Raw genomic sequence first — 72,089 nt, 5'->3', positions numbered from 1 at the left:
CTGTGATTGTTTATTGTTTTTGTGAAAATTGTTACTGATTGCCCTACATAGTTTTATGCCTGCATTAGTGTTGACTGCATTGTATTTTATTCTGTACTTATGTATTTTATTGAATTTTAATATGTACGTCGCCTAGAGTGGCTTCGGCCAGATAGGCGACACAAAAATTAAATTTATTATTATTATTATTATTATTATTTCTTACCTCCCGGATTAAAAAGCAGAGAAATTCACTAATACGCAAAAATCCTTGTGATTTAAGAAGGTACCTATAGCCCACAGATATTTCTATCCAACTTTCAAAAGCAGGGAAATTGGGCAGCTTTAGTGAATGCACCAGGGGAGCAGGAGACCTGACCTCCTCTCTGAGATATTGTGAAAATGGAAATGAACTGCCTTCAAGTCGATCCCGACTTGTGGCGACCCTATGAATAGGGTTTTCATGGTAAAATCTGTAAAAATGCAAACACCATTTGGATTTGTTTTTCACAGTCCAATCCACTTCCTGTGTAGCTTTTTTACTAAAATGGAGCTAAATAGCCGTTAGAGCAGGATTACAAACAGCTAAACTGAAACTAAGTAGCTAACATGTTACCACTCCCCCCCCTTGTCTCTAAGTGCTCTTATCTCATGTCTGTCTCCCTGTCTGCTGGAAACCTCCTAAATCTTGCCTGGGAGGGGGTTGAGTCTTCAATCTTCTTAATGTTGCTTCTTGATGGTACTTCGAGGCTATGTCAGCCCTGGGAGTCTTGGTATGATCCTGTGTAGCTTGGAAGAATTGAGCAACATGTGCCTCTGAGCATATGGTGAAAGGTGGCAACTCCTGCAATCAGCCCAAATAATAGAAACAAGACATGAGCTGTGCTGATTTGTTTTAGCAAGGAGGAAGCAACATTATTAAGACAGTTGCCATAGTCAATTGTTTAATATGTTTTTAATAATGTTTTTAACCCTTTTTTAAAGTTGTTTTTTTTAAAATGTGTTTTAATGCTGTTTTGTTAATGTATTTTAAGATCTGTTTTTATGATGTTTTAAAGTGTTTTAGTGCTTTGTTTGCCGCCCTGAGCTCCTGCTGGGAGGAAGGGTGGGATACAAATAAATAAATAATAATCTTTTATGGGCCAAACTGAATAAGTCATCGATTGATAAACGTCTTCTATTTTTAATCATTTGACTTTATCAAAGTACCTCACTTCGGGTGCGATATGGGCGTGATGGTAGTATGACTAGATCTATTTTAGCAAATATTGGAGTGCGCCAAGGATGTGTATTGGCCCCTGTTTTATTTAATTTTTTTCTTAACGATTTGAGTAGCAAATGTTGTGCTGAAAACCTACATTCTCCCAAAATTGCAGAAGAGAGATGTCCTCTGCTACTTTATGCGGATGACACAGTGCTGCTATCCTTTTCGGAAATCAGACTTAAACGTTTACTTAGTATCTTTATGACGTATTGTGAAATAAATTTTCTTAATATTAATTACACAAAGTCCAAGATACTGGTTTTCTCACGGAAACAATCTAAAAAATATTGGAAAGTAAAAGGCCATCTATACGAACAGGTCAAACAATTCAAGTATCTTGGTGTAACATTTTGTTCCTCCCTATCTTGGTCGCCCCACATGCGGTCTGCAATTCTTGTTGCGCATAACACCTCAAAAGCCACCTCCAGGTTTTTCTATACTAGAGGTGGACGTTACATTCCCGCTGCTTTAAAATTTTTTAAAGCCAAAATATTCACACAACTTCTTATGGCATCCCGATATGGATAACAAATTTTAATAGAAAAGTTGGAACAGTGGCATCAAACTTTCTACGGACTATATTTGGCCTTCCAAATTGTGTCTCTTCAGAGGGTCTTCTACTTGAGGCAGGAATTGCCTCAATTGAATGTACAGCTTGGCTGACAGCCTTCAGATTCTGGGCCAGGATAGTCTATTCTGGACCCTCTCTTGGATATCTCCATTTAATTTGGAAAGATCCTTTTGTGAGTTCCTGGTCCTGGTCCAAAATCTTTAATGAAAAACTAAATTATATAGAGCTGTCCTTGGACCTTTTGGCATCCTGGGACTTAGAGATAGCCAACTACACTATAAGTCAACGAATAAAGGATTTGGATCGTCATCACCTACTTTTAAAGGCACACACACTCTGCTCGCCTTCTCACTTTGGGCTAAATTTTCGTTTCCCATTTCCAGCACAATACTTAGAAGAATTAACCTACCCAAACTATAGATGTTTGTTTTCTAGAGTGAGATTTAATTGCCTACCCTCCTCACTCTTATCAGGCCGCTTCCAAGGCATCCCTCTCCAAAATCGTCTATGTATCTGCAATTTAAATGAGGTTGAAACCATTGAACATGTCCTTTTTGTATGTGAATTTTATCATGATGCAAGGGCAAAAATTATTCACCCACTAATGACAACCTTTTCCGACAACCCCCCAGGGTGGTTAATACAATATCTTCTAGCAGATAAAGAAAAGGTTATTACCGAACAAGTTGCAATTTTTTTTTATATAGCCCAGTCTATTTGTAAAAATCAGGTTCTTTCCTTGGATTTTAGAAAGTAAACTGTTTTAAACTTTGTAAATGTGTATGATCTTAATTTTGCTATGTTTTATATTTCGGATCTATGATTGTTTAATAAAGAACTGAACTGAATAAATAATAATAATAATAATTAGTTCAGATGGTTACTTTAAATATGAAGGGAAAGAAGGTATAGCCTGACACTGATTTTATGCCTTCTGTGTTAATTTTTACCTCAGTAGTCCCTTCAGTACCACTCCCTATATATGCGTATGTGTGTGTATATGTATATATATTATTTTATGTATTTTGATTGCATTTTATGTATGTTTATTTATTTTAATGTTTTTGTGATTTTTATTGTGTAGAGTTTTATTATGTATGGGCTCAATTTTATTGTAAGCCACCCTGAGTGCCCTATTGTAGGGTAGAAGGCCGGGATAGAAATATTTTAAAGAAAGAAAGAAATAAAATAATATGTCTGATTTGCTTTGCAGTTTTAGTGACTTTCCTGTACGAAATCATTTTCCTTTACTTCTATTTCTGTGAATATGTGAAGTACAGCAACACTTTGCAAAATTTACACTAGAAAAACTCGAAAAATAATTGTGGAATAATGGCACTGACTATTCTGCAGAATCGTCTCCAGTGGACATCAGGAGTGTGTCAGTTTGCACAAGATAAAACAGTGGGAGGAGAAATATGTTCTAGCAAAATTCTAGGTATGCTCTATGTTTTTAATTGACCTTGCCCACCTTGCCTTAAATGAAGTGGTTTAAACATAGCAGGCTGAAAACATGCATCCTCATTTTTCCAACAACTAGAGTCATTGCTGAAATAGCAACATATTGTAATCAGTCTGATTTTACATCAAACTGCAGTTTCAGATTCAACTGTTAATGCACCCAAAATAGAAATACCTCCAATTTGAAACACAAAAGGCTGTCTTCACCATCATATGACTTGACCAATAAAAAGGCTTTGAAATTAATAAAAATAAATTTGACATATATTTCTAGGATGAATAATGAGGGAAATAACATTTTCTAGATTAGATTCTCTGTAGAAACATTAGTAACACAGAAAAGAAGCCAAGTAAGAAGAACACCAACAAACATACAAAAATATAATTCTCCATCTTTGGAGATGGCAGGTGTTGCCACCACTCACCATATGCTCAGAGGCACATGTTACCAAATTCTTCCAAGCTACACAGCAAGTGGATTGGACTGTGAAAGACCAACCCAAATTGTGTTTGCATTTTGACAACTTTGTAGGGCAGTCCAATATCTCAGAGAGGAGTTCAGGTCTCCTGCTCCCCTGGTGCATTCACTATAGCTGCCCAATTTCCCTGCTTTTTAAACTTTGATAGAAATATCTGTGGGCTATAGATATGTTCTTAAACTGCAAGGTTTTTTGCCTATTAGTGAATACCCATGTATAGTGTACTTGTGTGATTCCTTGACACACTGATTACATCTGAGATGGCAGGTGCTGGATACGTATGGACGTTGTCAATGAGGAAGAGCTAGGATGAACAAAATATGCATTAGGGGTGTGCATCAGCTCTGTTTGTATCTCGAATAAAGAGGTGAATCAAGTGATGCATACCATAATTTCACATTCCTGAGATGGGTTGTGCTGTTGAGGAGCTGTCTCAAGGTGGTTCAGGAAGCCCCTAAGCTTCTGAGTCACTCTGGCTCTGTTTGTTTGTTTAAATAAAAATAAACACAGCCTTTCCCCTCTTTTATTTTCTGAGAAATGAAACCAAGATGACTGGGGAAACACCCAAGGCACAAGAGGAAAGGGGGTATAGAGATAATTTTTGAGGCCACTCCAGTCACAGAGATTTGGAGGAGGGATGTTCAATTAAATAGGGTTCTTCATGTGGGTCATCATTTTCCAAATTTTGGCTGTAAGAGTAAGGTGTAAGAAATGGAGTTAGGCTATTGGAGTGGATTGCTACCTTCCCAAAATTTTGTTTTCCTGTCAAACAAAAATCAGAGCTTTCTTCTTTTTTTTCCATAGAGGGTACTGTCACAAAAAGGGGGGGAGGCACCAGAAAAAACAGGCTTTTCCGGTTTTTTATAGTGAAACTAAAAACATCTAGCACAATAGCCTCTGGATCTATTTTTCTGAACTTAGGGTCATTTCCCAGTGGCATCTCTCTCATTTCCCCATTTTTCAAACTATTGCTCACAAAAAACTATTTTCCCACCCACAAACAGTAAAGTCTGCCCTTGTGCAAGAAGTGCTGTACCTATCTTTCTGAAATTTGGCAGGCTTCATATCCTCAGATGACTGAAAATTCATAACATTCTGGCAGAAAATAAGAAAAGTTATAGACTTTATTTAAAACCTCTCTCTCTCTGAAATGATCCCTGCACAAACATTGTAGACTTAATTTGCTCTGGAGGGGCTCATTTGCCTGCAAATTTCATCTACTTATGTGAAAAGATTTTTTTTGGCATTGTTAGGTTCCTCATTATAGTTTATGGGGGGGGGAACAGAGCTTTGTTTTTTACAGATCAGATTTGGATGTGAAAAACAAATCAAAGTGGAGCAACTCAGCATGGATCCAAAATAGGCTGGACTGCTTCCAAACACTACAGATATTAGGCCAATCTTGTAGTCACTGTACCACCCCTAGCATATATGCTTACTTCCCTTTGCTTTATCAGATACTCCAGGTGCTCTGTTAAAAATACTGTGATACCTCTCATTGCATTCTCAGCTTTTCTCCCTCTTTATTTTCTACAAAATAAATGCAATTAGTGACCTGATTTCAAATCACTTGAAAGCATTTATATTTTTAAAATTCTGCAGTTCTCTGCATTACTCTGTTTCCAGCTCTACCCAATCTATTTACCTGCAAGACTAAAATTTTGTTGAAGTGTGTGATACATACAATGGCAACTTACAGGTGAAATAGAAACCTTTGTCACTTACTGAGAAGGCAATTTAGCTGTCTCATTTTTTTTTTTTAATATCACAGCAGGGCTTCTAAGGTGTTTCATTTTTTGAGGTCAATAGGAAAGTATATATTGTCACATATTCTTTTGGGGACTGGAATATGTTTATACTCAACCTAGGAGCTACAAGTCATTGTATTTAGGGCTTTCATGCAGCATTGAGGGAAATGCTGCATGGAAGGGTGTTTTCAAACATGAAGTTTAAATTCTTTAAATTAAGTTTACTATTTAGCCTCTCCAATGCAATTCTGATCACTGATAGGACAGAATAAAAAGTGGAAAAGAGGCATGCATAATTTGAATGAACATTCTAATCAATGTAGGTTTTGCAGTGCCATATGAAACAATTTTAGTTTGTGTAAATGTTGTATGTGGGTAGGGAGAGGAATTCATCGCTTCATGTGTGAAAACACCTTATAGGGTCATACTTACTAGGGGTCACCAACATGGCACCCATGGGTGTGTGTGCCCACCAGTACCTCCTATGGTGTCGGTGAAAGATATCCATAAATATCACCTGAAAAATCCACAATACATGAGAGACAATACATTGGCACTTCCTCAACCTCTTCTGTATTGAAAATGCCCCCTTAAACATGTAACGTACCTCCTCTTTCTCCTGAACAGAGGAGAGATACAAAAAGATTTTCTCTGTGAATAAGTGTGGTGGTGGCTGATGTGGCACCTGCCTTTCACCAACTGCTGGGGTAGCATGCTGGCACCATTTTGTGGTCTTGTTTCTTTTCCTGCTCTTTTAGATGTGACATCCGTTATGCCATGCTCCCATTGCAGCCATTTTCTGATTGGCCTCCACAGCACTTTCTCAAAATTCCAAATGTGCCCACTGGCCCAAAAAGTCTGGCAATCCCTTATCTCTCAAGTTTTATCTCAGGGAGATTTCATCTCAGTAAACGTGCTTATGGTTCCACTGCATTATTTTCTTTTTAGGTTGGACTGCATTTCTGTGTCTTTGTGTAGATGGGGAAAAAACCATGAGGACATGCAGGGCCAGCTCCAGGAATGCTGGGGCCCTTGGGCATCAGCTTGCCCTGGGCCCCAGCGTGTGTGCATGTGCGTGCACACATGCACGCACATGCTCCCCCACGCCCCCCACCTTCCTGTCTGCTGTCTTTTACCATTGCCCTTAATGAAGATGGCGGCTGAGGTTTCCCTAAGGGGATGATGCCTCTGCCACCATCTCTGTTGATGGCACGCGTGTGTGCTACGCGTGCACATCTCTGCCATCAACTAAGATGGCAGCAGGGACTTCAGTACCTTAGGGAAACCGTGGCCGCCATCTTCGTTAAGGGCAATGGTAAAAGACAACAGACAGGTAGGTGGGGGGCATGGGGGGATGTGGGGGGCACAGATCATGGAAGGGGAGCAGAGGGGTGGCTGAGGGCCCCCCTGTAGCTCCAGGGGCCATTGAGCCAGTGCCCCACCTGGCCGCCCTTTAGAATTGGCCCTGAGGCCGTGCATCCATTGTGCAAAAAAACTAATATCTAGTAACTCTTTGGCTACCAAATCTTCATTCCTACATGTTTCCCTCTGTCTTAGTTTGAGATTACTCAATATTTTGTCTTCAGTTTAAGGATTTTGTTTAGGCTCCTCAGAGCCCTGTCTCATTCATAGAGGGGTTCTTTTATTCTCCAGGAGAAAGTCCAGGACTCTTTTAATCATAGGGCATCGACACTTATAAAGTATTAAGTCTGTCTGCCCCATTTTAGTTACAGAACTCCTCACAATCCTGTTCCTCTATGCTTGGAGTTAATTTCTCTCTTACCAGGGCCGGATTATCTATTAGGCTTAGTAGGCTGAAGCCTAGGGGCCCGGAGCTCTTGGGGGTCCATGGGACACTGGCCCGAGGGCCCCTGGAGTTACAGGGGCTGTTCTGCTCTCCTTCCGCAATCTGCAGAAGCATCCGTGGACAACCATCCCCCCGCTTTACCTACCTTTCAGTTGTTTTTTGCGACGCGCAGATTTGCCATCAATAAAGTTGGCGGCAGATGTTTCCTTAAGGGGCTGAAGCCTCTGGCGCCATCTTGGCTGATGGCACGCCTGGGTGCTACACGTGCACGTTGTTGCCATCAACAAAGATGGCAGCAGAGGCTTCAGCTCCTTAGGGAAACCTCGGCCACCATCTTGATTGATGGCAAACCTGTGTGCGCCGCAAAAAACAACGGAAAGGTAGGTGAAGCATGGGGATACGGGCCCCCAAACACCAATCAGCCCAGGGGCCCTCCTCAGCTTAATCCAGCCCTGCCTCTTACCAGTTAAGTAAATTCTCCACCTGCCTTGTTTATGCCACAGTGTCTCCCTGTTGTTAACCTTCAAGGTTAGGTGCTGTCAGTTATGCATTGAGCCTTACTCTGCCTCTCCCAGTGATACCCTCCCGTTACATGCAGGTGGGAGAGGACAGAGCATGCACATACCTCAACCAATGTATCCTCCCAATTAGTATATTGTTAACAAAAAGTTTTCTCCTGCCACTCTAACACACAACAAACAACAACACTACTAGTTAGCTACTACTAGTTTCTCTAGTACACATTTTTGTGCATGGATAGGGTTGCCAGGTCAGAAGCATCCCTAATCCTGAGATTTTGGGGTCGGGCCCTAGTGATGACATAGGGGCATGCCTGAGTGATGTCATGGAGTGGGCCCAAGTGATGTCATGGGGTGGGCCTGAGTGATGTCATTAAGCATGATACATTAAGCTTCAACCACAGTTGCTTGGCACATACAATTCAAACAAAAACATTTCTCTGACTGGAAATTAAGATAGAAATTAGGGTGTTTGTAGGTCCACCTGAAGTGATGGGATCATTTCTTCTCACCTGCTTAGGGAGCCTGGGTAGGGAACATTTGATCTAGCCAACTTACTTGAGGGTTTAAGTGCCCTCAGGACAGGACAGTCACCTGAAGACCATTGTAGGAAGAAAGGAGACTAGTGTTGTGGAGATGTTAGATGGGAGCACTTGGGAGTACAGATGGATGCTCCTGAAGGCTGCAATTCTAAACACACTAATTAAGGGACTACGCCCCATAGAGCTCAACAGTTTTATTCATATCTACTAGAATAGTTCTATGCATAATTACTTACTTCTCAGTAGATATGGTTTGTATTGTGTTGTTGGTAAAGCTTGACCAGGAATCCTATGCAAGGACATCCATATCCAAGTAGGGTTGTCAACCCCCTGGCTGGAATGCCCTGCCCCTACCTTTTAACATGGCTATTTCAAAATCTTTTTACAGATTTGATTCTTCAATTCAGAAAGAGGTCTGAGAAACAAGTAAGAGTAAGAAGATTCTCTACTCATTTCTGTCTACCCTGTGGGCTGCTATAAACTCACTTTGACAGCCAATTCAATTCCAGTGAATAATAATTGACAGAAAGAAAACACACATGGTTTGGTCTACCATCATAGGCAGCAGCTGGGGAACAACAATTACAGCCATGCTGCCCAGTATGTGAATTCTCTTTTATCACTATTGGGCAAGAAACAATCCATCATGCAAAAAACAATAAGTGGGTTTAAGGGGGTTGAGCGAAGTGCATGGAACCACTGTTGGTGCTTCTATGGCTGAAAGGCAGTGAGGATAAAGGTGAATAAAATGAAAATAGAAAAACAAAAACAAAAGGCAGTGATGATTTCCTCAATGGAATACCATACCAACCATACCAAGATTCCTATGAGTGAAGCAGAAAATTCAGCATCCCACAACCACTCAGGATTCCTCAGGATTCTATCTCTTCCTACTACCTGACTACAGGGAGGGAGTGCTCACCCTAAACCGGTGCCTGTAGGCTGTAAAGGCCTGGATGTGGACTAACAAACTGAAACTTAATCCAGACAAGACAGAAGTACTGCTGGTCAAGGGAAAAAATGCATCAGGGATGGGGTTGCAACCTGTTCTGGATGGGGTTGCACTCCGCTTGAAGGAGCAGGTCCGCAGTTTGGAAGTCCTCCTGGATCCTGCACTGCTGCTTGAATATCAGGTGGCTGCGGTAGCCAGGAGTGCTTTTGGCCAACTCAAACTGGTCTACCAGCTGTGTTCGTACCTGGTGGCAGTTGACTTGGCCAGAGTGACACATGCATTGGTGACAGCGAGGCTTGATTACTGTAATGCACTGTATGTGGGGCTGCTTTGCTGGTCAACGACCGAAATAAATAAATTATTATTATTATGTGGGGCTGCCTTTGAAAATGGTTCGGAAATTGCAGTTGATTCAAAATGCAGCAGCCAGAATGTTAACTGGAGCACAGTGTAGGGAGCATATTATCCCTGTGCTTTATCGACTCCACTGACTCTCTATTTGTTTCCGGACCCAAATCAAAGTGCTGGTTCTGACCTTTAAAGCCCCAAACATCCTTGGACCAATGTACCTGAGGGATTGCTTATGCCCATATGTACCTGCCCAGGATTTAAGATCATCTGCCTCGGGTCTCCTTTGCGTGCCTGGTGTGAAAGATGTTAGATTTTCAGGCATGCGGGAGAGAGCTTTTTCAGCTGTGGCCCCCAAGCTTTGGAATACTCTACCACAAGAAGTTTGCACTGCTCCCTCCCTGTTGGTTTTCCAGAGACTTCTGAAAATGGTCTTGTTCCAGAGAGCCTTTGGGAGGGACTGAAGGTAAAGCCTGACACTGATTTTACACCTTCTATGTTAAATTTTACCTTGTAGTCCCTTTAGTACCAATCCATATATATATCTTTATATCTCTGTCTCTATCTCTCTATCTCTCTATTTATTATTTTATGTATTTTAATTTATTTTAATGTTTTTGTGATTTTACCGTTTACAATTTTATTATGTACATGTTTGATTTTATTTTTGTAAGCCGCCCTGAGTGCCCTATTATAGGGTAGAAGGGCGGGATAGAAATATTTTAAATAAATAAACCAAAACTAAAAAAATCCTGGCAGCTAGTCAGCCAAGGTCACAGAAATCCCCATTCAGCACAACCTGACTCGGTGGCTGAAGTTATTGTGCTGTGGCACAATTGCTGACGTGAGTGAGAACCTATCAGCACATAATACCTCTGCTCTGAAATCTGCACTGGTTGCTTGCTACCAGGACAAGTTCAAGGTGTGTTTTCCATTTTATGCGTTCCACATAGTACTTGTTCTGCTCTTGTAAGAAATCAGTTCTTTAGTGTTGTAGCACTTACACTTTGGAACTCTCTGCCTATTGACATTAGCAGGTGCCTTCATTGTACTCTCTTTGGCACCGCGAAAACATTTTTGTTTAGGCAAGCCTACCAGGCAAGTAGAAGCCATTGTGTTTTTATCTATTTTTAACTCATTGTTGGTTTTATTATTTTCAATATTTTTTAATACCTGTCTTTAACTGTTTTTTGCTAATAATTGCATTGTTTTAATTCTTTCTGTAAACTGCTTTCAGTTTTTTTACAACAGAGTGGTATATAAATGTTGTAATTAAAATACATAAATAAATGTTAGAGTCATTGTGACCCTTGGTCCTTTTCCATTTTTAGGAACAAAGGAATCTGCCTTATAACGACTCAGACCATTTGGTGCCATCTAGCTGAGTACTGATGACATGGACTAGCACTGGCTCTCCAGGATTCCAGGCAATACAGTAGGGCCCCACTCATACGGCAGGTTAGGTTCCAGACCCCTGCCAGAAATGAAAACCGCTGAAAAGCGAATCAGCTGTAGTGCGGGGGTCTGGAACCTTACCCACTGATCGCACCAGAGGAGGAGAAGATCAGATCTTCCCCTCCTTGGGCGTGATCAGCTCGAGCGGGAGTCTGATCACACCAGAAGAGGAGACTGCTCACTGGGGCAGGGTATTGCCAACATGTCACCCCACTGTTGAAAGAATTGCACTGGCTACTTATTAGCTACTGGACTAAGTTCAAGGTTCTAGTTTTGGTGTACAAAACCCTATACAGCTTGGGACCAGGATGCCTGAAAGACGATCTTATCCCTTATATACCCAGTCAATTACTGCGCTCTGCAGATGACAGCCTCCTGCAGATACCATCTTATCAGGAGGTCCATTCTGCACAACATAGGAAATGGACCTTTAGTGGACTTCCCAGGAGGATCCCTACGCCTGTGCAGCCTCTGAGACGAGCTCTCGTCTTGGATGAAACTTTTCCAGTTTAAATTCAGTCAGAAGGCTCTTTTCTGACTGGGAATAATTTCTTCCGGTTAAAGAAGAAACGTGAGATTTCCTACATAGCTTTGTTTTGATTGTTGGAGTCTGGAATTCGTCAGAATTGTCTGTCTTCCAGCAGCTCAGACAGAGCGAGGATTTTTATGCTAGCTCAGCTGGATAAGTGACCCGTTTTTTTATACGGATTCACAGGCAAACATCCTCCTGTCTACATTCATCATTTTCTTATCTATACAGCTAAAGAGATTTGTCAAAGTAACAGCAATTGAGATAACCTAGGTGAGGTAAGACTTTCCTTTTTTTATTCACGGAACTAAGGGGGAAGAAAATATAAATAGCGTATCTTTTTTTTTATTGCAAAAAGCTGACATGGAAAATAGCATTCTAAAGATTAAACGGATGAGAGATTTCTGATTGAAAGAGATAAGACTGGGACTATTTTTCTTGATCTACTTTTTTTTTTCTTTTTGACGAATCTGCTCATTCTCTCTGCTACTAGCTATTTCGACGCTGTGAACTAAAGCCGTTCTTACACTTCTGGGCAGATAAGAGATAAGGGCTGTCTAGCGTGTGACGTTAGTTTGCTGGAAAGATTAACTCCTTTGTAACTGGTTAAAGAAATAAGCTGCTCTCTGTTTGGGACATTGAAAATTGAAGGAGTTTTGTTCCTTTGGTTTTAAGAATGACAATTAAGAAGATCATGGATGTACAAGAAGGGACTTTATCTCTAGACATGTTTCAGAAAATAATGAATGGGATTAACTCAATAAAACAAGAACTGAGAAATAATAGACAAGCGTGGAGAATTGAATTTCACGAAATGAGACAGGAGCTGAAAGAAACTCAGGATTCTATGAGAAAGGAGAATAAAGATAGATCTGGAAAACAAAAAAAGGATGGAAGAGAAATTAAAGGCAAGGTTCAAACTATGGAGATTGGCTTAATTATGGACATGAAAAAAGATTTGGATTTTCTGGCTGTGATGGATCCTGGAGACAAATATTATAGTTTGGAATTCAGCGCTGTCCTTGAAGGAATTGAAGAGATTGGAGATAAAGATATTATCGGTTCAAGAAAATTCTTGGACTGGAAGGATTTGATGGAACTTGAAATGGAGAAAGTTAACAGAATTAATCCCTGTTTTGTGCCAATGGAAAAACCTTCAAGAGATGTACTAGTGTATCATGTGGAAAAGAGGAACAGAGATGCGGCTTTGCAACAACACTTCAGTGATACGTTTGGATTTGATGGTAAGAAAACATCTGTGATGGAGGAAATTCCTATCAGACTTTTATTATATGACTATGACAGCAAGATTTTTGGGTGCGTAAAGATGGAAGATGGAAGATGGACCCAATATGGATAATGACAGAAGAGCGATTTAAAATTACTGGACTTAGTAGATTTGATGAGTTGGATTAATTGGCATGTTTATTTAGAAAAAAAATTGATTGACATATATCTCAAGGATTGGAAACTTCTCTTTGACTTTTTGTGGAAGATTAAAATGATATGATGTTAATGAGATTTGAAACCAACTAAGATAACCGTTGGAGGAAGGTGATTTTATAATCTATTAAGAGATAGGTTTGTTATATATTATAGATTTATAGCTGAACTATGACAAATCGGAAGTCAATATTCTTTCTTTTTTTATATATATATATATATTTTCTTTCTTTTTGTATTGTACTAGTTATTGATTTGTGTTGTTTTCTTTTGTATTGTTTTGGTTTTGAAAATTGGAATAAAAATTAATTGAAAAAAAAAAAAGGAAATGGACCTTTAGTGTAGTAGCACCAACCCTTTGGAAATCCCTCTCCTTAAGTATTAGACAGGCACCATCTCTGTTATTATTTCAATGCCTACTGAAGACCTTCCTCTTTCAACAAGCCTTTTAAGTAGAGAACTTATCCCAGTCTTCGTTTCTGTTGGAATTGCTTTTTAATATATTTTTAAGCCTTCTTTTTAAAAAAAAATTAAAAGCTTTAAAAAAAATGTTTTTAAAGATGTTTTGTTTTAATATGATTTTAATGGTTGTTTTGTTTTAATAGATTTTAAAGTCTGTTTTTATGATGTTTTTAGTGCTTTTGTTTGTCGCTCTGGGCTCCTACTGGGAGACAGGGCAGGATATACATCAAATAAATAATAAATGAATAAATAAATAAACATAGAGGATGCATCATGTTTTTTGAAATAGCAACAGATAGGTAAAACCTATTATATTTCTATTAATACCTGTATGACACACAAAAAAGAGATTGTTCTTCCTAAGATTGTGTGTACAAATGGATATATCCCATATTCTGAAGATGTGTTCTGTTTTCTTTATTTATTTTATTTATTTATTAGATTTATATCCTGCCTTTTCTCTCAGTAGGAGCATAGGTTGGGAAACAAAAACACTAAAAACACTTTAAAACATCATAAAAACAGTCTTTACAATATATTAAAGCAAAACAACCATTAAAAACATTAAAACAAAACATCTTTAAAACATTTTTAAAAAGCTTAAAAAACATCTTTTTTTATATAGTGTTTTAAAGATATATTGAAAAGCAACCAGCACAGATGCAGACTGGGATAAGGTCTCTACTTAAAAGGCTTGTTGAAAGGGGAAGGTCTTCAGTAGGCACCAAAGAGATAACAGAGATGGTGCATGTCTAATATTTAAGGGAGGGAATTCCAAAGGGTAGGTGCCACTACACTAAAGGTCTGTTTCCTATGTTGTGCACAAAGGACCTCCTGATAAGATGGTATCTGCAGGAGGCCCTCACCTGCAGAGTGCAGTGATCAATTGGGTATATAAGGGGTAAGACGGTCTTTCAGGTATCCTGGTCCCAAGCTGTATAGGGCTTTGTACACCAAAACTAGAACCTTGAACTTAGCCGGGTAGCTAATAGGTAGCCAGTGCAATTCTTTCAACAGTGGGGTGACATGTTGGCAATACCCTGCCTCAGTGAGCAGTCTCGCCACCGCATTTTGCACCAGCTGCAGCTTCCAGACCATCCTGGTTATAGAGCCACGTGCAAGCTCTAGTCTGCACTGAGGTACGTCGTACTGATTGTTGTACTCCTGGGAATAATTTATCATTCCCTCTCTTTGCCTGTCTGTTATACTTTTCCTCTCTCTTCAGATGCACAGTTTTTTATTGCTTGTGTTGCTAAGGAGCATAGACATGTCTACTAGGCACTAGGATGGAGAGGTCTGTCCCTCTGCTTCCAGATGTGTTTAATTATTACAGATTTATTTATTTGAAAAATCGGTATTTAACAAATTTTACAAACAGATTTCTGGGAGTGGGGAGGGAAGTAAATAAAAGATGATTCTATCTATTTCCATTGCAACTTCATGTTCCTTGATTCTTCTCGAGGTTGTTTTGTTGCTTGTAATGTTAAATTAATTAAATGATAGTTAAGCCAAGTGGCACAAAGATTGTAGACAGCTCTTAATAATGAAATGTCTTGTATTTCAACTGAGAACAGTTTTTTTTCTCCCAAGACAAAATTAATGTCTGGCTGTTCCTAGAGTTTACTGAGAGTGGTTTTAATTTAAGGTTCAAAACTTGTTCAGTGCTACCTCTTCAGAATGCAGAAAACGCCTTTGAGGAGGGGGAGGAAGAGAGGCAACCCTGAATATTTTACACCACTAATGAATGCTGGTCATTGACCGAATAAACTACTACCATTATTATTATTACACCACTAATGCTACTTATGTGATGAGCAGTCAGGTAACAAATACTAGATGATTATTTATGAAGTCTCCCATCCCCCTAATAGTTGGGTATGGTAAGTTTTAGGAGGATACCCAAATCTCTGCCAACAAACTACATTATACCAACCTTCAGAATGATATATTAGCACAAATATTTAGGATGGGGCACAGGGTGAAAACTACATGAGGAGAATAAAGCACAATGTCTGTGCTTATCAGGAAATTCTTAATGAAATAATTCTGGACAGAAAATTCCCCTTTCTCTTGGAATATATTTCCTCGAAGCAATAGTTAAAATTTTAGATACATCGCACTTTCCCTCTCCAGAACAGGCTAGAGAGCAAACAACTATTCTGAATGTGATGCACTGGTCATCCTGCAATTTTTATAGTTTCCAGGAATCTATATATGCTAAGTTTCTGGATATGCTTGTTAAAAGTATCCAAAAAAACAGGGGATGTTATTTCATTAAAAAAAAATGCATTCCAACATAAGTGTTGTAATCAAATAATACATTTTATGAAATTACTTCTTGGATGTTAAAGAACTCCAGACATGATCAAAACCATTTTCCTGCCTATTTCCTGTGATTGGCTTGGACCTGTCCAAAACTGGCCACGATAGCTGAGATTTAGTTAGCCCTTGCAATGTGATTTCACCCATCCCACATAGCATCTCCATTACTACCTTATCAGATCAGTGTAGAAATTGTCTACAGAGAAGCAGCTATCATGCTATTTTTGTAACGTAAGTACAGGCCTTCTCACATTGTTCTGAGTAGGTGTCTTGTCATGTACTCCTCCTAGCCTGGAGTGTTAATCTCTTGAATACTTTATAGCAACACATGGCTTACTGGTTAGATGTATTTCATGTGCCTCAGATGCAAACTGACAAACCACTTATCCTAGACACATTGTTCTTCCAAAACCCTACTGGGATTGATGCTAGTCTTTCAAGAAATAGTTTATGCATGCAAAACTTTATCTAGAGATAAGAGCTATGTGGAAAAATAGTTAGTCCTTTGCTTATGACTTCCAGCAGTTCATGATTTGGGACAAGCAGGAGCTGCTTTCTTCATTTAGTTCTAGGGGAAAAAACAACAACAGAGGCTAGCAGTTGAGAAATGGCAGCTTCATCATCTCAGATCTTTAAACTGAATCTGCACCTAACTTTTTAAAAAATTCAGTTTTATAATAGCAGCAAAGACTTTGATGACTATTCTTTAAAAGTCATATAAGGACAAATTGCACCATCAGCATTGCCTGAGGTCCGTAACTACCACAGTTGATCTTTATCTGACAGATAAATTGCTGCTATAATGTCCATTACTGTTTCATTTTAAATGCTGTTCAGAAAAGACAGGAAGGGGAACTCTGTGCTTGCGTTTAGACCAGCCAAAGTACAACCAAACAGTCCTTCAAGGTACAATCTCCTTTTACTCAGACCACGGTTCACACAAATCTTCATAAAAGACTATAGGAAAACATCAGTGCTGTAGTTCCACTTAACAGAATAATTTTTCCAGTCAAGCTATATTATCCATTTGCTGTTTCATGGCAAATCCTTTGTGTTCAAGCCATATTCACCCCAGTGTCTCTTCTGGCACTCTCAAGATGAACTCTTAGCACAAACCTTCTCTTTTCTGCTTTATTCTCTTGCAATGTGGGATGGAGGGCAGGGACCCAATCTCAAATTTCATTGATGGGGTGGGAAAAGAGGTAGGAAATATTCAGAAAGGCCCAGAAGGAAACATAAGAAGACCCTGCTGGATCAGGCCAATGGCCCATCTAGTACAGCATCCTGTTCACACAGTGGTCAACCAGATACTTATGGGAAGCCCAGAAACATGACCTGAGCACAACAGCATTCTTCCCTTCCTGCGGATTCCAGTAACTGGTATTCATAAAACACACTGCCTCCAACTATGGAGGCAGAGCATAGACAGTGATAGCCTTATCCTCCATGAATTTGTCTAATCCTCTTTTAAAGCCCTCCAAGTTGATGGCCATCACTGCCTCCTGTGGGAGCAAATTCCATAGTTTAACTATGCAATGTGTGAAGAAGCAGTTTCTTTTATCTGTCCTGAATCTTCCGATGTTCAGCTTCATTGGATGTCTGTGAGTTCTAGCTAATTGGTACTTTTAACAATTACATTGTAAAAAGGCATAATATTTGAAGATTCACATTTTCAACAACACTGTATAAAGAGTCTCCCCACCCTTATTGTGTCTTTGGCTTTCCTACCTAGTTCATAGGCTCATTGAATTTTTTATTAGTACTGTCATTCAATATGTAGCAAATGTATAGATGCCCCCCAAAGAATAATCACATGTAACATAGCCTGTAACATGGAAGTGGCATAATAGGAGGCTATCCCTTCTCTAAACAACAATCCGGATGGGATAGGAAAAAGAATCTTCAGTTGCTTCATCAATCTTCGCATGTAAGGGGGGAAAAGTCAGTTCAAGACTTTACTTCACTACTTCTTTTAGCAAGATTGTTCTTTTAGCAAGTCTTCATTCTTCATTCAAGTTCATTCTTCTTTTATGCAGAATCCAAATAATGTCATCAACAAATTATTGCATCCAGTGTTTTTTGTGTAGCCCTCACTGGTATATATAATATATATAGGCAATAAAACACAGTTGTGGTACTAGCCTATAAACAGGCACAGCACTGTTGAGGTTTTCCATGACTCTCAGCCTCTGAAAGTTATCCCAAATCCCACATTGCCCTAGTCCGATTGGCTTTGTTACCTGTTCTCTAGTGTTTGCTCTTGCAACGTGATCCCTTTCACTCGGCTAGGTTGCTGTCCTCAGAAAATGCCTGGCATAGAATGACCCAGATAGAATGACCCCTGAAGTACAGTTCATTGCTTAAGGTGACAGTGGATTGGATTCAGTCTCTTACGAAGTTGTCCAGCTACACACTCTGAGAGAATCAAGGCTATGTATTAAGAAACTCGCCTGCACAATAGAAAGCTGTTAAAGAAAAAAAATGGCATATAAGTTCTTTTACTATGTTCTGAAATCATTTCCAGGAATCCCCATGGTGACCACTTGACAGTACCTAACAGGATTTGTTTTGCAATACAATAGCAAATAGTAGTGGTGAAGAATCTACTGTGTTATAATAGTTCAAGAAGTTAGCTGGGATTTTTTTTCTTATGATGTGATCATCTCTTTTTTAATTAGATTGATGTTGATGTTACATATGAGTCTGCCCTCACTGCCTCCTATCTCATTCAATTTTTGTGCCGTGTAACAGCTGTCTGTTAGAATGTGTTACCACATCTGGCAATGCTATATATATCATATAGGATAACTTGGAGTAGTAAAGTGCCACTTATGTGTTCTGGAAGCCTAACCCTATTTGCAGTCTCATCTCAGTAATGACATCACTACGTGGTGTTAGGCAAGGAATTCCCAACCTCTGCCCTTCCATCTGACATACTTTGCAGGTTGATGATGTATAGAGGGCAAGATACTAAACATTTTGAATATTAAAAAAGTGCTTAAAAGCACCAAGTATTAACATTATTCTTATCTCTGAAATGGCCACCATTTTATAAAAGTGGCCACAGAGTTGTACAGAAAAGAACAGTAGATATTATGGCTCAACCACTTTGTTCTGGAGCATCTAACTTAGATAACTGAGCTTTCCTTAATGAGGTGTGATGCATTTGTTGAAAAGAAAGACAAATTTTTGTTTCTGAACAGCTCAGTATTGTTTCTGTTACCATCTACCATTTATACAGTGAAACACTGCATAAGGCCTAATGGACTTTGTCCATGCCGACAGGTCCTGAGACGTCATCCAATTCATACCATCAGCTGAAGTGGTGGTTACTTTGGTGTAATAGATAGCAGCACTTCACTCAGCTACCACCTATCTTGCCTAGGTAGTTGAAGTAGGGCACCCCACTGATTGCTAACTTACCAGATACTTCTTTGTATTATTTATTTTATTTTATTATTTATTTTATTACATTTTTAGACCGCCCTATAGCAATAAGCTCCCAGGGCGGTGTACAGCATAATAGAACAGGTTAAAATACAAGCGGATGTAAATACAATACACAATAAAACATAATTAAAAATTTTCAAATTTAAATTCAGATTTTAAATTTTTTTAAATTTTTTTTAAAATGCCTGGGCAAAGAGGTAGGTCTTTACCTGGCGCCGAAAGGATAACAGAGAAGGCGCCAGGCGTATCTCGTCAGGGAGGGCGTTCCATAGTTCGGGGGCCACCACTGAGAAGGCCCTAGCTCTAGTTATCGTTCTCCGTGCCTCCCTATGCGTTGGGACACGGAGAAGGGCCTTCCACTGTATGTTCACTGTTTTCTTTTAACTGTACTTCTGAATATGTGGTCTCAATTTACCAAGTCTCCTTGTAAAGTCATACGGAATAAATCACTTCCTATTACCTTTTTGATGGTCAATATTAGGTATGAGAGTTTAGAAATATATTTTATCAATTTTCAAAAAGAAACAATTTATTCTTAGGGAACACCCAAATGAATAAATAAAATTGTAGCTAATAAAATTTATTGTAGCAACATGAGCCTTAGAATTAAAATAGTTACTAAAATACATATATTGCTCAGCCAAAATGATTCCACTTACTTTTTTGTTACATTAAGTATTTTCTATCATCTTGTACGATTTTAATTGTAAGATTTTAGCTATTACAACCATTTAACTTAACGCAAAACCTTTTTTCTTCTTTACCCCCTCTTCATTTTTCTTTTTACTTTTTACATTAACCATCACCAATTAACTCTTCTCAACTGATTCTAAGTCAGATTCTAAGCCACCAGTTCCACCATTGAGTGTAGGATTATTCCACCAGTCAGGTAAAAGATTCTAAACCACTTCCCAAAATATACACTTCCAATCCTGACCAACAGAATTCTAAATATTAATCCAATATGTCATGGCACAAATACATATTAATCAACCATGACAGAACTTATGAATATAGAGTTAATCAGCACATTTTCCAGTTTGTAGCAATTACCAAGCTATCATTGATTAATTTATTTGTTTATATCCGACCTTTCGACCTTCAAAGGGCCCCCCAAGGTGGTTAATAAGCTTGCCTCCATTGATGGTAGTTGCGCTCATACAGTAACAAAGCTCTCTTAATAATGCTTATCTGTGACAGAGCCATTTTACATTTTATCACTCCCTTGTGATAGTCACACAGCTTATTACAGGGGAAAAATGAGTTGTGTGAAGTGAACAGTGTGATTAATTAGGAAGGGGATAGATGGAGAAGCTACCTTCTTCATTGCTGTGAATTCTAAGGCAAATAAACACTTAAATGGAAGTTATGAAAGGGAGAAGGAATAAAGGTTCAGAAACTTATAATATATGTGCTGAGAAAAGGCAATAAATACTAACTCCCCTCCCCCCCAACCACATAGACATGCACATTCATCTTCATTCTAACTCATGGAAAATGATTAAGGGATTGTCAACAAAGCTAACAATCTCTTCAGCTTTAGCTTTAGCTTATTACGTGTATAGGGAAGATAATAGCCTTAGCACAGATTAAAAAACATTGAGGGTAATGAAAACCTAGACATTCAACAATTGGAGAAGATTGCTGTTTGTTGATCAAAATGTTTTTTGACATCAGTATTTGTGAAAGTAGGCCTAGGCACTCTTTGTTCGTTTTTGCAATTTCACTTAAGAGAGATGTGCATTCCAGGAATACTGAAGCTGACCAGATAGCATTATTTGGTTTCTGAGATAATATCTTACTTTGAACTTTCTCCAAAGGATTCAAGATGTTTGGTATGCTGTGTCTGTCTCTTGTATCAATAACAACAATAATAAATCTACACACACACACCGCTGGGATGGAAGTATCTGTCCATTTCGCTTCTCCCAGTTTCTCATTTTTCCAAGCTTAAACTTAGTTCTCCAAATTTCTGCAGCAATTTGTGATTTTTTTTAAAAAAAATCCTCATGAAAATTCTCCAGCATTTGTGTAAATTTATGCTAATAAATACATTTTTGTAGGCAGTTTTGACTAATGTACACATTTTGCAAGCAATTTCTTATCATAGAATGCATTTTTGTATGTTAGTTCCACTCATTTCATATATTCATTTTTATGCACTCTTTCCTCTGACATATGCATTTTTGTAAGCATTGTTTGGTTGGCGAACTTCATCACAAACTCTGAATATGTGCAACCTTCTAAGGATGGCTGTGTTCCAGTTCTCATATTATTTTGGAAAATGCAAATTTGATAGATTTGGCTTGAAATGTGAACTGAATTGAATTTCACATCCATCTGTACTCCCACCTTTTCGTAAAACAGGAGTGGGGAGTATAGCTCTCCAGGGTTTGTTGAACTCCATCTTCCATTAGTTCCAGCCAGTGCAACTGATAGTTGGAGTTGCTGAGAGTTGTAGTCCACAACATCTGGAGGGCCACTGGTTCAACTCTCTTACCATAAAAAATATCCAAGTTGTCTAACAATAATTAGAACCAATAAAAATAAGATCAACAACAATATCAAAGAATAGGACAGCAGATAAAATTCACAACGACCACTTCTAGAAGTAGAACAAAATGTGGGGGTTGGGGTTGGATTCTTCTTCAAAGAAGGAAGCAGGAAAAGAAATTTGAAGGGGGTTTACATTTAAAAATTTGTCTTATAGTTCCAGTGGAATTGTTTATTGACTAGCTGTTTCATAACAGCCAAACAAAAACAAGTAAAAATGAATAAATCTGGCAGCTTTGTGGTACTTCAGCCTTTGATGTTATATTGGAAAGTTATGAATTAACACAAGGAAAAAGACCCAGAGATAACCTTTGAAGAGTTGATCAAACTGCAACGATATGAAGGAACAACTTGGATTTCACAAGTTGAACACTATAGAGACTCTTAATAGCTTAATAGCCTCCTGATGCATAAATGATAATTAATTTCTTAGATCCATTTTGCAGCCTGAACTCTATTAGAATTAAGATATGATATGAGGTCCTGATAAACAAAGCTGGTATTCTTAGTTAATCACTTTCCTGACTGGAGACATTTCTTTTTCTTTTCTTTTCTTTTTTTGAGCCATAAAACCAGTGTGCTTTTAACTACATTGGCTTAATGAGACTGAAATGGTACGTCAACAACTTGGAGTCCATATTGTGCACATAGATTCTATTACTATTTGCCAATTAAGTTTTACTTGCCACCTACTCCTACTCTTCCCCCACCCCCCAGGATAATGGTCTAACAATCTTGAAACCTGTTTAAGGAAAAAGGTGAGAGGTATGCTGACAAAAATGTCTTACCCGGAATATACAGCAGTGGACAGGCATATTAAGGTCTCATAACTTGATGGTGGGAATTCATGTGGTACGTGGCATATCCCATGTCCATGCCAAATTAGAATCCTTATCATGAATATGGCCCTTAATTTCTGTCTTTGGGGTGTTTGGTGGTGAGGAAATGATTACAGCATGTGAATGGGTGTAGTACTGTATGGATGTAGTGGATTGTGTTCAGATAAGTTCTACTCAGAGTAGACCCACTGAAGGTATTGGACCGAAGTTAATTTCAGTGGGTGAATAGAACTAATACTGGCTATATAACTCAGTATCTTTATTGTTCACTTCTTCGAGTGACTTTGGGATGGTAGCAGATATATGGTAAAGTTTGAAAAGTAGATTTTGCTGTCTCCTGTCTTACTGTGGTAGGTATTAAAGAGAGATCAAGTTACCTACCCACTGGCAAGCATTCACACATTTTATGCGTTGATATTCAGAAGCTGCAGCTTTTTACACCATTTAGGTACCTTTATTGCTATGCCTTAAGAACAGGATCTGTTCCCACCCCCTCAACCATTTTTTCCTCCTTCTTTAATATAATACCCAGAAGATGTACTACTTATTGCAAGAATGCTTCCTTTGTAGGGAGAAAACCATTCCTTGTGACAATGATATGTATAAAGAAATAGGAAGAGAAGAAAATGGCAGAATATGCAGAAAGAATTGCTTGCCAAGGAAAGCAAAATAAAATATCAATTCTCCTAGACTAATAACTGTCTCGTCAGGTAGCTATTGCCCTTCTATGCATCCTGGCAAGTACCATAGCTCTTCAAAGTCTTTCAAGTTGGGTAATGTCAGGGGAGCAAAAGCCATTTGGTAGGAAAAACTTTGTTGTATTTTTATAACCAGAGGCTCCTTCAGTTTTGCTGACAATGAGATCCCACAACAGCCCTCCCTTTAACAGCAGAATCCTCTGCATGCTTGTTGAGAAGTAAGTCACACTGTGTTCAGTGGAGTTCACTCCCAGGTAAGTGTGCATAGGTTTACCACCTTATGGTTTACCGCTGCATAAATACCAGACATTTAAAGCACTTCCCCCAAGAATTCTGGGAACTAGAGTTTACCTCTCACGGAGCTAGAATTCCTAGCACTCTTAACAAACTACAGCACCCAGGATTCTTGGGGTCTGTGTGCTTTAAATGTATGATATGTACTTAACCTTAGCCCATCTCAAAATGTCTCCTTTTCCAACAAGGCTTTTAAGTGGAGTTTTTTTTTAGAAATCCCAGACAGTAGCTGCATTGGATTTGAAAATATTTTATATAGGTTTTTATTGTTGCTGTTTTTATTGTTAATTGTTTCAGAATATTTTGTTGGAAGCACTTCATAAATGAAATAGCCGTATCCAGGATTCCAAGACTTATTATTTATTTATTACATTTATACCCCATCTTTCCTTCATCATAATCCAAGGTTTCTATGATGTGATGAGGCTGCTCATCACACAACCCACCTATCTCTGTGCAACCCATCTATCTCTATCTCAAGAGAATCAAACTTGTTATCTTTGGAAAATATTTTCAGAGTATCGCCTCTGCTGAAATACTGCAGTAAGATCTTGTTACTTTTTAACTCTGTTGTGCATACTCACCCTCCGTGGGACATCTTGCCAAAACACATTTAGGTATAGTTCTGTAAATAAATATGCCTGCTCCTGCTCCATAACCTTTGCCAAAGCAGTCACCAACCCAGCAGGAGCAGCTGGCAGTGTGGAGCGGCATGGCAGCAGGACACCTCCTGACAGGACACCTGACAGCAGCGTCACTGCTGCTCACTAGAACGATGCAAAGCTGGGGCAGAGCAGCAGTGAGGGTGGGGCTGTACAGCATGTGCACCAATGGATCCAACCCAGCACTCCCACCAGTGTGCCCGTGAACTCCCAATCTTGTCACTGACTCAGCCCCACTCCATCCTGATGTTGGGAGGGCAGCAGCATGGGACTGCCCCACTGCGCCACTTGCTTTTCCCACTCGGGCATAATAAATAAAAAAGGTGGATTATGTGAGAGGTGGATTATATTAGGTAGTGGCCATCACTAATCACCTTGGGAGTATGCAGATACACTGAACTTGCAGTGTGTTATTTGGAGGCAATGTTTTTATGGCATGATACTTCTCTGTATGGGCTGTGTACAGATGACTGCTATAATTCGCATAACCATGATGAGCCTTATTTGAGCACAGTGACTTTCCTCAAAGTCCAGGATCACCTGCACCTCTGGTCAAATTTACACAAAGCCCAAGGCCCCCTGAATTAATCACCCAGAGGGTGGCAGATGACAGTAGCAGTGGCAAACAGGTCCCATATCAGCACCTGGGTTGGTGTAAGTATGCTGGGGCCTAGCAGAGCTGATGTCAATCACTGCAATATTCTTTCCTTTAAAAAAAAATATTAAATATTAAAACATATTTTCTAGCCAGGGGCTGGCAGGCAATACATGTACATGGTTACAGATGCTTGTTTTGTTATTGAATCTTTGAATCTTTATCTTTGATTTAATAAAGATTCAATGTTATCCTTTCCTACAACAAAATGGTGCTTGTTCCCAAGTAAACATGTTTAGTATTGAGGCAGCAGAAGCAAAGTCAATATCATTCATGAGGTCATGTTGGTTCTATTATTTAAGTAAGTTTAAAGTGTAAAACATGCTCAGAGTATTTTTTGTTTAAAATCAAGATTGTTCTATCTCTCTGTCTCTCTCACACTCACTCCCTTTCTCTCTTACACACATGGAATGCAGAAGCAGTTGTAAACTATATAATGTGGGGGTGAGAGAAGAACAGAAATGTTAATTGTGTGCTTCACAATTGAAATAATATACATGGCTGTCTAACACACTCTCCCCCTTAAGATGATGAAGTCCAGAGTTGAAAAACAAGGATTGAAAACCCAGAGCTTGGAAGTAATTAGTTACAATTAATGAATCACTTGTAATTCATTGCTTTTTTGAGGAACAAGTAAGTAATTCCTTTACATTTTGATTGTAATAGTACTAGGAGTAATTTTATTACTTTTGTGGAGTAATTGTAATGTTTCCAGCATTACTTTTGGGCATAACTTGGGGGAGGCAGCAGGGGAAGTCTTCTGCTCCTCTGATTTGTGGATTTATTCATTTATTTGTTGAATTTCTATACCGCCCGACTAGCATAGCTCTCTGGGCGGTGTACAACAGAGGAATATAAATATACACAATAAAATCCAATAATTCGGTTCAAGGAACATGTATGTAGGCATCCACAAATCTAAAATCAGTTAAACATATTTAAAAGACTAAAATAGACTAAAATGCCTGAGAAAAGAGGAAGGTTTTAACTTGGCGCCGAAAAGATAACAACGTTGGCGCCAAGTGCACCTCATCGGGAAGACTATTCCACAGTTCGGTGGCCACCATTGAGGAGGCCCTAGTTCTTGTTATCATCCTCCGAGCTTCCCTATGAGTCGGAACTCGGAGGAGGGCCTTCGATGTGGAACGTAATGTACGGGCAGTTTCATATCGAGAGAGGCGTTCCAGCAGGTATTGTGGTCCTGCGCCGTATAAGGCTTTATAGGTTAAAACCAGCACTTTAAATCTGGCCCGGAAGCATATTGGTAGCCAGTGCAAGCAGGCCAGAACAGGTGTTATGTGTTCAGACCGCCTGGTCCTCGTTATCAGTCTGGCCGCCGCATTCTGCACAAGCTGTAGCTTCCGAACCGTCTTTAAAGGCAGCCCTACATAATCCAATGCAGTAATCCAATCGAGAGGTTACCAGAGCATGGACAACTGAGGTGAGGTCCTCCCTGTCCAGATAGGGATGTAGCTGGGCTACCAACCGAAGTTGGTAGAACGCATTCCGTGCCACTGAGGCTACGTGAGCCTCAAGTGACAGGGAAGGATCTAAAAATACTCCCAAACTACGAACCCGCTCCTTCAGGGGGAGTGTAACCCCGTCCAGAACAGGGTGGACATCCACCATCTGATCAGAGAAACCTCCCACCAACAGCATCTCAGTCTTGTCTGGATTGAGCCTCAGTTTGTTAGCTCTCATCCAGTCCATTATCGCAGCCAGGCAATGGTTCAGCACATTGACAGCCTCACCTGAAGAAGATGAAAAGGAGAAGTAGAGCTGCGTGTCATCAGCGTACTGGTGGCTACGCACTCCAAAACTCCTGATGACTGCACCCAGCAGACCTATCCCAGTCTGCATCTGTGTTAGAATTGCTTTTAATATGTTTTCTTTAATAATATGTTTTTAACCCTTTTTTAAAGAAGTTGTTTTTAAAGCTTTTTTTTAAGAAATGTTTTTAACTTGTTTTAATGTATTTTAAGGTCTGTTTTTATGATGTTTCAAAGTGTTTTTAGTGTTTCTGTTTGCCGCCCTGGGCTCCTGCTGGGAGGAAGGGCGAGATATAAATCAAACAATAAACAAACAAACAAGCAAACTCAGAGAAGCACCTCCAGATGAGCTCCTCCCACCTGAGGAGGAGAACATGTGGGCTGCTGGCTAATATAAATAGCACAGACTTATAATGGTCATGTGACCTATGTGACTGAATTGAGGAGCTTTATTTGTTATTATGAAAGTTTGCAATTAACGCTCCTATTTGAGTACAGGTCATCTTCAATATATTGCAATGAGCAATGCTTTTTTATTTCCTCTGGATACACAAAGAATGGGGTGGATGTTTTCATCGTATTTGATATATTTTTCTCTGACAGACAATGCAGATAATGGTAATGGAAGGGAGTGTGGGGGCTACAGAGAACAAAGATGTTCCAGCTTTCTGACCCATAAGTGATGAGTGACTTGTGTGATGGCTTGATATAATAGCTCCAAGGACTACTCCCTAAGTTGGAAGAAGGCATGGGAAAATTCTTAGACATACAACATCTTTTAACCAGCTGAAATTCCAAGACCTGTAATTTTGTCTACATAATGTAGCAAAAAGGACACATGATATGATTCTGGGCTATAGTATCCCTGGGTATTTATCCAGAACATCCACCAAAGCAACATTCTTTTATTTGGATAACATTTCATCAGCTTATAAATGAACAGTACAGCTAAATATATAGTAAAGTGAAAGAGCAATTTCAGCAGATGCATTTTACTTCCCCGGATTACTAGTCACCTAATCTTGCTTTATGTTTATTTGTCTTCATAAAGAGACTGTATCAAGGCTCCTTGTAACAAATGCCACTTGGTATTCATGATTTCTCTAGTTACAGTTTTTTTAATCATGTTGTAATTTGATTACTATTTCCCTTGCTTGCCCTTAATCTAATAAAACAAAGAGGAAATGTTTCTACTTGACCTTTTAGATGTTTCCATGTCTTTTGATGAAATACTGTATAAGGTCATTAAGATTTTTTGTTCATTAGGGTTTATTAACAGCTTTAAAATGGTTAGTTGATATGGTCAAACTATGCAATTATCCATATTCTGGAATGTTTTGTTTTGGCATGTGTCATACTTGGGTTGACATGATCATATGCCTAGACTGCATTCTTTGAGGCATACCACAAAGACATAGGGAACTTTTTACAGAATGTACAGTATGAAAGCAATCAGGGATGGCCAAATAATGACCTGTGAGGCAATTTTATCTGCACCTTCCACCCTGGGTCTCTGCCAAATTTCAATAAAGGAATTTCCCACAATTTGATGTTATATCTTCCCTCTGCAGTTTTATGTGCAATCCTCTGACCTTAAATTGCCACATAACTGTGGTACATAACTGTGAAGCCCTTGCTGTTAGCTGCCTCAACTTTACCAGGCAGCTTGACTGCCCAGAAAAGAGTTGGGTTGCGCAGGAAAAGTAAGTGCTGGCCACACAGATCACTGTATGGAGAAGAGAGGAGCCCTCAAGAAATCAGAAACCATCTGTCTCTGACATAAATTGTCTCATTATCAGCTCTAAGGTTATGTCCAGATAATGTTCTCCTGCTTTCATCAGTTTCTTCATTTCCAACGTTCAGAGGTGAGCCTTGTTGCTTAGGTAAAATGGCATCATCCACACACAGAAAGGAGTCAACAGTTTGGGTTTCCAAGGTTTGGAAAAGTTCAAAAACATTTTTAAAGAAAAACCTGAATGCCCCCCCCCAAAAAGTCTAGTGAGGATTAAGTGTGCTGAGTGGCCATGGAACAATGACTGGGGGCAGAGGAACTGGAAAACCAGGTGAGAGGGAGAAGGGAGTGGATTATCCTGAAAGAAAACATGACCGATTGGAACACTGAATAGGAGCACTCCACATCACAACATTTTGTTGCAGGACCCACTTGTAGGTACCTAAGAACTGCCTTGCTGGATCAGATAAAAGCCTATCAGCTTGAGCTTTCTAGCTCCAGAAGTGGTCAGTCAGTCCACTTAGATTTAGGAGATCACAAGAAGGACATGCCAGCCTTTCTGTAGGGTATCAACGTGCATTATTAGAAGTAGGGTTAATATCTCCATATAAGGCTGTGTTTTTTTCTCAGCACCAAGTCTTCCATGCACTCAGTGTAACAACCCTACCTTATTATTACAAGTGGTTTTGGTCATCAGATGGTTCCTGGCAGCAGTGTTACAAGAGTGGGCCAAAGTACTATGTGCAATGATGGGGATGCAAACTATCCCCTTCCTAGTCATCAGACTGATCATTTGATCAGCTGAGGGGGTGGGACTGTGTAGTTGTGTGTGTGTGTGGCTGTGTGTAAGAGTGTGTATGAGAGTGTGTGAGGTGGCCACAACCACTGTTGGTATGCAGCCCGTAGAGGGTTAGCCAAATATGTGTGTGTCCTTTGGGCCAAAAAAGGTTAGTCACCCAGGTCTGGCCGAACAAGATGTCACTTTTATCACAAACTTTGATGCTGCATAGAGGAAGGCAATGGTAAACCCCCTCTGAATACTCGTACCATGAAAACTCTATTCATAGGGTTGCCATAAGTCAGGATTAATTTTTTTTCCATTTTGGTGCTGCATACCCAGTTTTTGTTTAACAAACGTAGGCACTGCTGGTGAGCCAGATCAGGATCAAGACATGGGGGAGGGTTAGCCGTTAACAATTTGCCCCTGCCTTGGCCCCATTAGGAATCAGGGTTCCCTGAAACGCTGTTCACAATGGGACAAATCTAGACACTAACGTCCCTGAACAGCCTTATTTCCTGTCCTTCCTGATGTATGTCATATGGATTCTTGGAGAATATTATTGTGACACAAGGCCACAAAATGAGCTACTGAGTAATGAAAGCATGTTTCAAAGTAGCACATTATACATTGTTTCCACAAAGCATAGCTCTAATAACTTTTCAGATCTGTTTGATGTTTGATTGTGCATGGAATGGAGCAGATATTTGTTAGCTAATTTCTCCTTTAATCTCATGCACATCCTGTCAGATGTAAGGTTTCTTAGCAATCAAACTTTATTTTCTCATTAGTTTTCTTTCCAACCCACATTCAGGGAGTGTGATTTTTATTTTGTGCCCATGGGAAAGATCTAGAGGCAATGTTGATCAGCTTTGCTTGATTTTCAGATATGCTTGGCATGGGAGGAATGATCTTCTCATGAATGTAAAGAGGAGGAGGATCGCTGAGGGTCAGAAGGGGGAATTCCTGGGATTCTCTCTGATCAGCTTAAGGAACTGCCCTTGTCATTGAAGCCAGTGACTGAATGCCTTTTGATTTCCAAGGTGGTAGAAAACAAACCTACAAGACCTTAAGTTTGTGTGAGAGACTTCTTGAACTTCTCCTTCACATTGACAGCAGCATGGAGGCTGAGTAGGTATGCTGTACAAACATAATCGGATTAATATAATGTCAGACTTCAGCAAAAATTTAAATAGGGAGGGAATAGAATGTTTCTGCCCTCCCTGCCCAGCCTCTGGATTAGACCCCAACAAACTTAAGACCCATTAATTTAAATGGTTGTACTCTAAGTCTGGATCCAATCCACTGATTGTCCCCTGAATACAACCTAGCAGCACCGGCCTGTCATTTGTGTAGTCATTTTATTTCATATTTGTACCCACTTTTTCTTCTGTACCCACTGCCAGAGTGCCTGACAATAAGAACAGTATAATGGTGGCTTACATTTTTTGGCCAGATGGCAACATTTAGGGATGGGCTAATCTGTTAATTTCAGTTTCTCTCCATTTCTTCTTTTTTTTCAACCTGAAGTTAAATTTTCCACATTTCCACATCCATTTGCATTTTTTTTTAAAAAATCCTTATGCAAATTCATCAGCATTTTAGAGCAAATTTCTCCTATTATGCACATGTTTATATACAATTTTGCCTAACATGCACATTTTTGCAAAGCAATTTTCTCTTATATAATGCATTTTGCATGCTACTTTCACTAATGTGTGCATTTTTATGCACTCTTTACCTTAATATGTACCTTTTATCGCACATTACTTGTTCTGGAGAACAGCACTGCGAATTTCAAAGGATGGCTATGTTTTGGAAAGCGCAAGTGAGGAAGGTTCAACTTTAAATGTGAACTGAGTCAAATTTCTCCTCCATCGTGAGCTGCATTTACTATTGGCCAACCATCTGAGGGCTGTATGTGGTCAAAATTGGGTATGGCTACCCCACACTCTCATGCACTCCCTCTTGCACACACATCAGACACACTGCCTTACTCTTCATGCAGATCAGTCTGATGACAGGTGAGGAGGCAATTAGCTTCCTCATTATGATGCTGGGCAGGGTCTACTTTATTTGTTGGTTTGTTTAGGCAGGCTACTGGTAGGATCTTAGGGAGCAAGAAAAATGTGCTTGACAAACTGCTAAGGCTCCTGAACCATTCCAATGACATATTTCTTGATAAAAAAACTTCCTTGACAAAATCTGGTAATTGACTGACAGTGCTTCCAGACTAGTGATTATTGTGGGATTGATGGTCCTTGTGGATGCGATTTTTTCACAGCATCCACATGATGTTGTTGACATCAAAATTCCTGCCCATATTTTTTACCATTTAATCTGGATTTAACCTTTCCAGTGGAAAGGTTTGTAATGTTAAGCCCCCATCTGGAGGTACCCTGGGTGATCTGGGCTAAGGTATGCTGGATTGTACATACTTAGGTAGGTTGTATTTTAAGTGGCCACCTGAGAACATTGGAGGTGGTGCAAGTGTGCAGGGTGAGTGGAGAGGTCAGGCACACTCTCATTCCCCTCTATGCATAAAGGTCAGATCAGAGAGAAATAGCATCCATTCCAAACCTCCTAAGTAGGAAATGGGGTAAATTTCTTTTGCTCTGAACATGCCAGCAGAAATGGTTAGAATTTTGGATACTAGATTCCCAGGTAAACTATTGAACTCCCTGTCCATGCTGAGATACATGATTTGCCCCAAGGCAATTTCCTGAAACTAAAAGATAAAAAATGAGATATTCAACACAAAAAGTCAGGAGTGCAGGCAGACTAGCTATGATCTCATCAGCATTCAGTACACTGACCTAACATGAAAATGGTGGGGTGGGTGGGTGGTGGTGAAAAAGGCATTAAAACAGCATTATGAGAAAATGTACAATAGTCAGGTGAAATCTGTGCACAAGAGACTAAATTAGGTAACCATCCTAACAAAATGTCAATATTCTGAGAGTAGTCACTGATTAGATTAAGAAAAGGCAGAATATAGCTTTGCTGTGGTGGTTGTAGTAGTCCATACTGGTTTCTTTTTAAGATGATCACTGTCTCAAGCATAGCTTTTAATTATAATGATTATAGTTTTACTGAAAAATAGAGGCTATTTCAGAATCAGCCAACAGCCAAAGTAATGTGATATGCATTTTGCGCTGTTCAAAATCCTTGGTGACAGTAGGCAGGGTTGGAGAGCGAAATGAGCAGGGCAGAGCCCCTAGTGTCATTAAATATATAACATATAAAATAATATATATTGTTACAGCAATTGTTTTTTTTTTTAAAAAAGAAAACCCTGATATATTTACTTTTGAAGATTTCATTATTGTAGGTAGCAGCAGTTATCATTTTGAACTTTTGAGGCTGGTAACCTTTTAATCCCCAGAAAGCTTGGATTTCTCCAGGGATTGTCTACTAGATTTCTTCATTCTTACTTCTCTACAAATAATACTTACCCCTCTACTCTCTTGACAGAGCTTGCTTGTTTCGCCCTGCATAGCTGATAGCAACTTCAGAGGGGCCTGTATCAGGGGCATATATCAGGACTGGGGCTGCAGCACACGGAGAAGATTAGATCCCTCCTTTCCCTGCTACCAAAGCCTCAGACCCCAGTGCCAATAGGATCTGCCTCCCACAGCTGGTTTTAACAAAAGAAAAAGACATTGGGAGATGCATTTATGAACTTCCTCTATCATGTTAAGTTTGCTCCAAATCTTGGTTGAAAAACTACAGCTACTTAAATAGGAATTTGAATAACATGCAGGTGCCTGAGCAGACTGGCATGGTTGTACCAGAAGTGTCCTTCTCCTTTGTGTCAGGAAGACCCATATAGCTACCCCACTCTCATACTGCCTTTGCAGCTCTCTGCAGTCTCTGTATTGCATCCAGTAAGAGATATGGGTAATCATAGCATGGGCTCTTGTTCTTTTCAGATATGAAATTTATGCAATTCTATTTTATGGCAGAAGGGCATGCAATTTCTTTCTCTCCATGAATACAGACATACTTTTCTGGTAAAGCTTGTTGCATTTACTTTCTTATTTTTTTTAGTTATGTCATAGAGATGATACCTTTTCATGTGGATGCCCCCCCGCTTACAAATTATAGTCCTACATTTTACCAGGCTGTAAGTTTCACAAAAAAGAGTCAGATTTAGGGCATTAGATTTTCCTTGTTTCTCACCCTGTCATCCCCATCCAATATCTATTTTCATGCTCATGAGCTTTTCAGATGTTCACTATACATTGCAGTTTTCCAACTGAGGGAGCATTTGAAGGACCTCAGGTTTGATTCAGCATACAATTCTAGACTTAGAATGGATTTGAATTTAAAATGAGCTATCAAATAGGGCTCTGGAGAAACTACCAAATCACACCATCATTGTGACTTAAAATCAAAAGGAGGATCTCTAGATATTACGTGTATTATGCATGTAAACAATTTAAACATTCTTTATCCAAATATTCAGAACGAGATATCATACTGTAAAATCAGATAAGCCAACATTTGTAAGGGAACTGCCAAACCACATTGTTTTGCTTTTGATAAAAGTAGTATGGACAATTTATTGAAATGTCATTCTGAGTCAGAAAAGGTTTCACACATCAGTTGGGCATCTTAACCTTTTAATAATTCTGTGAGCAGGAAAGCAAGTGAACTTTAAGATTTTTTGGGGAAAATGTTTTTGTTCAGTTTTTTATGTGTGACATTTTGAAGTAACCCACAGAAATGAACCTGTTAGTTACTGAATTTTGAACTGAAAGGTATTGTTTTATTCCCATTTAATATACTGAATTTTGAACTGAAAGGTATTGTGTTATCCTCATCAGCATCCAACTAAACTGATGTTATATACAAGTGGGGCCCTGCAACAAAATGCTGTTGCGCAGTGTGCTTCTATTCAAGGCTCCAGCCATTATACTCCACCCCTCCTTGATTTTCCTCTCCCCCCACCCCACAACAGTCAGTCAGCATGATGTACCTATTGATCATGTTCAGTCCTGTTCATAGCTCAGTTTGATCATGCTCAGTCATTGGGTTGCTTTTCCCCTACCCTCAATTCTGGGTTGTATTTTCTCTCTCTCTCTCTCTCTCTCTCTCTCTCTCTCTCTCTCTCTCTCTCTCTCTCTCTCTCTATTGGAAGAGTGTGCGAGTGCAGGATTTTAGTCACATCATTCCATTCTCTTTCCCCAGTTTTTCCTCAGGCAGCATTCTTTGCTCACTGAGCATGCTTCTTTTTAGTCTGTTTGTTTTCTCTCTCTCCTCCATTTGGATATCCCTTTTCCATTTTTTTTTTGGGGGGGGGGAGTGGCAGGGTACTTGACTAAACCCAGTTACAAACCCAGTGGTGGCCCTGTAAGTTGTGGAGCTGGTGAATCTGGCAACTTCACTGTACAGTTTTAAGTGAATGCTGAAGACACATAAGAACATCAGAAGAGCCTGCTGGATCAGGCCAGTGGCCCATCTAGTCCAGCATCCTGTTCTCACAGTGGCCAACCAGGTGCCTGGGGGAAGCCCGCAAGCAGGACCCGAGTACAAGAACACTCTCCCCTCCTGAGGCTTCCGGCAACTGGTTTTCAGAAGCATGCTGCCTCTGACTAGGGTGGCAGAGCACAGCCATCATGGCTAGTAGCCATTGATAGCCCTGTCCTCCATGAATTTGTCTAATCTTCTTTTAAAGCCGTCCAAGCTGGTGGCCATTACTGCATCTTGTGGGAGCAAATTCCATAGTTTAACTATGACACATCTCTTTACCTAAGCCTTTGATTCCTGAAACATGTATTTTTCGGACCCACCCTATTTTGGGATTTTGGTTGTTTTAAAATTGTTTTTCATGTTGTATTTTAAAATTGTTGTAACTCGCCATGGGTGAAGGGTGGGTAATAAATGATACTACTACTACTGTCGCTGCTGCTGCTGCTGCTAATTCTTTAATTTCTCCATTAAGGTCTATGGGCAACTCTCTCTTCCATCCCTGTGGATGTTAGAGGATAGCATCTCAGGGCTCATCCAGACGACTGCAAAATGTGTGACGTGCCTGCTATGTGTGTTCATTATTTTTCGGTCGTCCAAATGACATCTCGCGCTGTTACGCATTTTCGCGGGTTAAATCCACTCCTTGCAATACCGGCAAAAATGCGTTTTGCTGGTTAAAATCGGGAATCATCCGCTGTGCTTTCAGGAGGTAGGATGCAATACCGCGGACTTTACAGCTGATGGGTGGTTCTTGGGCGTTTCCCCTTGCCCCTTCTCCTCATTCCAGCCAATCACGTATCTGCACTTTTGCTCATATGCGAGAATAAGCCCGGGAAAATTGAACCAATCATTGCAATGGTGGGGTGTTGGGGGGGGTCTGCAACTACTGCGCAGGTGCATTTTATTTTTTGCCAGCCTGCAAACTGGGCGGCCGCTCTGGGAGAGATCTGCAATGCACAGCAAGCGAGAAAGGGGCTGCTGGTTGGTTTCACGCCTGCCTCCGGAAAGCTTTGTCAATTTCATTCTACCGGCTGGGGTTTTTGTTTCAAATCATTCCCCTGCGGAAGGAAAGGGAGAAGGAGGGGTGTGTGAATGAAATTGACAAAGCTTTCCAGGTGTGAAACGGACCAGCAGCCCCTTTCTTGTTTGTATTTGCGATATTACGCTTAAACGAATGTATGCTTTTCTGCCTTTATGGATATTTAAGGAGATACATACGCTGGCAATTGCACTTATTTCTCCAAAAAAGCAAGAAACATGTCACCCCCCTCCTTCTCTCTTTCCTTCCCGCGGCGAAATGATTTGAAGCAAAAACCCCAGTGAGTAGAATGAAATTGACAAAGCTTTCTGGAGGCAGGCTGAAACCGACCACCCTCCTCCTTCTCCCTTTCCTTCCACGGCGAGAACTCCTTTACAGCCATATTGTGCTTCGTTGCAAAGGGGGAGAGGAGCATATGTCATTTTTTTGCTGACCAACTGGTTGATAGGGGGAGGTTTTAGAGGTGGAGCTTGGAAAAAGTGAAAAGAATGTAGGGGTCTTACTGCTGTGTGTGCGGGTGCAAAAAAGCATTTTTTTTAATTGGGAAAGAGCGAACTAAAAGGCAAAGTTAGGACTATCAGATGACAAACCAAATATGGAAACTGTGGATTATCCCGCTCCGTTTGGATAAGCCCTCAGTGTCAACCAGGAAGTGATCTATCCAAATAATGCGATGATTCTTTCTGGCCTTTATGGATATTTATGTTTCTCTGTTCTTCTGTTCTAGCCACTCCATTCTATTTCACCTTTTCACCCAGTTGTGTCCCCCCCCCCAGGCTCTCAACACCTTGTGCCACTGACTTATTACGGGTCTGTTTTGAGGATTTCCCCACATTCTCTTCAGCTTTTTTCTCTACAGATTTTTTTTATTTCAGTACCCTTAAGTTACCCTGAATCTTCTGACATGTCATTCTTGTGTGTTGATGGTACAGATTTAGTGACATAAGAATGGTCACACTAGAATTGGTATTAGCACTGGTATATACAGTGGAAGCTTGTTATACACTACGCTCTACATCGAAGGCCCTCCTCCGAGTTCCGTCTCATAGGGAGGCTCGGAGGGTGGCGACAAGATCTAGGGCCTTCTCAGTGGTGGCCCCCGAATTGTGGAACAGTCTCCCCGAAGAGGTGCATATGGCACCGACATTGTTGTCCTTTCGGCGCCAGGTTAAGACCTTCCTCTTTGCTATGGCGTTTTAATATGTAACTTGTTTTAGTTTTAAATTTTGTTGTAATTGTTTCTGATTTCTTGTTTTTACATATGTTTATGTTGTATTTTATTATGAGATTTTGAGATGTTTTTGTATTTTTATATTTTGTTGTACACCGCCCAGAGAGCTAATGCTAGATGGGCGGTATAAAAATCTAATAAAATAAATAAATAAAATAAAAATTATAATGCTTCTCACTGTTCCATAGATTCAGATATACCGTGAGTATGACTATGTCCCCCAAGTATTCAGTGCCTGGCTAGGAACCAGTACTCACTGGCTTTAACAGCCTGAGCTGAAATGCAACTGAAGATTTCTTGTTTGCTCTTATATTAGCCTTGCTTTCTACTTTATTTTTTCTGTTTGTTCTACCTTATTCTTCATCCTCAGTGTTCCTTTTCAATGTGAGTCCTTTTATTTGCTTCCCTGGGTGTTTTCCCCCCTTGTCCTTGTCCTTGTCCTTGTAATTTTTCTCATGATGACCCCTCCATTTCCCCTCCCCTTTTCCTTCCTGCTTGCTTTTTTCTAAGGATCATTTATCACTCAAGCCTTCTCATTTTTATTTCCACTTCAAGTCCTTTTGTTATTGTCTGTGGAGTTTAATTTGTTAACTTGTTCTTCCCTCAGCATTACCTTTCCACTGCTTTGCTTCTGCTCCATACCTCAGGTGCAGTGGCAGCAGTTTTGCCTCAGCCATGGTGGTGGTTTTCCTTTTTCAAGTGTTTTTTCCCTCTTTTTCCTCCACAGCCCTATATCTGTTCCCAGTTTCCTCTTTCTTCTCCCAGCTACAGTTTTCATTAGTTATGGTTAGGAATGGGATTTGTCCCCCACCAATCCAATCGGCCCTGCTCACTTCTACTCTCCCCCAGCATCATGGAGAAGGAAGAGGTAAGAGAGAAGAGGCCCTTCCCAGGTGAAAGGATAGAGCTTCTACCACGGCCAAAACCTCCCGGAGCAGGGCTAGACTGCAGGGGAGGAAAAGGAAGAGGAGATGCCACACTGCAGACAAGAGACAGACTGCAGACTAGGGTGGGTGAAAATCTGCTTAATTCCAACTGCGGGGGATCTGAATTAAGCGGATACTTATCCACTGCAGCCTGTTGCTTGCCCTGTGGTGTGGAGCCTCCTTTGTGGTCTGGCCCTGCTCTGGGAGGCTTTTGCTGTGGCAACCGCTCTATCCTTCAACCTCGGGAAGGCCCCTTCTCTCCTGTGTCCTCCATAATGCTGGGGGTGAGTGGGATGAAGTGGATCAATGGTGGGGGTGTGAATCCCACCCCTAGTTTTGGTTGCTACTTCTGCTTCTGTCCTGATTCTCTCACCCATATTTTGTATTTATAAAAATATTATATATAATATTTCAGTGTACTTAATTATAATGCAGAACCCCTATAACACAGGTGCAACCTTTGTCCCCTGACCATCACATTATGGTGAGCTTTCACTGTAGTAAAGAAATAATCATCTATTGCACAGCTGGACTTTGTTGCAGACAATTAGAATCTATTTCTGGAGTGGATAAATTTTGCCTTGATGAACCTCTCTAAGTTTGTATTTATATTAGTGTTGCTGCTGTATTTTGGAATAACTCTGTTCAAAAATAACAAGCTTTTTATGATTTCAGACAAAATCCTTTAAAATTTTGGCTAAACGTGTAAATAAGGTCAAGCCATTCATAGCTACTCCCAGTCTTATCCCTTTCTTCAAATTCATCTCACAGCAGCAGCAATTGCTGATGGTGCTGGTACAAAAAGGAAGGCTGTCCCTTGGGCCTTGACGAGTCGCTTGGACCTTAACAGGGCTTGAAAGTTTCCAATATTGTCCGGGAATTGTCTGGGGGGTATTACACTCTGGCCCCAGGGACATGGTAGAACCATCTGAGGCCTGCTGTAATGAATTTGCTAGGCACTTCCAGGATAAAATCTTTAGCATCCGCCAGGACTTAGACTCCAGTGTTATAGCAGGTGAATCAAGCGAGGTATCCAGAACACAGCCTTGTCCCAATTTCTTGGATGAGTTTCAGTTGGAGCAGCTTGAGGACGTTGACAAGGTGCTTGGACAGGTTCGTGCAACCACTTTTGTCCCCCATGCTGTTCAACATCTACATGAAACCATTGGGTGCGGTCATCTGGAGCTTTGGAGTGCGTTGCCATCAGTATGCTGATGACACGCAGCTCTATTTCTCCTTTTCATCTTCTTCAGGTGAGGCTGTCAATGTGCTGAACCGGTGCCTGGCTGCAACAACGGACTGGATGAGGGCTAATAAACTGAGGCTCAATGCAGACAAGACTCAGATGCTGCTAGTGGGTGGTTCTTCTGACCAGATGGTGGATGTCCAACCTGTCCTGGATGGAGTTGCACTCTCCCTGAAGGAACAGGTTTGTAGCTTGGGGGTTCTCCTAGAACCATCTCTGTCACTTGAGGCTCTGGCAGCCTCGGTGGCACGCAGTGCCTTCTACCAGCTTCAGTTGGTGGCCCAATTACGTCCCTATCTGGACAGGGATAACCTGGCTTCAGTTGTCCATGCTCTGGTAACCTCCAAATTAGATTACTGCAATGCACTCTACGTGGGGCTGCCGTTGAAGATGTTTCGGAAACTGCAGCTTGTGCAAAATGCAGTGGCCAGATTGGTAACAGGGACCAGATGGTCTGAACATATAAAACCAATTCTGGCCCGCTTGCATTGGCTGCCTGTATGTTTCCGAGCTCAATTCAAGGTGCTGGTTTTGACCTATAAAGCCTTATATGGCTTGGGACCACAATACCTGCTGGAACGCCTCTCCCGATACGAACCCACCCATACACTATGTTCAAGATCAAAGGCCCTCCTCCGGTGTGTACACCAAGGGAAACTCGGAGAGTGGCAACAAGGGAGAGGGCCTTCTCAGTGGTGGCCCCCAAATTATGGAATGATATTGCTGATGAGGTGCGCCTGGCGCCAACACTGTTATCTTTTCGGTGCCAGGTCAAGACTTTCATCTTCTCCCAGGCATTTTAGCATGTGTTTTAAATTGTTTTTATATTGTGTTAAATTTTTTAATTGTTTTTAAATTGTTTTTAAAATATGTGTTTTAAATTGTATATTTGTTTTAATGTTTTTGATTGCTGTAAACTGCCCAGAGAGCTTTGGCTATGGAGCGGTATACAAGTGAAATAAAATAAATAAATAAATAAATAAATAAATAAATAAAATTTCCAGTACAAATTGAGTTGTAGTTTGCCAGGGTTTCTTGGAAAAGGAATGGAGTGGATGGGCTTGCAAGGCAGCAGAGGAGAACTGTCAAGGAAGCATTTGGAATAGGCCGGGAGGAGAGGCAGGGATTCCAGTACTGAAAATAACAGATTAATATGTCTCTGGGGAAAGACTCAAGCATTTCCAATCAGCAAGCTCAGCACTGCAGTACACAACATAACACATTTACACATGTACAGTCAGGAAAACTATTTGGGTTTATCCAAGTGGAACAATGCTTCCTGTCAGACAGATAGCCACAGTGTATAATCATCTACCAAGGGCAGGAGGGACTTTTATCTAGAGGAAAGGAAAAGGCATAGCATTTCCTGTAGATTTGCCATAATCTGCCTAAGCTCCAGCTCATAACCAAGGTTATTTTGTGACTGACTGGTATCAGCAAATGTTGTTCCTGGTAGGGATGTAAGAAGGCAGCAATTTCTGTTCCAACCTGTATTCATCACAATCAGTGCTGTTTCCATTTCCCTGCTGTTCAGTTTCCATCAAATACTGTTATCCATCTCACTGTGCACTATTTAATGTAAATTATGTAACTATTTAATTAATTTACATATTTCAATGTACATGAAACATCACAATATTAAAAAGTTATTAATTATGTGTTGTTTGAAGACTAAAAAACAAGGATGATGTGAATGAATACCAATGGTATTTACCTTCCATTCCTAATCACAGATGAACATGCAAACTGCAACAATTTCTGCTTCCTTTTCCGTTTTCATCAGAATTCTCTAGCATCCTCAGTTCCTGGATTAATTAATTACTTTGTTCCAGTGCCTCCAGTCATTTTATGAATTCATTTCCCCCCACCAATATTGTATTCTCATGCCATTTGTGGTTGGCTCTTCTCTGGTACTGTTATCCAAAACATTGATTCTCCAATATCACGGCCAAACTACATGTTACATTTAATGTGCAGCGTGTAATGATGGCTTCTGTTTTTCTTTGATTTATTAGAGGTGTGTGTTGGGGGGAGGGGAGGATTGCTAATCTTGTGCCAATGAGAACATTCTTCACTAAGCTCTGTAGCCATGCAGTTTGTGTATGTGTAGGCCCTGAGATACACTAGGAATAGCCAGGATCTCATGTCCTATACGGTTTCGGCCCAGTGTATCTGAAGGAACGCCTCCAGAATCACTGATTGTGCCGCCTGACGAGATCAGCCTCGCAAGACCTTCTCTTGGTCCCACCGGTGAGAACAGCCAGGCTGGTGTGGACCAGAGAGAGGGCTTTTTCTGTTGTGGCCCCCACCCTCTGGAACTCCCTCCCTCTCGATCTCAGACATGCTCCCTCCTTGTCAAGCTTTCACCGAACCTTAAAGACCTGGCTCTTCAGGCAGGCCTACAAGATTGGAACAGATTAACTCTTTGTTATAATGAACTGAAGGATGGTTTTTAGCTTAAATTTGTTTGTGTGATATATATATATATATGTATTGTTTTTTAATCTTGTTGTAAGTTGCCTAGAGTGTCCCTAACCCGGACAGATAGGTGACTGAAAAATAAAATTTATTATTATTTATTATTTCATCTTCCTGGACTTGCACTTCTTACCCTACATGATTGCACAATCATTTAACATTTTAGTTGGCAATACTAACCTAATACACCATATGTATGCCCAGGGCAGTGTGCAGAAGCACTGACTATCCCAAAGGAACCTGTGGGCAATGAGGGATTTGATAGGTCTTCTTATTCTCACCCCAACACTGTAACTACTACTGTTGTATAAAATCCAATTTACTTCAGCCTTAAGCCTCACCAATATGGGAAGCTACTTTGGCCCTAGCCCTTGATTTTCTGTGTTCCAGCTCTATTATGGTGCATTGGCATCCAGGTATCTTAATCCTAAAGCCTCTTTTGAATAACTCCTACTCATTTGACAGAGACAGTCTGGAACTTTCTGCTAAAAGTTATAAATTCTCCAGATACCCCCCCCCTTGCCAACTCTGTTACTGCAATCAATTTTGCTGTTTAGGCAAACTGCAGAAACTTAATTCGTATGCTGTATTCTGGTTGCACAATTTAGTTACTACTATTTTTACTGGTGTAGCACCCTGCGCCTTTTGAGATGTCTTTTTGTCTGTGTACACACTCCAGTTTACTTTGCATCCAGTGTGCTCCCACAGCTGGTTTGGGAAGTGGTGTACACATGACATTAGGCACAATCCATATCTATCCTGCATCTATCCTGTCATTTCTTATGAAATACTGCATTTTGATGTGTTTTCCCCCAATCCATCTTGGATCCTAATAGAGGGGGAAAAACAACCCAGCTGCATTTTATGCTGGTAATGCGTACATAGCCTATGACAGGATAGGGTCTGCACTGAAGGGATCAGTAAGAAAGAACACCACAAAACAAAAACAAAACTCTAACAACACAAAAAGTCAGCAATGAGTCAGCTTGACATAACATAGTGGGGAAGGATATTTATATGTTACAAAAGGAGTAGAAAGACTATCAAGAGTAGTATACAGTTGGGTGAGAAGCATGTAAAGGTTGTTCAGATTAATCAGAACACACAGAACAGAAGTACTTTCAAATAGGCTAAAACTGACCAGGAAATTTCACACCTAGGTTTTGGCTGTTTGTCTGCAACTCAACTCCAAATGTGTTGATTTTATTTGAAGCCAAGGAGGGGTTTTTTGGTTTGGTGACATGCACTTTAGGTTCTTTTGCTGCTACAATCCTAAAAATGTAATACTTTAAAAAAAAAACAAAATAGGGCCAGTTGTTCAGGGAATAATGCTTGAGTTACAACAAATTAAAAATGAACATATTTCATGCAGAAATATGCAGTCAAGCCAGAGTACTTAACATATACAGAGTAATTCCCATGCAGGCTAACACAAGGAGCCTAAAAATATCTACTTAGCACCTGGATCATCTTGAAGGAACTTGTCTCCCTAGGGAGGGCATTCTGTAGACAGGGGGCTATCACTGAAAAAGCCTAGGAGAAAACTAATAAAAAGTAAGTATTGAGATGTCAAAAGTCTTAAGTGTAATAGAGAGGATGTATGAACATATTTGGCAAACTGAGTACCGTAAATGCATATGGTACACAATCCAGGCTGCCCTACTCCCAGCCTCCATGTGTTTGGTCAAATTCTCTACACTGTCAGAATATAAGAACATACAGTAATACCTCAGTTAATGAATCCTCCAGGAACAAAGCTCCTTTTAATGAAGGTTTTTTAAAGGTGAAACTGACCAGCTTTCCTTTGCTATGGATAAAACTTTCATGCCTGTGCCTTTGCTTTAAGGTGAAACTGACCAGTCTGTGTCTTTGCTTTGCTATTAATAAACTGATAAGCCTGTGCCTTTGATTTGCTAGGGTGAAAGTGACAAGCCTGTGTGTTTTGTATTAAAGAGACCTCTTGCTTTCTCCCAGAGCTGGGGAAGGAAGGATCCAATATGATTCAGAGGAAGACAAGGAGGGGAGGGGTAAGGAGGGGGTGTGGGTGGGTGCTGGGTAGGCACCCTTTAAATTCCCTTTTAAAGCTGACCCCACCAGACTGTGCCTGAAAGCAACACAGTGTGATGCTTTAAGAAAAACATGCTCATGGATTATTGTCAGGGGATGGACAGTGCTAATTTATTCCAATGGTATTATGAAATGTGCCATCCTTTCCATGTCTATTCAAAAGGAAGACCCATTGACTTCAGTGGGCCTTTCTCCCAGGTGAAGGCCTTCTGAAGATATCACCTTATCAGGAGGTCTGTTCTGCACAATTTCTCGATGGCAAGAGCAAGCTGCCCCAGCAGGCACACCCGTGCACCGTCTTGGCCCCGTTTACACCATCATCTGCGCCCTGGCCTGCGGCTTTTTTGATTCTATGCTGCCCACCAATGACAACGAGCCGACGACAACTGGCTGACCAAGGTCTACATCTACCTGGTCTATTTGCTCCATCCGCAGACGCCGCTGGGGAGTCGTTCAGCCAGCCAGAGAGGAACTTAGGGTGGCACCCATCACCCTGGAAGAGCTGCAAGACTACGAGGCCTGGGAGCTACCGCTGCAGTGTCGGAAAGCCCACGGGCCAGACCAGTTGGTTGGCCTGCCAGTTGCCACTGCCCTGTTTTCTCTTTACCAGCATCGGCATCAGCGTTGGCATCCTGGGCCAGGGCATGAAGACGGAGACCCCCAGCATTAAGCTGCACTACTCCTGGCCTGAGCCGCAGACCATTGCCATTTTGGACTGGTGTACCACCCTTTGAAATGAAATGCTTTTCCTGGATATTTTTTCTTAATTAATGTTATTTGTTATTTAATTTATTTTTTGTACAATGTATTGCTTTATTGATGTATTGCTTTATCGATGTATTGCCTTGTTGATGTATTTTTATATTTGTGTTTACTTTTTCTGTAAGCCTCCTTGAGGGCCGTTTGGCCAAAAGGCGGGGTATAAATAAACATTAACATAACATAACAGCTATGAGCAGGTATAGGGACCTATCCCTGTTCTTTCCATGTTATTCCTACCTCTGGTACCAAAGTTTCTGTTAAAGAAGTAATGTCCAGGACTGAATCTACTTTGTTAACTCAGGTGCAGAGCTTGGAAAAGTTACTTTTTTGAACTACAACTCCCATCAGGCCCAGCAAGCATGGCCACTGGATTGGGTTGATGGGAGTTGTAGTTCAAAAAAGTAACTTTTCCAAGCTCTGCTCAGGTGTTACTGTTTATAGCAAGAACTCTGTCAGATCAGATGAGAGTTAGTATGGCCACATGTGTCACCCAAAAAGAGGACAAAGAGGACACAGAATTGCATATGCTAATTTGTATGTATAGACACAAATTTAGAAATCATTACTCTAATTTAAATAGAAATACAATACATCTCACCATAGTGGGGAAGATTGTGACCAGGTGGCCTATGTCCTTGCTTGTTCACTCTGCTGCCCAGGTCAATCGATTGGAAACCTCAAGGCTCCTCCTCTCCTTTCTTTATCACTAAAAATGTTGACCCAATGTGTGGCAGCTGTGACAAAGGTGAATTCCTTATTTAGGGATCTTTAGGAAAGGGATTGGAAATAAAACTGCCAATATCATAACTTTTTACAAATCTACAGTGCAATCACACTTGGAATACAGTGTACCGTTCTGGTTACTGTACCTCAAAAAAAGATATTGTAGGGCTGAAAAAGTTACAGAAAAGAGCCAACCAAAATGTTCAGGGGAATGGAGAAACTCTCCTGTGAGAAAAGGTTACATGTTTGTTGCTTTTTAGTCTAGAAAAAATGAAAGGACATGATAGAAGTGTATAAAAAGATGCATAATGTGGAGAAAGTTATAGAGGGAGGTTATTCACTATCTCTCATATCACTAGAACCAGGGGTCATCCAATGAAATTAAATAGAGATTCAGGACAGAGAAAAGGACAGCCATCGTCATGATGAAATTCACTACCATAGGATGTAATAATGGCCACCAACTTGGATGGCTTTAAAACGAGATTAGCAAATCCATGGATGATAAGGCAGTATGCATCTAAATACCATTTGCTGGGAAACAACAGTGGGAAAGTGGGCTTTCCATATGCTTCTAGTTGGCTACTGTGAGAAGAAAATGCTGGACAACATAGGTCTTTGATGTAATATGTGCTGATCTTTAAACTGGACTTGGATGAGACATCCCTTTAAATAGAGGGCTCTTTCAAATAAAGGAATGGCCTTTGTTAAATAGGGCGCATGACCACCGTGCCAAGAGTACATCTAGTCTAGCACCCTGTTTACAACAGTAGCCAGCCAAAGATTTCTGGGAACCCTACTAGCCCACTTCTCATATAAAGAAGTTTACCGCCACGGAATGTGGTACTTCCATTTAACTATCATGACTCATAGCTGTTGATAGAATGTGTCTATGGACGTCCTATCCATGAACTTGTCTCATTTTTTATATGTTATCAAATGAGCAGAAATACTATCAAGAGTGTCTGCATAAAAATTCTGTTAATGGCTCTTTTTAAAGACTCTCTAGGTTTGTGGCCTGCTCTGCATCCTGTGGCTATGAATTCCATTTATTAGTTCTGTGTTGTATGAAATATTACTTTCTTTTATCTATTCTGAATCATTACCATTGTTTATTTATATGCCACTTTTCTTTGGTCAACTAATCTCAAAACAGTTCCCAACATCAAAAGATTTTACATTTACATCATAAAACATTTCAAGCTAACAGTTACAAGAAGTAAAATTTAAATAGACATACAAGTCTTATGAGGCTAAACAAAACACAAATAATGTATAATATAAATATGAAAATATAATCTGAATAGCTAAAATTAAACATCTCCAAACTAAGCATGGTATTTAATGCTAGTCCTACTCAGAGTAAACCCATTAATGTTACTTGACATGACTGACTTTCAGTGGGTCTATTCTGAGTAGGACTTAGTTGACTACAGCCCAAAATGTTGTCTCCAATATTAGCCCCTAAAGGCCACACAATAATAATAACTCTAGGTACTTTGAGCAGCAGGAGCTGTCTTTGTAGCTGGACTTAGTCAGGTTTCTACCCTCCTGGACCAGGTGGAAGTGAGACAGCGAGTTCAGACAGATTTTGCAGGACTCGCAGCTAGATGGCCTCTGCTTCTAATCTACTTTGAATCATTTTCCTTGGGTGACATTATGTTCTATTATTATGAGAGATGAAGAAAAATCTATTCCCATCCACAATCTTTGTACCATCCATAACTTTATAAACATCTATCATGCCCCCCTTCTCTTATCATTTTTCTGCCCAAAGCCCCAACTACTTTACGTTTTCCTCATATCTTTAGATGCAATTCTCTGTCTATTTTCCTGTGCTATGATATTCTTGCTGAGCGTGGACAACTGTGTGCACAGTATTTCAGATGTGGCTGTACCATATATATGTGAGAAGGCATGATTAACCTGGCAATTTTATTTTCAACCCCTTTCCTGATAATCCCTGATACTTAGTTTTCACTGCTGCTGCTCATTTCAGTGAGCTATCCACCCTGGCCCCAAGATCTCTTTTCTGGGTAGTCAAAGCCAATTCAGATCCTATTAGCACATATATATGCAGTTTGGAGATCTTGCCCCAATGGTCCACCACTTTACAATCACTCAAATGGAATCTCATTTGCTATCATGTTGCACATTCAACCAGTTAGGAGAAATCATTTTGGAGCTCTTCACAGCCTGCTTATAATAATAATAATAATAATAATAATAATAATAATAATATTAAATTTATTAGTCGCCCATCTGACTGGATGTCCAGCCACTCTGGGCGATGTACAAGATAAAAACAATACATTAAAACGTTAACATTTAAAACCATAACAATAAAAACCTAACCCACCCCAAAAGCCTGCCTGAAGAGCCAGGTCTTCAAGGCCCAGCGGAAGCTCATCATAGAAGGGGCATGGCGGAGATCATTTGGGAGACAGTTCCACAGGGTGGGGGCCACTATTGAAAAAGCCCTCTCTCTAGTCCTCACCAGTCTAGCTGTTTTAACCAGTGGGATCGAGAGAAGGTCTTCTGAGGGTGATCTTGTTGAGCGGCATCCCTGACGATGCTGGAGGCGCTCCTTCAGATAGACTGGGCTAAAACCATATAGGGTTTTAAAGGTCAAAACCAACACCTTGAATTGGGCCCGGTAAACAACCGGTAGCCAGTGCAACTCCTTCAGCACTGGAGTGATGTGATCTTGCCGGCGGCTGCCTTTAATCAGACGAGCCGCCGCATTCTGTACCAGTTGCAGCTTCTGGACTGTTTTCAAGGGTAACCCCACGTAGAGCGCATTACAGTAATCTAGGCGAGAGGTGACCAGGGCATGTACCACCGGTGGGAGCAGATGGTTGGGAAGGTAGGGGCGCAGCCTCCGTATCAGATGGAGTTGATACAGCGCCGCCCGGCTCACAGCCAAGACTTGAGCTTCCATGGTCAGCTGGGAGTCAAGAATGACCCCCAGGCTGCGTACCTGGTCTTTCAGGGGCAATCGTACCCCATTGAGCACCAGGTCCACATCCCCCAGCCTTCCCTTGTCTCCCACAAACAGTACCTCGTTTTTGTTAGGGTTCAGCTTCAGTTTATTCCTTCCCATCCAGCCACTCACTGACTCCAGGCACTTGGACAGGGTTTCTACAGCCAACCTTGGTGCAGATTTAAATGAGAGATAGAGCTGCGTGTCATCCGCATACTGATGACATTGCAGCCCAAATCTCCTGATGATTGCCCCCAGCGGCTTTATATAGATGTTGAACAGCATCGGGGAGAGGATGGAACCCTGTGGCACCCCACAAGTGAGAGGCCAAGGATCCGAAACCTCATCCTCCAATGCCACTCTTTGGTACCTACCAGAGAGGAAGGAATTGAACCACTGCAATACAGTGCCCCCCACACCTAACCTCTCCAGGCGGTCCAAGAGGATAACGTGGTCAACGGTATCGAAAGCCGCTGAGAGATCAAGGAGGACAAGGAAGGTGCATTCGCCCCTATCCCACGCCCTCCTCATATCATCCACCAAGGCGACCAGGGCTGTTTCAGTCCCATGTCCAGGCCTGAAGCCCAATTGAAATGGATCCAGATAATCCGCTTCCTCCAAGTGCGCTTTAGTTTTCACCATCCTCAATAAGCTGATGCCATCTGCTAATCTGGATACTCCAACACTCTTCTCTGACTAGGGATGGAAAGATCTGTCTCGGTTCTCTCAGTTTCTCATTTTTCCAATGTTAAATTCAGTTCTCTACATTTCTACAGTGATCTTTGATTTTTTTTAAAAAAAATCCTCATGAAAATTCTCCACCATTTTAGTGCGAATTTCTCCAAAGAAACACATTTTTGTAGGCAGTTTTGACAAAGGTACACATTTTTGCAAGCCATTTCTCATCATTTCATGCCTTTTTGCATGTTATTTTCACTCATGTATTCATTGTTATGCACACTTTCCCCTAATATATGCATTTTTGTAAATGTTGTTTAGTTGGCGAACTGCATCCCAAAATTCTAACAAATGTGAATGTCAAATGATGGCTGTATTTCGGTTCTCATATTGTTTTGGAAATTGTGGATTTGATAAATTCTGCTTGAAATGTGAACTGAATCCAAATTCTCACCCATCCCTACCTCTGACTACAGATTATTATGTAGGAATGTTAACTAGCAGCAGTCCCAATAGCTATCTGCTTGTTCTTATACTCTGCTTCCTTTTACCACTAGGTAGTCTGTTAATTTTTCCAAGAAGTCTTTGATCCGCTACTTTGTTAAAGAGCTTTTCAGAAGTACAGTATTATTAACTATCAGTTTGCCCCATTTATTTGTTTGTTGACATTTTCCAAAAAATTCTAAAAGTGTTGGTGGGGCAGGACTTTCCTTGGCACAATCCATGTTGATTCATCATTAGCAAGGTTTGTGGTCTGATGTATTTAACACTTCAAACCTTAATACTGCTATCTTGCAATGTACCCAGGACGCAAGTTAGTCTGACAAGTCTGCAATTTCCCATATCCTCTCAGATCCCTTTTAAAATCTGGTGTTACATTGGCAACATTTCAATGTGTGTGTAGAGATATGTACAGCCCCCTTGATCCTCTGCTCTGGGGCCCTGATCTGGTCTCCACCCCAATCAGGCTGACCCACCCCAGGCCAGATCCGTTTCCAAATTAGTTTGGGGATGGAGCTAATGTTTAATTAGGTTTAAAAATGCTAATGACAGCTAGGAGGGGGCAAGGGAAAGGAGAGCAGGGGGTTTCAATTTTGTCGGGTACTGCTTCTCTGCAGAGAAGCAGCTTGTGAAGCAGCAGCCCTGAACCCTGCAGGATCAGTGCCTCCACTCAAGAGCTATTGAGCAGAAGCATCAGTCCAGCAGGGAGGTACTTCAGGGGTGGGGCATCACATAGAAAGAGAGTCAGGCAGTGTCCGGTTCTGAGCGGGATCCATAAGACTGAGACGCTGGTGCAATTAAATAATGTTTTATTAAAGTAATGGAAACATCAAAAGCAGTGCGCTTCATAGAACCCCTAAGCTATCTCACTAGAATACCCTAACTGCACTCTAGGCATGCTCTGCAACGTTCCAACCCGGAAGCGGCAGGCTGAAATAGGCATGGTCTTGGAGTGTACTCTCTGGCTCCTGCACAATTCTTGCCTTTGACCTGTCCGTTTCTCCCTGCGTTGAGAGTGGTGTGAAGGGGGGCGTGCTTCCAACGCCTCATCTGAAGGAATCTGCTCCTTAGCCAGAGATTCAAGGGCAGGGGGGGCAAAGGGTTGGACTCATCCTGCAAGCCACTGGGTGAAGGGGAAGTTAATGCCCACTCCGGCTCAGCATCCAGCTGCTCCTCTGACATGTCTGGGGGCGGCGCGCTCTCCCCGGCAGGGACAGCATAGTCCATGGGAATTGGCCTGAAATCCTCCTTACTCCCTCTCTCAAGGTCTGGTGGAGTCTCAACAACGTCTGGGCCATCCTTGCCCTCTGACAGCTGAGAAGCCTGAAACTCATATCTCCCCTGCTCCTGGCCCTCTCGAGAGGACTGGGGCTCAACAGGCAGCATCAAACTCATATCTTTTCCTGGGAAGAAGCTAGGTCTTGACCTTTTGGCAGGCTTTCCAGCCTCTGCTTCCTGCCTGATGCCCCACCTCCTGACAACCCAGGATCACTCTGGGCCACCCGATCTGCACTGATCGGGGGCTGTCTCAAACAAACTCAACTAGGGTTGCCAGCTCTCCAGTTTTTGCCCAGAGACTCCAGATTTTTGAGGTCCTCCCCAGGTCTCCAGGTGAATCACCCCAATCTCTGGACTCTGAGCTTTCGTTTAAAAAGAAATTAAGTTTTTAGATGGTCTGGTTCAAGAAATATACATGAAAACGTCAGCCACCCTCCCCCACAACTTCTGTTAAATGAGCTTGTGGCTGGCTGTTTTAACCCCACCCTTTCAGGTTTGTAGCCAATAAGTGATTAACACTTGTAATTGACAAGAGTTGCTGACCTCCAGGCAAAGAACCCATTGCAAGTTCAGAAAACGGTTGTCTTTTCCTGCTTGTTTGAAAATCTCATAAACTGAGTAAGTATATAGCTTTCAGCAGTATCAAAAATCCCTTTCTCTGTGTGTGCATGAGATGTAGAACAAAAAATCACAGTAGGATCTTGGTAGGCAATTGTTTACTGTAAACAGTTTGAGTTATGATGATATTAACAGTGTACATGCAGGGTTTTTAAAATTACTGGCAAAAATAGTATATAATGCATTTTATCTTTCAAATAATTTTTGAACAGAAAGTTAAGTGTACATGTATTTTATGATTACAATGTGTTATTCTTTTCTAATTATGAGGAGTCAAACAAGTTTTAATATTCCTGGGATGTTGAAGAGGGCAATTAATTTGTCTAATTCATAGCCTGTTTTGAAAACCTTCCCAAAATGAAGCTTTAATCCAATACTCACTTTTCTGGGAGTAAAGCTGCAATGTGAATCCCCCATACCGGGAGTAAATCTCATTGAATTCAATAGGACTTATTTTTGAATAGACATGGGTAGGATTGCCCTGTAAATCAATAGGACTTTTGAGTGAACATAGTAAAGGATTGTATTTGTTGTAAATCTTTCTCTTCCTTCCAATCCTATTTTTAAAGCAATTAGGCAGGGCTTACCTAAGTGTAACTGCTTTTGTTTTGTAGGAAACTAATACTTATTTTATTTTATTTTTTAAAAAATGTTCTGCAATGACCAACTGGTTTTGACAATAAACTATTATATGGGGTGTATGTATTTTTACAGCTCGAGTGTGTATGTGTCTGTATATGGAGTCTTTCCAACAACACTGTGAGGTAGCATTGCCAACTGGAAACCAAGGCAGCTCAGAATAAGAAATAATCCATTTAAAATCCAGTAACCACAACACAAGTATAAAACAGTTGCAAAACAGCTTAAAGTGGCATGATTCTGAATTTTGGGTTGGGTGAGTGACATTCCTTATTACTTGAGGTTGCAGTCCTGTGCATGCTTTCCTGTTTGAGTAAGCCCCATTGAATACATTGGGACTTGCTTCTGAGTAAACATGCATTGGATTGCACTATAAATATCTTCACAGGTTGTATAAATAATAAACATCTTTGACAGTCATGCTTATATAAATGTTTCTTCATACTATGTCCTGATGAATATATGATTTCACACTCTGGTTGTACATTATTATTTCCTCTACATGTTAAGTGTGCCCTTCTTCCTTGGGGTGGTCATGGTCCTCCTCTGTTGTATTCACCCTGAAGGGCAGATTAGGCTGAGATATTATGAGTAGTCCATGGTCACCCAGTAAACATTGTAGCTGATCTGCATTTTAAAAAAGTAATCAAAATTATTTATATGCAGGCAAAGTTTATGAAGTAGATCTACATAATACATTTAAAACACATCCAACTCACATTTAAAGCACATGACGTCCCCCAAAGAATCCTGGGAAGTGTAGTGTTCCCCTCACAGTTGTAGTTCCCATCACCCTTAACCAACTACAGTTCCCATGATTCTGTGGAGGGATTCATGTACTTCAAATGTGTGTTGAATGTGTTTTAAATGAATGGTGTGGATCTGCCCTAGGTATGCTGTGAATTCATTAGTGAACTAAAAATAAACATTTTAAATGATACTTTTTTAAACAGGGGAAGGCTGTAGCTCAGTGGTAGGGCACATGCTTTGCATGCAAAGGTCCAAAATTCAATCTCTGGAAAAAACTATTCCCAGGAATCCTGGAGAGCCAATGCTAGTCCATGTCATCAGTACTGAGCTAGATGGTATAAAATGCCCTGTGTCATATAAGGTAGATTCTGTTGTTCCTAAAAGAGGAAAGAGACCCAATGGCCACAGTGACTTGAAATTTATTTATGTATTTTATTTACAACATTTATATACTGATTTATTGTAAAAAAAAACCTCATTGGTTTACAGAAGAAATTAAAACAATAAAATTATTAGCAAAACTAGCTAAAGACAGGTATTTAAAAACATTAAAATAATAAAACCAACAATGAGTAAAAAAAAGTTATAAAGCATAATAGCGTCTACATATCTAGGTAGGCTTGCCTAAACAAAACATGCTTTTAGCAGCTGCCAAAAAGACTATAGTGAAGGTTCCTGCCTAATGTCAATAGGCAGGGAGTTCCAAAGTGTCAAAGCTGCCCTACTAATGGGTTGATTTATTGCAAGAGCAGAACAAGTACTATGTGGCTCCCGTAACATGGAAAGCACACCTTGAACCTGGCCTGGTTGCAAATTGGCAACCAGTACAGATTTCAGAGCAGATGTATTATGTGCAGATAGGGTCTCACTCATTTCAGCAATCATGCCGCAGCATTCTGCCCTAACTACAGACTTGGGTTATGTTGTGCTCCATAGGGATTTCTGTGACCTTGGCTGACTGGCTGTCAGGGTTTTTTTTAGTTTTGGTTAGGAACCCTGACTGGCTGTGGGATGCCAGTGACATCACTCCCTTATATCCATAGAAGCAACAACAATGGTTCTATATGCTCAGCTCAACCCCCTTAAACCCACTGATGATGCACCTTGTTTTTTGCATGATGGTTTGTTTCTTGCCCAATAGTGGTAAAAGAGAATTCACATACTGGGAAGTGTGGCTTCAATTGCTATGGTTTCCAAGCTACTGCTTGTGAAGGTAGACCAAACCATATGTGTTTTCTCTCTGTCAATTATTACTCACTGGAATTGGGTTGGCTGTCAAAGTGAGTTTATAGCAGCCCACACAGTAGGCAGTAAAAGGTAGAGAATCTTCATAACTCTTACTCATTTCTCAAACCTCTCTCTGCAATGGTCAAGTCTGTAAACAAGTTTGGAGCAGCCATGTTAAAAGGCAGGGGCAGGGCATTCCAGGTAGGGGGTTGCCAACTCTGTGTTGATATCGATATCTTTGCAGAGGATCCCTAGTTAAGCCTTACCAACAGCACAATCCTAACCATATCAATTCAGAAGTAAGTCCTGTTGAGTTCTATGGGGCTTAGTCCCTTAGTAAATGTGCTTAGAATTGCAGCCTTCAGGGGCATTCATCTTTACTCCTGAGTGCTCCCATCTAACATCTCCACGACACTAGGCTCCGTTCTTCCTACAATGGTCTTCTAGTGTCTGGCCTGGCCTGAGGGCACTTAAACCCTTCTTTCCAGAATCAAGTAGACTAGATTAAATGTTCTTTACCCAGGTTCCCTAAGCAGGTGAAAAGGAATGATCCCATCACTTCAGGTGGACCTATGAACACCCTCATTTAGCTAAGATTTGTATCTTAATTTCCAATCAGAGAAATTTTTTTTGTTTGAGTGGTATGCTCCCAGCAACTGTGGTCGATGCTTCATGTATCTTGTTTAATGATATCACTAGGGCCTGCCCCATGACATCACTAGGGCCCACTCCTGGGACATTCCTAGGGCCAGCCCCAGAAATCTCAGGGTTTGGGATGCTTCTGACCTGGCAACCCTAGACTTAACTGACACCTGGAACCCCTTGAATTGGCCCAATTCAACTCTGATCTTGGCTGAATCCTGCACACTTCCCTACTGCAGTCCTACCCCCATGGACCCAGTAAAGTGCAATTTTTGTACAAGTCAATTCATTTCGCTGTGTAGATGATATGGCAAGTGGGTAGAGGCCAGAGGCAGGTGCTATTTCACTGCCCCATTGAATGTTTTGTTGTCAAACACAGGCAGAGCTTGGAAAAGTTACTTTTTTGAACTACAACTCCCATCAGCCAATCTAGTGGCCATGCTGGCTGGGGCTGATGGGAGTTGTAGTTCAAAAAAGTAACTTTTCCAACAGGCATAGTCCTTGTAGTTTAGCTGCTTTATGGAGCATGACCATATCATACTACGATCTATCATTTATTTATAGCAAAATAGTCTTGTTCACTTTACTAGGGATGCTTATGGACAAATAGGTTTGTGCTTGAGGCCATAAAATAATACAAGTTGAGCATTTTATAGCAAGGTAACACACTTACTGGTCAGACCATTTTTGTCTGGGTTCCTCCCCCTCCCCCTTTTATATCAGTACATTAATACCCAGTTTTATCTCTTTCATACTCCTGCCCTTATAACGTAGTTTCATTTATATACTTGTTTCAGTTAAGCAGTAAGAAACAATTTAGCAGCAGTATCAGTTACTGATTCCTTTTTTTAAAAAAAGCCAGCCCATAATGTCCCATGAGTCATTACTCACCTTGAACATAACTAATAATTATGACACACATTAAAATACCATTCATTTTTGTGTTGAGGTTAAGTATATCTAAATGCAAATGTTTTCATCTCATTGCTTTTATGTCTGGGGTTGTTTCCATATTTCTGATGGTTGGGGATTTTTATGTATTTATTTATTTATTATTTGATTTATATCCCGCCCATCCTCCCAGCAGGAGCCCAGGGTGGCGAACAGAAATGCTAAAACACTTTAAAACATCATAAAAACAGACCTTAAAATACATTAAAACAAAACAATGTTAAAAACATTTTTTAAAAAAGCTTTTAAAACATCTTTAAAAAAGGGTTAAAACATATTATTTAAAAAACCACATATTAACAAGCAATTCTAACACAGATGCAGACTGGGATCGGTCTCAACTTAAAAGGCTTGTTGAAAGAGGAAGGTCTTCAGTAGGCACCGAAGAGATAACAGAGATGGCGCCTGCTTAATATTCAAGGGGAGGGAATTCCACAGGGTAGGTGCCGCCACACTAAAGGTCTGTTTCCTATATTGTGCAGAACGAACCTCCTGATAAGATGGTATCTGCAGGAGGCCCTCACCTGCAGAGCGCAGTGATCGAATGGGTATATAAGGAGTAAGACGGTCTTTTAGGTATCCTGGTCCTGAGCTGTATAGATTTTAAGACTGGAAATTAGGAAAAATGCAGAAAAACCTTTCATCAGCAACTTTCAGAATTCATAGGAAATTAGGGGAGCATGCCGCCCAGCCCAGCATGCTCCACTTACTTCCTGTGCTTCTTTTATCCATGCCACATGGAAATATTTTGAATTTCTTTCACACTCTTAGTTTTACCTCCTACCTCTCATATTGTTCATGAAATATACTTCACAGAGCACTTATCTGGAGCCGAGGACAGTTGGATTAGCTCCTACACCACATCTACTGACTAGCAGCCATAGAATATGATGCAGCCAAATGGCCATAATTGTGCATGGGGTTTCAGACTATGTTCATGGAAGTCATGGATATGATTGCAGGAACCAAAGTGTGAAAGCCGTTGGCGAGTAAAATTTATTTTGATAATGTGATATTGTTTTATTTTTTTTAATATATAGAGTTTTAAAAGTTGAATTATAACAACCTGGAAGGAATATACTGTATTCTACTGGCATAGTGCTGTGTTGCAGAAGCACTTCAGATTATTTTTTCATACTTTGAATCTGCAACAGCATAACACATTATAGGGTAAGCCCAAATTTTATGGAAATAAATTTGAAAGATTAGGGATTCCTATTTTATGTTATTGACAAAGCAGTTTTACAATTTTTTAAGAATTCACTATCTGAGCCCACACACAAGTAGATACCCTTAAACCAGACACTGCTGATGAAGACTTTTAAAAGTCAAAATGTATTTGGCAGATTACTTGTAACAATCTTCTGGGTTTCAAGATTTGGGACTATCACAGCTTTGGGTTCTTTTGCTGTGGTGTAATGAATATTTGTAAGACATTTTTAGTCAGCACAAGCCAGTATTTCAGAACATATTACATACTGTGTTTGCATTGCAATGTTGTAAAGCCACATAAGATTATTTGGTCAATGTTATATATTCTTTTGGCTATCATCTGTAGACTTATTTTTTGTAAAGTTTTAAAATTTTTGTATACCTTTGTGATAGAAATAGATTATGTTCATTTAGACCTTGAATTGATTCATTCATTGGTATGACTGCAGAAACATTATAGACTGTACACTGGCATTCTTCTCTTGGCACAAAGACTGCTGAAGGGAAACATATTAGCTTTTACCAGGGACATTTCCTGTACTTGACGGTAGCAAGAGGCAATAGCAGACAATAATGATTTCCCTTTAATATCACCCAGCAGCAATTTCAGTTTCTCAGCTTCTCATTTTTTCCAACCTTAGATTCAGTTCTCCACATTTATGCATTGGTTTGCGATTTCTTTTAAAAAATAAGACTTCATGAAAATTCACTAGCATTTTAGTTCACATTTTTCTTAATATAAACATTTTTACAAGCAATTTCCCCCAATATAATGCATTTTATATATTATTTCACCAGTATTTGCTGCTACGATACTAAAGTATGTTCTGTACTGGCTGCTGGTTTGTTTCTGGAGTCAATTCAAGGTTCCTAAATGGTCTGAGATCTGTGCATTTTAAGGATCACCTTCTTCCATATAAGTCCCCCCCCCACACACTGACATGCTCCATTTATCATCTGGGATCCTTCTCCAGATCCCTCAATGCCATGAGGTATATGGTGGTAACCAGAGCTAAGCCCTTCTCTGTAGTGGCACCCAGACTGTGGAATGCCTTGTCAAATGAACTGCATCAGCCCTCCTTGCTCTCCTGTTTTTAAGACATGGCTGTTCTAAAAGGCCTTCAGCTGAATGTTTTCTCTTTTTGATGTTCTGTTTGAATGTTGGTGGCTGCTTTGTAATTGGGATAGTGGTCTTGGGTTTTTTATGTTAATGTTTTGATTATGGTTTGGTTGAGTTATGGATTGTTTGATATTTACTTTTTATGGTTAGTCACTTTTGAAATGTCTTTTGAAAAACAGGATAGGTGTAAATTTTTTTTAAAAAAAAGGAAAATGCAGACGTTCACAGAAGATAACATTCCCATTTCCTCCTCCCCCTGCAGCCCCCCATGCCCCACCCCACATTAGCCAGAGTGGACAGGCTTTTCAGAGTTGCAACTAGCTGTAGGAGAAGGGGGAGATGGGAGCTTTCCTTCCTTAAGTTTAGTTATTTTAGATCCAAGCCATTGTCTCTGGGAATTTTCCCTACCTCCCGTTTCAACTTCTTTCCTGGATAGCAAGAACACAGTTGCTAGAGAGATGCCAATTACACAGCTTCAAGCAGAAATCTTCAAATCAGTTATTACTGTAAGGTGATTCTTTGCTTCTGGTGTATATTGTCAGGGATCTAACTGTTAATGTTGTTTTGCATTTTTTCCTCATCTCCCTCCCTGGTCTATGAACATTTGCGCAAAGGAGGGTGATTCTAATAACTGTGAGGCCTATTTAGGACAGGCAGAGAGGGCAGCAGGCTCCTTTCTCCCTCCTCCCTGGCTGCAGGATTCTCTTACAGAATATAGAAACAGTATTGATTTAGTGTCCTGAATGTCTGCATGTGATTTATAACAATGAAAACATTGCACAGGCTGTTCAGGCAGGCTTTTTAATATCCCAAGCAGTACAAAATGAGAGGGACCCCATTGAGTGTGCATCCCAATCTTCTTTTATTTTGTTGCCTTGAAAATCCAACTTTCTTCTAAAATCTTTCCTTATCTGTTGATAAAGACACAACAGAATAAGAGTGAAGACCAAAAAAGAGAGAAAAGAAATAAATGTAAATCTATTAGTGCTTCTTTTAAAAAAATGCCTTTTCTAGTCAAAAAAGAAATAGTAAGCTGCTTTAGGCACCTTTCTGTGAATCTCAAAAATTATAATTCTTTCTTTCAGTGCTTCACAGAAATGAGTTTAGACCCACACTGTTTGGCTAGATAAAATGAATAAACCACTGTTATTTGTAAAGTATAGAAATAATTTAATTCAAAGTAAGCCTCACTTATTTAAATGGAATTTATTTCCAAGTAAATGCACTGCAGCCAGACATCCTTCGAGATGGTAGGCCTCTTCTGCTGCTGTGTGACTATACTAATTTTGTCTTTTCTGCTGTTCTGACTTTTAATACCCATGGCAAAAGCAGAATTAAGCATCAAGGGAGTTTCAGTTCCTATTTAAAATTAAGAAGTTTTATGACTGTGAAATTGGCTTGATGATATATAGACAATATCTGGGAAACTCAGAAGTCAGTGCAAAAACTGAGCAGTGCATTCAGCGATCAACAGGGCAAAGCTTTGTTGCCCTTTATGATTCCTTGCCATTCCATAATCAGTTATAAAAAATAAGCAAAGTAAGTTGCATCATTTCTAGCCCAGGGATAGGGAACATCTGCTCCTCCCCAGATGTTGCTGGACCACAACTCCCATTAACTGTAACCATTGGACATGCTGGCTGAAGCTGATGGGAGTCAGAAGTCTAACAACATCTGGAGGGCTACAAGTTCCCCATCTCTGCTGTAACCTATGAATACTTACTAGGACTAAAGGTAAAAGGTAAAGGTGTCCCCGCACTTATAGTGCGAGTCGTTTCCGACTCTTAGGGTGACATCTTGCGACGTTCACAAGGCAGATATGTGTGTATATATGGGGTGGGATTGCCAGTTCCTTCCCCGGCCTTTCTTTACCCCCCAGCATATGCCGGGTACTCATTTTACTGACCATGGATGGATGGAAGGCTGAGTGGACCTCAACCCCTTTTACCGGAGATTCGACTTCCTCCTTCCGTTGGAATCGAACTCTGGCCGTGAGCAGAGCTTTGGCTGCGTTACCGCCGCTTACCACTCTGCGCCACGGAGGATCTTACTAGGACTAAGTGCCATGTAAGTCAGTGGGATTTATTTCCAAGTAGGAATGGGACAGAAATTCAATTCAGTTTGCCTTTCAAGCCAAATCTATGAAATTTGCACTTTCCAAAGCAATATAAGAACTAAAACATAGCTATCCTTTGAAATTTGCACTTGTCAGAATGTTGCAATGCAGTTCTTCAATGTTTAAAATAATGTCTATGTTAGGGTAAAGTGTGCATGAAAATGAACATATTTGTAAAACTAACATACAAAAATGCATTATATTAGGAGAAACTGCTTGCAAAAATGAGTATTTTAGTCAAAAACTGCATACAAATATGTGCTATCAGCAGAATTCGCCTTTCATAAGGATTATTTTCAAAATCATGAATTGCTGCAGAAATGCAGAGAACTGAACTTAAGATTGGAAAAATGAGAAACTGAGCAAACCAAAATCAATAGCTCCTTCCATCTCTATTTCTGAGTAAATATGCATTTACAGATTTGAGCTGCCGAAAAGGCTGCAGAATTCAACTTTCTTTGCACAGACATCTGAACATTTTGGCTGAGATAGCACACATCCCTCTTTGTATGGTTCTTTGATGTGCCTGTGAACATGCAGGTGACTCTGTTGTAACAGGAATGACTCTTGGATGGTACATATCTGTATCTCAGCCTTCCCCTCTACAACTCAGTAAGAGCACAGTGCATAAGTTCAGTCATGAACCTGGTGATAGCGCCTATGTCAAGTGTACTAGTGTCACTCCATACTACTTCACTTGTGCTATGCTCTTGGCCAGTTTATACTAAGGACAAAACTGAAGAGACATGATAATGTATTATTAACATAGCAATCGGTATTCAGTACTTCTAAATTCAATATTCTAGAATTCTTTGATCTTTTTCTAGCTAATTGTAAAATAGGTAGATGGATATTCCACGGTGAATGTTGAATTCTCTGTTGTTGTGAATGAAATGGGCAGAGCTTGGAAGATTACTTTTAAAAAGTAATAACTTACAGTTACAATTACATGACCCAAAAAGTAGTAATTACTGTTACAATTACAATTGCTCTGAAAGTAACTGATTACTTTACTTTTTCTCAAAAGTAATCACTACAATTACATTTCAGTTACTTCTTAAAAAATACCTGCAAGGTACTGGCCTTGACTGCTGCACATCTAAGTAGCCTAAAACAACATTAAAATTAAGCACGCGTGCACACACATACACACACACATAGAGGGTAGTAGAATAATGTGAATTGTGCCCCCATCTCTTCCCTATCTTGCAAGCTCCCCCCAGTCAGAGTGGAAGTAAGCAGGCTGATAGCACAATTAAAAAATAACCTATTTGCATAATCTTTGTTCACTGAATAACCCTGCCTGGGCCAGTCTAACCTATTAGCTCACAGGGTTGTTGTGAGAATAAAATGAAGGGGGGGCAGCCATGTACAATGAATTGAGGTAGGATTTGAAGATGATGATCATAGAATCATAGAATAGTAGAGTTGGAAGGGGCCTACACTTGTACAAGTGTATAGAACACAGCTTGTACCTTAGTTCAGTGCAATGTGTGAACCAGTTTTCAAAGTTGTTTTACATGGCAAACAAGACCAATGAATGGCTTTTAATCTAGGACAAGCTTCCACAACCTGGTGTCTTCCAAATGTCATTGGACTCCCAACTCCCATCAGCCCCAGCGAAAGCATGGCCAATGATCAGGGATGATGGCAGTTAGAATTCCAAAAAAATCTGGAAGGTGTCAGATTGGGGAAAGATGATCTAGGATGATATACAGAGCTGTCTTATGCAAAGTCAGACCAAGTCACACCATTGGTCCATCTAGCAACATACTGTTCACCCCATCTAGTCCAGCATCCTGTTCTCAGAGTGGCCAACCAGGATGGGGAAGGTGGGTGAGAGTGTCAGGCAAGGACTAGGAACAGCCGGGGGGAAATCCCCACTCATTGATGATACTCACTGGCCAGTCACTGTCTCTCTGGCTAACCTACCTCACAGGGTTGTTGAGAGGATAAGAGGGAGGAGGATGACCCATATATGCTGGTTTAAGCTTTTAGGAGTAAAGGTGAAACATAAATGCAATACATACATATTTTTAAATTATTATTATTAATTGTATTTATATGAAAGTGTCTCAAAGTAACTTACAAAAGTAAGATAATAGAAACAACCTAAGAAACATTCAAAATCAAATTATAAAAACACAGATTACCCCCCTAAAATAAATATATATTAAAAATTAAATTCCTACTCATCCCGCTGAAAAGATGGGTGCAATAAAACAACCTAACTAATTACCATCCAAATTAAGAGCCAACAGTCTGAGTGAACAAAAATGTTTTTCCTGGGGCCTCACAATAGAAAATCATGGTGCCAGGCATCATGCCAGGCATGTTTCCATGTGCACAGCATTGCAGAAATGGGGAGCCACCACTGAGAAGGCCCATTCTCCAGCCACTACCCTTCACACTTCCTTTGGAGGGGGCACAAGGAAAATGGTTTCAGGTGATGAGTGCAATGTCCAAGTTGGTTTGTGTGGGGTTTTCCCTTTTTTATTTGGGAGCAGCTGAAACTGCCCCAGCTTGCTGGAGCTAAGGATGTGCAGAAGCTATTTTTGGAATCGACTCACTGGGAAAGAGGCGTCCCTGACTCAGAATTAGGGTTGCCAGGCTCAGGACCTGAGAATGATTCTGTATCTTTAAGAGAAGAGAAAATTCAGCCAAGTGCAGGTTTTCTTGCAACACTGTAATGGGAAAAACCACAAGGTGAAATTCTCCCTTCCCCCTGCACACCTTTTAAAGATACAGAAGACCTCTTGGTTGCCAGGCCCAGATTGTTGGAAAGATTCCCACAGACACACACACACTGGAGATGTAAAAATAAATACACCCCATATAATAGTTTATTGTCAAAACCAGTTGATCATTGCAGAACATTAAAAAAATAAAATCAGTATTAGTTTCCAACATAATAAAAACAGTGATACCTAAGTAAGCCCTGCCTAATTGCTTTAAAAATAGGATTGGAGGGGGAAAGAAAGATGTACAACACAAACACAATTCTTTCCTATGTTCACTCAAAAGTCCCATCAATTGGCAGCACAATCCTAACCATGTCTACTCAAAAGAAGTCCTAATTAATTCAATGGGGTTTACTCTGGGTATGTTTACTCTGGAAAATCAACTACTAGATGATGATGATGATGATGATGATTTATACCGCCCCATAGCCGAAGCTCTCTGGGCGGTTTACAACAATTAAAAACATTAAAAACAAATATACAAATTTAAACTGTTAAAACCCATAAAAACAGATAAGCAAGTAAAAACACATGTTATTCAAATGCTGTTAAAATGCGAAAAGAGGGTTAAAGCTTCAATTTGGGAAGTTTGCAACACATTGCCCTCTTCAAAATATAAATCTGTCTGACTCCTACACACAGGAGAGAAAAAGACTGAAAGCTTACTTATTCAATCTGTGAAATGTTCAGAAAAGCAGGAAAAAGCACGTTTCTGAGCCTTGGGCCAGTCACTGTCTCTCAGCCCAGAGGGAGACAATGGTAAACCCCCTCTGAATACCTTTTACCATGAAAACGCTGTTCATAGGGTCGCCATTAGTCAGAATCTACTTGAAGGCAGACAATTCAATTTGACTCTACATTTTTGTCTTTATCATTCCTTGTCAATCACAACCCTGATTTCTTATTGGCTAAAAATCTGAAAGAGCAGGGATTAGAGCAGAACTTAGAGCAACCAAGAAGTTGTGGGGGGGCTGACATTTTGGTGTGTATCTCTGGAATCAGACCACCTAGAACCTTAATTTTTTTTAAAATGAAAGCTGAAAGTCTGGAGATTAAGGTGAATCAGCTGGGGAGCCAGAGGGGAGCTCCAGAAACCAGAGTCCCAGGCTGAAAAATGGAGATCTGGCACCCCTATTATTGACCCTACCCCATACTCTGACCTTCATCTTCATCTCCTCCCCTTCCCCTCCCCTCCCTGAGGTCAGTTTCACCTATCCTAAGCATGATTGCATAGGAGTAAATCCCACTGAACTCAAAAAGCATACAAATGATCAAACCTGCCCTCCCTTCTTTCTCCCTCTTATCCCCACCCTCTTGCCACTTTCCCTCCTCTTCCTTTGCCCCTCCTTCCCCATTCCCTTCCAATAGCCTCCTTCCCTCCCCTTTCCCCTCCCCTCCCCCTCCCCCCTTCCCCATGGTCAGTTTTACCTATCCTAACCCTGATTGCATGGGAGTAAATCCCATTGACCTTAATAAGCATGCAAATTATCAGACCTGCCTTTCCCCTCCTTCCTCTCTCCTCTCCCTTCCTCCTCCCTTCTTTCTCCCCTCCCCTCTTCCTTCTTCCTCCTCCCCTGCACACTCCAGATGTTCCTCCCTCTTCTCTTCCCCCAATGGTCAGTTTTATCTATCCTAAGCATAACTGCATGTGAGTAAATCCCACTGGACTCAATAAGCATAAAAATGATCATACCTGCCCTCCTCCTCCCCTCCCCCTCATCCCCTCTGCCCTTCCTCCCCTCCCTCCTCCTCCTATACTCCTGTCCTTCCTCCTCCCTCCTCCCCATTCCCTGTGGTCAGTTCGCCTATCCTAAGCATGATTGCAGGGCAGTAAATCCCACTGAACTCAGTGAGCATGCAAATAATAATCCATTTTCAGTAACCTTGCACAGCATCCCATTTCTTACTTTCCAGATTAAAAAGTAGAGAAATTCACTAATAGGCAAAAAACCTTGCAGTTTAAGTGTGTACCTATAGCGAACAGATATTTCTATCAAATTTTAAAAAGCAGCTCCTATAGTGAACGCACCAGGGAGCAGGAGACCTGACCTCCTCTGAGATATTGTACTGCCCTAAAAATTTGTAAAAGTGCAAACACAATTTGGGTTGGTTTTTCACAGTCCAATCCACTTCCTTTGTAGCTTGGAAGGATTTGGTAACATGTGCCTCTGAGCATATGGGGAGTGGTGGCAACACCTGCAATCAGCCCACATAACAGAAGTAAGACATGTCCTGTGCTGATCTTGTTTTAGCAGGGAGGAAGCAACAATGTTAAGACAGTTGATAGAGTTCAGATAGTCACTTTAATTATGTTTGATTTACTTTGCAATTTTAGTGAAGTTTCCTATAGGAAATCATTTTCTTTTGCTTCCCCCCCCCCCGTGAATATGTGAAGTACAGCAACACTTTGCAACACTAAAAGAATTCCAAAAACAATTGTGGAATAATGGCACTGACTATTCTGCAGAATAGTTTCCAATAGATGTTTGCATGAGATAAAACAGTGGGAGGTGAAATATATTCTAGCAAAATTCTAGGTGTGCTCTATGTTTTTAATTGACCATGTCCACCTTTCCATAAGTGGAGTGGTTTAAGCATAGCAGGCTGAAAGCATGCATCTTGGGCAGGCCAAGTTTGTTTTTTCCAACAGCTAGATTCATTGCTTAAGTAGCAAAACATTGTAATCAGACTGATTTGACATCAAACTGCAGTTTTAGACTGAACTATTAATGCACCCAAGATAGAAATAGAGCATAACCTCCAGTTGGAAACACAAAAGGCTGTCTTTACCATCATATGACATTGACCAATAAAAAGGCTTTGAAATAATTAAAAATACATTTGACACAGATTTCTAGGATGAATAATGAGAGAAATATAATTTTCTATTTTTTTAAAATAATTTTTATTCAAATTTTTCAAAAGACAAACAAAACAAAGTCAAAAAACATAATACAACAAAAAAAATAAAAATAAAATAGTTGACTTCCGATTTGTCGCAGATCAGCTATAAGTATATAATATACATCAAACCTGTCCCTTAATGTATACATACAGGATCACTTTTCTCCATAGGCTGTCTTAGTTAATCGTCAAATCCCAATATCATCATTTTATTTTGATCTTTCAACAAAAAGTCTAAGAGAGGCTTCCATTCCTTAAGAAATGTATCTGTCGATTTTTCTCTAAGTAGACATGTCAATTTATCCATTTCTACTAAGTCCATTAATTTCAATAGCCATTCTTCCGTTGTTGGTGTTGATTCCATTTTCCACTTTTGTGCATATAATAATCTTGCTGCCGTAATCATATATAATATTATTCTTCCATATTTCTTTTCTATTTGTTTATCCATAAAACTCAATAAAAAAAATCCTGGTTTTGACTGAATATCTATCTTTAGAATTTTTTGCATCTTCCTACCTATCTGTGCCCAAAATGATTTTGCCTTTTTACACAGCCACCACATATGATAAAATGATCCTTCTTGTTGTTTACATTTCCAACAAACATTAGAAACATTACTATACATTTTTGACAACTTTTCTGGAGTCATGTACCAACGGTACATCATTTTATAGAAATTTTCTTTAAGATTATAGCATAGTGTAAATCTCAAGCCTTTTTTCCACATATTTTCCCATTGATCCATTTGTATGTTATAACCAAAATTTTTTGCCCACTTTACCATACACTCTTTTACTTGTTCTTCCTCCATATCCATTTTCAGTAAGAGTTTATACATTTTCGCAATTATATTTTCATCATTTGTACACAATCCTATTTCAGAATCAGATTTACTTATTTCAAACCCATACATTTTCTTGTCCATTTTATATCTTTCTAACAATTGTAAATAGGCAAACCATTGAAAACTATATCCTTCCTTTGTCAGTTGTTCTCTCTCTTTCATTATATATTCTCCATGTACATTTTCTAATAGTTCTTGATAAGTTAACCATTTCTCTTTTCCAGCCATTTCTCTTCTGTAAAACGCTTCTTGACTTGAGGCACATAATGGTATTTTTGAATAAAACCTTGGTTTATATCTATTCCATATTTTCAACAGAGGACGTCTTATAAAATGATTATTAAAGTCTACATTTACTTTTACTTTGTCATACCAAAGATATCCATGCCATCCCCACTTCAAATTATGGCCCTCCAAATCCAATAGTCTTTTATTCCTCAATAAGATCCATTCCTTTATCCAGACTAGACAGTCTCAGATTTGGTAATCCCAGTCCTCCTCTTTCTTTGGCATCTTGTAGTAGTTTAAATTTAACTCTTGGTTTTTTTCCTTGCCATACAAATTTAGAGATATCTTTTTGCCATTGTTTAAAAGGTAAATCAGAGGATATTACAGGTATTGTTTGAAACAAAAACATCATTCTCGGTAATACATTCATTTTTATCACAGATATTCTACCCATTAATGACAATTGTAGTTTATCCCATTTTAGCAAATCTTTCTTAATCTCTGTCCATAATTTTTCATAATTATTATGAAACAACTTTGAATTTTTATTTGTCATAATGATACCTAAATATTTCAACTTTTTCTCTATTGTAAAATCTGTCTTGTCCATTAACTCTTTCTGTTCCCTTAAAGTTAAATTTTTCACCAACATCTTTGTTTTTTGATTGTTGATCTTAAATCCTGCTAACGGTCCAAATTCTTTTAATTTGTCCATCAATACATTAATTCCTTCCAAAGGCTTTTCTAGTACAATTATCAAATCATCAGCAAATGCTCTCAATTTATATTCTTCTTTTTTTATCTTTAATCCCGAAATCCTTTTATCTTGCCTTATATCTCTAAGCAGCACTTCTAAGACCAGAATAAATAAAAGGGGAGATAATGGACATCCCTGTCTTGTACCCTTTTGTATTTCACATGAATCCGTTAAATCTCCATTAACAATTATCTGAGCCTTCTGAGATGTATAAATCGATCTAATCCATTTTATAAAATTGTCTCCAAAATCCATTTGCTCCAAAACCTGAAACATAAATTTCCAATTCAAATTATCAAATGCTTTTTCAGCATCTAAAAAAATCAAAGCTGCTTATCATTTCGTTGTTCTAAATATTCCAACACATTCAAAACATTCCTGATGTTGTCACGTAATTGTCTTTTAGGTAAAAACCCTGATTGATCTTCCTGGATAAATTCTTGCAATATTATTTTCAATCTTTCTGCCAAGATCATTGTAAAAATTTTATAGTCATTATTCAATAGAGATATTGGCCGATAATTTTTTGTTTTAGTTAAATCTTGCTCCTCTTTAGGTATTAATGTTATGTTAGCATTTTTCCAACTATCCGGTATCTTTCCCTCTTGCAGAATAAAATTCATTGTAGACTGTAAAGGTAGCAAGAGTTCTTCCTCCAAACATTTATAATACATTGCAGATAACCCATCTGGTCCTGGCGCCTTTCCTAATTTAATTTTGTTTATAGCTTCAGATATCTCTCTTGACGTAATAGGGCCATTAATAGCTTGTCTCTGAAAGTCTGTAATTTTAGGCAAATTCTGTTTAGATATATACTCTTCTATTTTTTCAGATGGAATTTCCTGACACTTGTACAATGTTGAATAATATTGATGAAAAATCTTTTTGATTTTTACATTATCTGTCAGCGTCTCATCTCCTTCTTGTATCTTTAAAATAATATTTTTTGACGTTCTTTTCTTAATTTATATGCTAACAATTTCCCTGGTTTATTTGCAAATTCAAAAGTCCTTTGTTTAGCAAAATTTAGTTTCCTTTCAATTTCTCTAACTGTCAGCATTGATACTTGCTTCTGTAACATTTTAATTTGATTTACAATAGAAACTTTAGTTGGATTCTTTTTCAATTCTTCCTCTTTTTGTTTTATTTCTTCCAAAATTAATTGCATTTTCTGTTTTTTTTAATTCAGAGTTGCATTTAATAAAATATCCCCTCATAAATGCCTTACTTGTATCCCAAACGATATTTTCATTTGTTCCTTTATGTAAATTATGTTCAAAAAACTCTTTTAATTTCTTCTTACATTCTTGTACTACTTTGTCATTCTGTAATAAAGATTCATTTAGTCTCCATCTAAATCCAAGATTTTTTTTTTTAAAGTTAATATCACAGGATTGTGGTCCGAAAAAGTTTTTGGTAATATATCCATTTTAAAAATATCCTTTGCTAGAATTTTAGACATCCAAATCATATCAATCCTCGAGAATGTTTTATGTCTTTCTGAAAAATAAGTAAATTCCTTTGCGTTATCATTTATATATCTCCAGGTATCCACCAATTCTAAATGTTCCATCAGTTCAAAGCAAATCTTCGGTAATTTACCCTGTGTCTCTTTAATATTTTTTTCAGAAAGTCTATCAATTTTTGGTGAGATTACCCCATTCCAATCACCCATGACGCACCAATGATCATATGAAAACTCTGACAATTTTTCCATAAGTCCTGTGTAAAACCTTGTTTTATCTTCATTGGGGGCATAAATACCCACTATCAAAATGTTTGTACCCTGTAAAGTAATTTCAACCCCCACAAATCTACCACTATCATCCAGTAATACCAATTTAGGAAGCAATTGTGGGTTAATGTAAAGAACAACTCCATTTTTTTTTTTGGTCCAGCCGAAATAAATTCTTCACCCAAATTTTTACAAATCAAATATTTGGAATCTTTCTTCTTAATATGAGTTTCTTGTAAACAAATTATATCCAATTTTAATTTTTTCAAATAATGAAACACTTTCTTTCTCTTCTGCGCCATGTTGGCTCCATTTATATTCCAAGTTAGATATTTGTAATCCATCTTTAAGCGTGTATTTTAAAATGTGCCTGATGCTCCTTTTAATCCATCATCTTCCTTCCCCTCCTCTGCATGTTCTTGTTGACTTTGTTTCCCAGGAATTATATCCATATCTTTGAGTTTATCTTCTTCCATGTCTTTTGAAGCTTTTCTCAAGAAGTCCCTTGCTTTTTGAACAGTATTCAATCTATATTTCTGTTGTCTGAATGTAAAAATCACTCCTTCTGGAACGTCCCATCTAAATTGAATTTTGCATTGCTTAAGTTTTTCTGTAAAGAAAGCATATTCTTTTCTCTTACGTAAAAGTCTAATAGGAATTTCTTTCATCACCAGTATTTCCTTACCATCAATTTTAAAGGTATTTTTAAAGTGTTGTTGTAATACCATATCTCTGGTCGTCTTCTTTATAAAGTGAACAAGCACATCTCTTGGAATTTTTTTCATTGTTGCATATCTGGAATTAATTCTATAAACTTTGTCTATTTCAAATTTCATCCGATCTTCATTCAAATCCAGAAATTTTACTAAAGCATTAACAATTTTATCTCTGATGTCTTCACCTGTTTCCTCAGGGATTGCACGGAATCTCAAACAATGTTCTTTATTTCTCATTCAGTCACAGCCATATAGTCCAAGTTTTTTTCTAATTCCAGATTTAATATATCTGTTCTATTCTCCAAGATTTGTACCTTTTCTTTAGTATTTTTTGCATCCTCCTTTATTTGCCCAATTGTCCCTTTAATCTCATCCACTTGTGTTTTAATATCGTCTTTTATATCTATCAATTCAGTTTTCATTTCCTGTTTTATATCATTAATCCCTTCCATTATTTTTTGAAACATATCTGGGGGTATAGCCCCTTCCTGTGGGTCAATTGGACCTCTTCGCTCCTGGGCCTTAGTTGCTTTTTTAGTTGTCATTCTCGAAAGAAGCCTTTAATTTCTGATATTAACCACTGTTCCAAAACCTAGAGGCAGTCTATTTCTTTTTTTTCCTCCACCAACAAAAGAGTTAATATTCCAGGCCTGTTATTATAGTCCGGCCAGCACAGCACAGTTCTTATCTACGTCCAGGAATGCAAAACAATTCTGGTTCACAACACCAAGCAATTAGTAACATATACGAACAGCAGATTTGTCCAAAAAGAAATAGTCCAAGGAGAAAAATAGTCCAAAATATATTTCCATCAAATAATAATTACCTCTCATCCATTTTTAAACTTTAAAACTCCAAATTCAGGCCAGCTTTTTGTCGTAAAAAAATATGTAAGTTGTTTACATTTTCTTTCTTCCTTAATTATATTTAAAAGAGAAAAAGTATGACTCACCCAGATTTCTCAGTTGCTGATTCGTAAACAAATCCCTTTTATTGTAGTAATTTAAGCCAAATGATAAGATTTAGACAGAAGTAGGCTCGCTGGTTAAGGACGTTTTTTTAAGAAGAAAAAAAAACGCTTCGCTTTTTTCCAGTACAGCTTGCTGGAAGTCCTGACTCCATCTTCAGCCAATCGGCATGCCTTCTTATCTCAGGGATTTCCTGATCAATTCCAGCAGCCGACAGCTCAACGAAGTCCTGTGGAAAATCTGATCGGTTCTCCTATACCTTGGAGAACATTTAAGCCAGTCAAAGTTTCCTCTTGGCTGGCTTTTAAACTGAAAAAAGCTTCCTCTGAGGCAGAGATCTCTCAGAGACAGTCACCAGCTGAGCACTCACTTCCGGGAAGTCCAGAAATATAATTTTCTAGATTAATTATCTGTAGAAACAGTAGTAACACAGGAAAGAAGCAAAGTAAGAAGAACCCCAACAAACATACAAAAATGTAATTCTTCATCTTTGGAAATGGCAGATGTTGCCACTCACCTTATGCTCAGAGGCATGTTACCAAATTCTTCCAAGCTACACAGCAGTGGATTGTGTTTGCATTTTTACAAATTTCTAGTGCAGTACAATATCTCAGAGAGGAGGTCAGGTCTCCTGCTTCCCTGGTGCATTCACTATAGCTGCCCACTTCCCTGCTTTTTAAAGTTTGGTACAAATATCTGTTGGCTATAGGTATGTTCTTAAACCGCAAGCATTTTTTTTGCCTGTTGGTGAATTTAATTTAATTAAGAAAGTCTAGTTGCATCATTAAGAGTAACTGGAAGTTTCACCACCCTGCCAAATTTCTCTGTCCTTCTGTTCTGCTCAGGGGCAGAATTTGCTTCCCTCCAATGACGATCACCCAAAATAATAATTTCAGTGATTCAGATCCTACTCCTACTCAACATGAACAGCAGTTAAAAGACCCAATACAATCTGCCTAGTCTGCAGCACTTACACCCATGACCTTCTGGTTAAATCTTTCTTGTCAAATGCTACCCACCCTTGCACCAAAGGCTTGTTGTGGTGTATGTATGTATGTATGTATGTATGTATGTATGTATGTATGTATGTATGTATATGCAAACATTTCTGAACAGAAAATAAGATTTCTGATCTGTTAGATGCTTTTGCTCTATATTTCTTTTAATATTTCCCCCTCAAGCATTGGTGAGATTTATGAACTATTTTTGTATGTGTAAATT

This window comes from Rhineura floridana, chromosome 9 (genome assembly GCF_030035675.1).
Source record: "Rhineura floridana isolate rRhiFlo1 chromosome 9, rRhiFlo1.hap2, whole genome shotgun sequence".
Classification (NCBI taxonomy): Eukaryota; Metazoa; Chordata; class Lepidosauria; order Squamata; family Rhineuridae; genus Rhineura; species Rhineura floridana.
This window is presented reverse-complemented; position numbering follows the sequence as displayed.